Source organism: Hyla sarda, chromosome 5 (assembly GCF_029499605.1).
Source record: "Hyla sarda isolate aHylSar1 chromosome 5, aHylSar1.hap1, whole genome shotgun sequence".
Classification (NCBI taxonomy): Eukaryota; Metazoa; Chordata; class Amphibia; order Anura; family Hylidae; genus Hyla; species Hyla sarda.
In genome coordinates this window covers 178,878,464-178,950,552 of record NC_079193.1, presented here as the reverse complement: position 1 = coordinate 178,950,552, position 72,089 = coordinate 178,878,464, and the positions used below count along the sequence as shown (strand labels likewise).

The 72,089-nt window shown below is 41.0% G+C and overlaps 1 long non-coding RNA gene across 1 annotated transcript; it reads right to left on the bottom strand.

Annotated features, from left to right (window-relative positions):
- Window positions 1–13,474: 13,474 nt before the first annotated feature.
- On the bottom strand, window positions 13,475–53,093 carry LOC130272612 (uncharacterized). Its single transcript, XR_008843646.1, has 3 exons — window positions 53,046–53,093; window positions 28,154–28,172; window positions 13,475–13,579 (listed from the first exon to the last, which is right to left on the bottom strand). It is a non-coding gene; the product is annotated as an uncharacterized LOC130272612 (long non-coding RNA).
- Window positions 53,094–72,089: the final 18,996 nt, after the last annotated feature.

The window sequence follows — 72,089 nt, the reverse complement described above, 5'->3', positions numbered from 1 at the left end:
TTTAGAAGAAACATTTCTGCCAAAGATAGTGCCTTATAGCGTAAATATGAAGGTTGAAATCCTTCCCATATGCAATTATATCTTGTTCTATATGGTTAATGGGCATTCTAGGAATGAATTCTTTTGAGATTTCGCAAAATGTTTGTTATTATTTATGAGTTAAAACAGTTGTGATAGTGTCACTCTGCCCGATTTCCTTTGAATAAATGACGTCTGGAGACTTATACAGATATTTTATCAAGCTACTTTTCCCCTATTCATATAAATGGTTTTCTTCTCAGCTGGAAGTAGACATGAGCCAGGAAAATATTTAACAGAAGATGAATAAAAGCATACGGGGAGGAAAAACCTACAAAGTTTGGACAGCCAATATTGTGGAAGGCATTCTGGTGAACCGCCACCTGCACCCGCTGAACACAGGGATCTGAAGATGACATTGATCGATTTAACAGTAGGAAGGTGTTAATGATATGCAGCTCTGATGGCTGAGCCACTTCACACTCATTTGCATTTCCATTCATCATCTCAGCGTTTATCATTATGAGGAGAATGCCAGATCTAATTAAAGTCTGGGCTAACAGGGTGACATGGGAGCTCAGTCACTACTTACACTGAAGAAAACATGGGAAACTTTCCAGCAGGAAGTACACCAACCCTATACCAAACCCAATTAACTTAATTTCTATCTAAACCATTTGAGGCTCCTTCATTTAAATTAACTGAAAACCAGGAATCAAGTTCCACAACTTTTTTTTTATTCCTTGCTGGCATATGGGCTGTTTAGAAAGCAGAACTGATAACAGGTCATTGTTAGCAACCATGTTTACTGTAAAATGTATTACTTGGAAACATTTTGTGTGTCTTCTTTACATAAATTTAACTTATCTTAATACCTGTATATATTAAAGGGGTTATCCGGGAATTGAAAAATTCTTTCAAACACTCCCTGTGTGTCTCCAAGTTGGGTGTGGTTCTACAGCTCAGTTCCATTGAAGTGAATGGAACCAAGTTGTAATATCACACACAACCTGAGGACAGACGTAGGCTGTTTTTGAAATAAATTAGCTCTGTTTTTCTATTCCTGGATAACCCCTTTAAGTGATCACAATTATTTTCCTTTATTTTCTTCTAAACGTCAATGCTGACTGATGAACTCCTACATCAGAAACCTCATAGGTCTAAAAGTTGAAACAGATGATGAAAACCAATTTTATGGCCTCCACTATGGTCTTCAAATGTGTTAACAGATTATAATCGGGCACTGTCAGAAACAAAAACTGTTTATATGTTGTACATCTTGGCTTTGTCCAAGCTGAAGTACAGGCATGGACAAAGTCCAGTAAGTGGATGGTGGGGTAGCACTCCTCTGTGCTCTCTCCTGTCTGATAGAACTCCTCTGTGCTCTCTCCTGTCTGATAGTACTCTTCTGTGCTCTCTCCTCTCTGATAGCACTCATTTGTGCTCTCTCCTGTCTGATAGTACTCATCTGTGCTCTCTCCTGTCTGATAGTACTCCTCTGTACTCTCCTGTCTGATAGTAATCCTCTGTGCTCTCTCCTGTCTGATAGCACTCCTCTGTGCTCTCTCCTGTCTGATAGTACTCCTCTGTGCTCTCTCCTGTCTGATAGGACTCCTCTGTGTTCTCTCCTGTCTGATAGCACTCCTCTGTGCTCTCTCCTGTCTGATAGGACTCCTCTGTGCTCTCTCCTGTCTGATAGGACTCCTCTATGCTCTCTCCTGTCTGATAGTTCTTCTTTGTCCTCTCTCCTGTCTGATAGTACTCCTCTGTGCTCTCTCCTGTCTTATAGTACTCCTCTGTGCTCTCTCCTGTCTTATAGTACTCCTCTGTGCTCTCTCCTGTCTGATAGTACTCTTCTGTGCTCTCTCCTGTCTGATAGCACTCCTCTGCGCTCTCTCCTGTCTGACAGTACTCCTCTGTTCTCTCTCCTGTATGATAGTGCTCCTCTGTGCTCTCTCCTGTCCTATCAGACACAGAGGAGCACCAGCCCATCCTCACTTACTGGACTTTGTCCATGCCTGTGCTTCAGCTTGGGCAAAGCCATGCTTTTATAAGCCATGATTTCTATAAAAAGGAAATGAAATATATTAGAAAGGTTCATGATTTGCCAATATGTACAACATATAAAAGTTTTTGAATCTGACAGTGCCCATTGAAGTCAAGCAAGTTTAGTTTTTATATAAAACAATTGTATTATATAAAACAATTGTATTATCTATGAATATCCAAATTCTTAACTAATATGTTAAAATCTCAAGCTCTCACTTTTTCCCATGATAATTTCAAGAAGGGACACTCTTTTGCATACATTTGACGAATAAAAGACAGGTTAGATATGGAAATCAAAAGCATTTCATTTTTTTCATTCAAGTTGTTTGTTGATTTTTAAAAAATGTTTAAAGGGTAAAGGTGCAGAATGCAAAATCAGGTGTGTGTGTGTGGGGGGGGGGGGGGGGGGGGGGGGGGATGTGTCCATAAGAGTAAGTGGAGCAAAAACCTAAATTATAGGGCAGTCATATTATAACACAACACTAAAATGGCTGAGAACTTTTCCAACATATCCATGATGCCAGCATAACTCCATGCAGAAGATAAAACAGAGCTTTTTCAAACAAATAAGAACTACCTGCAGTATAGTCCCCTGCTGATATAATAATTCACAATAAGAAAAAGAAAGTTCTGCAGATACAACATGGAATATTAAAAATCATTCACTCAAAGCTAAAGAAATGAAAGCAAAACTTTTACTTGAAAAGGGTAATGTGAACAACAAGACACAAGGGGTATGGGTTGCTTCAGAGAAAAACACTGTCCTATAGATGTCAGATTGGACAAAATCTACCCACAGCTTTAATAGATGCCCATTTTTATCAGAGCATTGCTGAGAGTCTGCTAAAAGTTCATCCATGCGAAAGAGGTGGATAACCTTTGCAAACCATTCTGTGGCAGTGGAAAAATAGCTATTCTTCCATAAACAAAGTATTACAGTCTTGGGTGCCAATAAAAGAAAGAAGTACAAGGATTAGGATATGAAGTTCATGCTACCTGGAGTCAATAACTTGTGATGTTGTAGCTACGACACAACCCATGTAGCGTACTTAAGGCTGGGGGAATTCGGCTTTGGTGTTTGTAGAATAGAGGCTTGCTGCCAAGGAAATGCAGTAAGGGGGAGTAAAGGGATATGAGTTTCTAAAGAAATCCAGAGTTTGGAGAAAGATGGTGTAAACCGTCAAGATAGGATATATTTGGTGCTATTTGGGGACTTGGATGCCTAGATATTTAATTGAGCTACAGCTCCATTTAACAAGAACATTTCTCCTTACCAAGTCTGCGAGGGTAGAAATTAAGCTTATGTTTAAAGTTGCACTCTTGTCTGTTAATTTTAAAATTGCTATAGTAGAAATAGGTCTTGATAGTCAACAGCAATGCTTGCAATGAGGTGTGAGGGGAAGATATGTATAAGATTCAAGGAGTACTGCAGGATAAGAAAATGTATCCCCTATTCTAAGCATAGGGGATAAGTTTCAGATCACGGGGGGTCCAACAGTACGGGGCCAAGGTAGTCAGCAGCAAAGGGGCATGCCCGACCCCCACATGATGTGGCAGTCGACACGCCCCCTCAATACATCTCTATGGGAGAGCCGGAGCGCTGCATTCGGCAGCCTCCACCTCTGCCATAGAAATGTATTGATGGAGCGTGTCGACCACCGCGTCATGCAAAGAGCCAAGGGCCCTGTACGGGAGATCAAGGGGGGCCCCAGGGGCGACCCCTCGCAATCTGAAATCTTATCCTTATCCTTAGGATAGGGGATACGTTTTCTTATCCCGGATTACTCTTCTAAGTCATTGGCAATGCTGAACATTTAAATGTTGAGCTGGGTGAGTGAGACATTTCATGTCTGGATGTGCATGTTTCCCTGTTAACAAATGTTTCATTCTGGGGATGTACAATATTGGGGAGTGTGGATCCAGAAAGTTAAACAGATATGTAAAATCTTAATCCTTCCAGTACTTATCAGCTGATATATACTACAAAGAAAGTTGAGTTGTTCTTTTCTGTCTGACCACAGTGCTCTCTGCTGACATCTCTGCATCTCTGTCTTTGTCAGGAAGTGTCCAAGAGTAGAAGAAAATCCCTATAGCAAACCTTTCTTGCTCTGGACAGTTCTTGATATGGACAGAGGTAACAGCAGAGTGCACTCTGCAAAAATAACTATACAACTTCCTCTGTAGTATACAGCAGCTGATAAGTACTGGAAAGGTTAAGATCTTTTAGTAGAAGTAATTTATAAATTTACAAATCTGTTTAGCTTTCTGGCACCAGTATTATTAAGATATCTGGAATAGAGCTGTGGGTCCTTACCCTCTTCCAGAATTACAAAAAAATTAGCACCCAGGAAAGGGTGGAAGAGTGAAAACAATGTTGTAGCTAAGAGGGGGGGATTAGTTCAGATTGGAGTACCTTTTATAGCTTACAGTAGATGTATAGTCATTTTGGGCTCTTACCTGCTGGCGTTACCGCAGCCAGTTTTGACAACTTAAATAGTTCCTCCAATACAGAGACTGCTTGTGATGGAAGGGTTGGGGGTTCTGTCCAATATGTAATGACTGAGGGTAGAGAATTCTCTAGAACCACACATTATTATAATTATACTTTTTTATCTTTATTCATTACCATTTATAATGCATTAAATTCTGGATACCAAGCATAATCCACATCCATACCAATATCAATAACCCACCAACCCAAGGAGAGAGAAGACAAACAATAAGGGTAAGAAAAAGAGAACAATAATAATAATAATATTAATGAAAAAAAACTCTAAGCTCTTCCTGCTGCTGTATGAAGCACTGTTATTCCTGTTAAAGCAATGTACACTTCAGCAAAATCCTGTGGACTTTATTTTAAAAACAATGGGATCTATCTATCATCAGTTGTATCCACAATAAGATCCACATATTGACAGATTTGAATGATAAAAGCAAATTACAATGCAGGTGTGAAAAGACTAAAACATGTCAGTAAACAACGAGTGAAAGAGGTTATCCAGCATTAAAAACAGAACTTAAAGGGAGATTCATCAAAACTTGTGCAGAGGAAAAGTCGACCAGTTGCCCATAGCAACCAATCAGACCGCTTCCTTCATTTTAAAAAAGTCTTCTGAAAAATAAAAGAAGCAATCTGATTGGTTGCTCTGGGCAACTGGTAAACTTTTCCTCTACACAAGTCTTGATGAAAAAAAACTGTACCACATTTGTATTTAGGTCTGGTGTCATTTTGCAGCTCTGTTCCATTGCAGTGAATGAAATCAAGTTGTAAAATAGCACACAACCTGTGAACAGGTATGAAGCAGCTAAAATCATGAGGAAAATGCTGGGACTAGGAGAGGACTAAGGGAGGGACTAGAACAGGATATATGCAAATAGTTTGTAACTGGCTCAGTGATAGGAAGCAGAGGGTGGGGGATCAGTGGAACTTACTCTGGTTGGGTGACAGTTACTAGTGGGGGTCCCAAGGGGTCAGTACTGGGTCCACTTCTCTTCAATATGTTTATAAATGACCTTGTAGAGGAATTACAGAGTCGAATTTTTATATTTGCAGATGACACTAAATTGGGTAAGGTGATCACCACAGAGGAGGATAACATAATATTATAGAGGGATCTGGAGAAGCCGGAGGCTTGGGAACAGATGGGTAAAATTAGGTTTTATGTGGATAAATGTAAGCAATATAAACATGTACAATTATGTGCTAAATAATAAAACATTAGGAAAACGTATACCAAAAAGAAAAAAGGACTTGGGGTTACTGGTGGACAGAAAACTCAACTTTAGTTACCATAGCCAGGCAGGGGCTGCCAAGCATAATAAAGTCATAAGATGTATCAAGAGAGGCATAGAGGCTTGGGACAGAAACATACTTTTGCCTCAGTATAAATTAATAGTCAGACCACATATGGAGAATTGTGTCCAATTTGGGGCACCTGTATATAAGAAGAACAGAACTGAAGAAGGTGCAGAGGCGGGGGCAACAAAGATAATTAATGGTATGGGAGGATTACAGGACCAAGACAGGTTATCAAGCTTTGGATCATTTAATTTGAAGAAAAGATGTCTTATGGGCGATTTGATCTTGATGTACAAATATATGAATAGACAGTACAGAGATCTTTGTAGTGATCTTTTTATACCTAGGATGGTGACCATGACAAGGGGGTATCCTCTATGTTTAGAGGAAACAAGGTTTCACATCATCACAGACAAGGATTCTTTACTGTAAGAGCAGTGAGCCTATGGAACTATCTTTCTCTGCCACATGATGTTGTGATGTCTGACTCAATAAACAAGTTCAAGGGCATGGATGTTTTTCTGGAAATTCGATCTATGTGGATAGAATGTTAATACAGGGATTTATTCTGATTGACATATTGGAGCCAGGAAGGAATTTTTTCTCGGTCATGGGGCAATTGGCATCAGCTTCATGAGGGGATTTTACCTTCCTCTAAATGAACACAGTAGGGCTTTAGGTTGAACTTGATGGAATCTTGTCTTTTTTAAACCTTTCAAACTATATAACTATGTGTCTATGACTAAAAATTAGTTCAAAGCATTTGAATGGAATTATATTTAAAATTACATTATTTCTAAGGAAAAAAGAACATATCTTAGGGTTGAACAAGTCAAGCCTTGTTGTAAAGTTCTCATCAAGCTGCTTGGTTATGGTCTTGCTGCCAATTCCAGCCTTGTGTAGGTCTGAAATCTTGTTCCTGACATTCTTGGACAGCTCTTTGGTTTTGACCATGGTGGAGAGTTTGAAAATAAAGCAACAAAGGCGCTCCTTGTGGAATAACGTAGGTGGTAAGGGTAGGAAAATTGAGAGATTCAATACTGCTTACCAGATAAGGTTGTGCAACAACATACACAACAATGGCAAAGGTGTGTAGTTAGATAGGGTCCATCTGCAGCCTCCCTGGATGTGTGTTGAATATTGTAGAGGAACAGGCTTCGTTTAACCACTTAAGGACCAAGGACGTACCAGTACGTCCTGAGTCCTTTCCCTTTCTATAACGCAGGGCCACGACATCATAGGGGGTCGGGCCCGGCCTCTAACAACGGCCGGGACCCGTGGCTAATGATAGCGGTGCCGCACGCTATTAACCCTTTAGATACGGCATTCAAAGTTGAATGGCGCATCTAAAGTGAAAGTAAATCACTATCGGTTAGCTCAGGGGGCTGTTCGGGATGTCCGCGGCGAAATTGCGGCATCCCGAACAGCTGTGGGACACGAGGAGGGTCTCCTACTTTGCCTCCTTGTGTCCGGTCGCCGAATGACTGCTCAGTGCCTGAGACCCAGGCATGAGCAGTCAAGCGGCAGAATGAGAAACCAGGGATCAATGTAAAAGATCAGTGTGTGCAGTGTTATAGGTCCCTATTAGAGCTATAACATTGCAAAAAAAAAAGTGAAAAAAAAGTGAATAAAGATCATTTAACAACTCCCCTAATAAAAGTTTTTTTATACACACCAGATAAAGTAAGTGAAATGCCTTCATTCATGCCATCACCTATGCAACAATAAATACACACTAAAATCTAGTGAATGTTCATTAATTTCTCTGTGTTTCTAAAAACAGTGCAGCGGATTGTGTTTCTTAAAATAAAGTGTCCCAGTGCTTGAAAGTCTAGACAAACATATTTATAACTAAATTAATTCTAACCATTGACTCTGAATGAATGAACAAAAAATAATGCCTACTGATATCTTAAATGGACAGGTTACTCAACTTAAATAACCCTGCTGCCTCTACAGTGCTATATGAACCTACATACTGTTTCCTTACTCCTTACCTTGTACATTATTGGTGGTGTTTGTGTTGCAGAGGTGTTTTAATGGTGCACTATGCTTTGATGGTAGCTCATCAAGGACTGTACCTACAGGACCATCATAGAATGAACAGTACTTACAGGAGCAAGGACTCCTATTAAAGGCTGAACTCCTTGCTCCTGTATACTAGGTAGTTATGCAATATATACACTACATAATAAAATAATAATAGTCAACACAAGTAACACAATTCCATTTGGAAACTGAACAATATCATTATCTGAATAACTTTTTCATTCATCTAACTAGAAAATAATTTACAATGGCTCCATGTACTTTGGACCCTTTGTAATGTTCTGGGTAAGATTTGTAAAAGTTTATTTTGTCCTCTTTTGGTTTGTGAAAATGTTGTAGAAATCTTGGTGAAATAGAACAGAGTTAAAAATATATATCAGACATGGTTATTGTCGTTGTGAAGTATAAGAAGGTAAATGTAAAAGCATTCTATAAATGGGTGAAGTGGAGATAGCACTGGTGTTAGTTTAAGTAAAACCACTTCACTTGTGAGTCATTTAACAGCAGCAGTTTAAAGGGAATCTGTCAAATGCAATTCATGTTAGCTGTTAGAGCAAACATGGTACCTTTCATATATCATCATAGAAAATAGCTTTCATCCCATGGTGCCAAATGTCAAAGAGGTGTTCCAAAGTCCTTGAAGTGCTGAGGGCTGAAACACCTCCAGGATCCACTTTCTACTCCTGTCCTCACGTGTTTGACAGTTAGCTGGAAGCCGAGCCCTGTTTCCAAAGCTAACACTTCTCTACAATTCAATTGAACAGCACATGAACAAGATCTGGAAACAGTGTTTCCAGCTGACTGTCTATTAAGCAGGGACAGAGATAGGATAGGAAGTGAGGAGCTATTTTAGCCCTTGGCTCTTCAGGGGTCTTGCAAATGCCTCTTTAACATCCCTAACAGCCAATAACAGTTTGGAACGGGAATAGTAACTGACAGATTCCCTTTGTTCATAATAAATTTTACATTTTAAAAGCATAAAATATTAGACCTCTCATTTTAGCACAGAATTTGTTTACATTTCAACCCTCCTATTTTGACAATATTTTACTTACTTCTAATTCACCCTATATTGAGGATTGTGATTTTGAATATGACTCTTCTATTCTCCTACCTTGCTTTACCACTGCACGTGTATCAATAACATATATAAAAGCCAAGACAGTAGAATTTGGGAACTGTTTGCATTTATTGCCTATTGCTTATGTGTAAATTTATAGTTCATGCATATATAGATCATTTTCAAAATACATTTTTTTTTTAATCTCATATCCTGTATTAGATCATCGTAAGTAAATATGAATAAATGTAACTACAAACAGGTCACAGTGAATGGGAAATACTGAAACTGGAAACAGTTTGCTAGGTTGTCATTTCATCTACAAACTTCAATTCTGCCGCTTGTAAACACTATAAATACCTTTTCGTCATAGTCAACAGCCTTATGAGTGTGTAAAGCAAAGCTTTTTATCTTAGTATTTGTGTCCACGCAAGTCAAATAAATAATGCAATAAAACCTGAGGAAATCAAAACACCCTCCTCTGCCGAAAAAGAGAGAAGAAAAAAATAAAAAAAAGAGAAAAAAGATGCAATCATACAAAATAAAAAATGACATGCAGGTTTGTAGATAAGTACCATGTCTATCCAGACTGTAAATTATACTGGCTGGTAACTTCACTCTGTAGCTGCTGTGGTTGTGCAGTCATTAAGTGTAACAAGCGAGGGGAACAAAAAGAAAAAAAAAGTACAAAGTCTGGCGTATAAAAGAGAAGAAACTACTTTAAACAACTTGTTTTCCCTGGCTGCTTTTTGTGATAAGGGAATAGTCATGTGAATGCTGTCAGCTTTGTGCCATATGTTCCAGGAAACCAGGGACCCTTGAAGAAGAGCCTCTGAATTATTGATCAATGATTAGCAAATGCAATCGAAATTGTAGACATGATGTTATGCAGGGATTCATAATTTATGAGTGGACAAAATAGGAGGTAGAAGAGGTAGCTGTAGGTGATTTCAGCCCCCATATTGATTACTTAAAACATCAGGAGGTAAGTGTAGTGTGACAGACAGAACAAAACCTGACAGCTTACTGCCTGTCCATCACCACAGATGGAGAGCTAAGGGAATAAGTTTTCTACAGAAGCAAATACATTTCTATTGTGTGTCTTTAATCATTATGCTGTTCTACTAAACCAAAGGACATATTAGTAGGTAATTTTATGTATTCTCTTACAATAAAAAATTGATAGCGTCCGATTAGGTACCACTAGAGCTAAATATCCAGGCAGTTTGTTTCCTTAACAGTTGGACAAGCATTACTGTAGAGGTATTTTGCACTGACTTGAATAGGAGGGCGCATAGCACGTAGTGGCCTGTTAGTGAATGTTAAAATTCCCTGCATAATTGATAGGCGACTGATGATAAGGTGATTGTTTCCTTTCTGCAGAATTGAGAAAGAAACAAACATTTGGACATTTCTTTTGCATGCAAGGTAGGGTCACCTGTCAAGATCAATTACTATTTTAGAGGTCACATTAGCTGAGCCTGGTGCGACAACAACCCTATGTAATCTGAGAGATGTTGCTTTAGATGTTTCTTACACTGATATTGTCACTGCACAGGTACTAGCCATATATATGGTACCATTAATCTTACCTACCAAGTGATACTTAGATATTTAGCTATACTTAGAGAAGCAATTGAATAACTGCTAATGTGTTTGTTTTTAAGGGCTGTTTTAGTTGTTGTTAGATATATGATTCTCATTGTGTCATCACCCAAGTGAACCCACATCCACCCTCAAAAAGTTAATAACATTGCTTAATAGAAAAAGCTCTAGCAGAAACTATTCTGCTATCCAATTTTTTTTGTAGCAATATCACTTAATATAATTAGTTTCTATAATTAGTATCCTAATCAGAGAGACTTAGAAATGAATAGTTTTTTTCAATGGATGGCCAATGCCCTTCAGGGCCTAATAATGTTTCCTCAGCATTAAAGGGGTACTCCGCTGCTCAGCATTTGGAATAAACTGCCATTGACTTGCATTGAGTGGGCAGGGCGTGACATAATGAGAGGGCGGGGCTATGACATCACAAGCTCCAGGTGCCGGCTCCAGCATTCGGAACAGTTTGTTCCAAATGCTGAGCAGCGGAGTACCCCTTTAATCCATGGATAAAGAGCTTGATTGTGCATCTCTGTATTTCAGTATCCTCTAAAATATGTTTTAGTTTTTTTTAGGACTTTGAAAAAATGTATTTTTTTCCACAAAAATATAAGCACATAGCTTAAAGGGGTACCCCGGCCCTAAGACATCTTATCCCCTATGCAAAGGATAGGGGATAAGATGTCTGACTGCGGGGGTCCCACCGCTGGAGACCCCCGCAATCTTGCATTCGGCACGCCGTGCTGCCAGTTCACCAACTGCCAGAGTATCGTGACGTCATGACTCCACCCCCGTGTGATGTCACCCCCCGCTATGCAAGTCTATGGGAGGGGGCCTGATGGCCATCATGCCCCCTCCCATAGGCTTACATAGCGGGGGTGGGGTGTGACATCACAAGGGGGGCGGAGTCATGACATCATGATATTCTGGCCTCGTAGTCGGCACCCGGCAGTTTGTGAGCTGGCAGCATAGCGTGCAGCTCAAAGAGGTGGGTGCCCAATGCAATTGCGGGGGTCCCCAGCGGCGAGACCCCTGTGGTCAAACATCTAATCCCCTATCCTTTGGATAGGGGATAAGATGTCTAAGGGCCAGAATACCCCTTTAAGATAGATATTTAAGAAACCTTAAAATACTTTTAATGCCTTAGATCGCCACTGATTTTATCACTGTTTTACCCCACAAGGGATGTTATTATTAATCCCTTTCCTACTTCCTACCCATAAGAGATGTTATAATTAACCCTTTAACTGACTAAACCACAAGAGATGTTATTATTAACTATATACTAGACTATTAGGATAGGAGTAGGACCACTCCCTACCTATTAGTGTACACAAACACACTAATTGTAGTGAAAGCAACACTACAGAGAACATTCTGCATAATTCTGTCAATGCTTAAACTGTTTTAATGCAAGTTAAAGGTATACTAAGGTGGGGAAAAAAATCTAATTAGCTGGTGCCAGAAATTTATACAGAATAGTAAATTATGTCTATTTAAAAATCTTAAACCTTCTAGTACGTATCAGCTGCTCCAGAGAAAGTTGTATAGTTATTTCCTGTTCTTTTCACAGTGCTTTCTGCTGCCACCCCTATCCATGTTGAGAACTGTCCACAGCAGCATTATTTTCGGGCCCTGGTTGTTTTTAATATTTGTTTATCCTTCTGGAGTTCCCCATTCAGTGTGAAGTGTGGAGGTTTTTGCTACTCCCCAAAATGGGATAATTGTTTGACAGCTAGTAAAACGCTATTGCTTCTTTATTTTTTAGGTGCAAAAGCTTTTGCACCTCCCAAAAAGGGATAATTTTTTAATAGTTTTCTCCCTTTTCCTTCGTGTGCATATAAACACTTGCAGGCATCTTAAACCAAGACATAATTCATGGAAATGTTATTAATTTTAAAAAGTATCCCCTTAAAAGTGGAAAACAAATGTTTTTAAATCAACTGCTGCCAGAAAGATAAAGGGAACCAAGCATTAGATTGCACCATATATAAAGCTTGGCAACACATTACATATGGTAAAATGTTTATTCTCAGCATCCCTGGGGGATGTTTTTGCCCACAGGGATGGTGAGGATATGAAGTTTGCAAGTTACCCTCGCCGCTCTATGAGTAGTCCCCTGGGAAAGGAGCTGTACTTACCTAGTCCCATCGCTCCGTCTGTAGTGACGTCCTCCTCAGCGTGATTGACGGAGACAGAGCAGAGTGGTGACGCGGTCCGTCAATCATGCAGAGGGGTGCGTCACTACGGCTGGAGCCCAGGGGTGGAAGGGGAGGCTTACAAACTTTATATCTTCATCATCCCTGGGGCAAAAACATCCCCTGAAGATTGTGAGTATTAAGATTAACCATATATAATGCATTGCCAAAAATTATGTATGGTAACTTCTATTTAAAAATCTTAAGCCTTCCAGTACTTATCAGCCACTGTATGCTCTAGGGGAAGTTGTGTAGTTCTTTCCAGTATGACCACAGTGCTCTCTGCTGACACCCCTGTCCATCTCAGGAACTGCCCAGAGCAGGATAGTTTGGCTTCTAATAAAGTGATGCTAGTTGTAGTGTATAAAATGACATGTAAGTGTGAAGAAAAAAAATGCTGTATAGTATATAACATGCACCTGCATACTTTGTCACCCTGAGCATATGAATATACAAGTAAGTGTTTTATGCCATTCAAACTCTGTAGTCACAGCTTTGCAAGGACTATATATATATATATATATATATATATATATATATATATCCCTATTTGTCAAAAGTTAATAATATATGTGTTAATAAATGCAACACAAATAATTGTAATGCAATTTATATAAAAATCAAAGACAGTCTAAGTATTAGAAAGACTCTTATTAAACACAAAAAAAAAAACAATTTCTAGCAAATAAAGATTAAAATGTGGATACCCTTTATTAATTATATTAGGGAACCGCTTGACTCACAATGTCCTGCTGGAAATCACAACGGCTTTAGTAGATGGCACCTGCATTCTACTGATGGAACCTGCAGGGCAGCAAACAGGGAAATTGAATTCTAAACAGTGTACTGGGTTACTATTACTTGTTTCTAAAGGTAATTGATTTAGTATGTTAACTCCCAAATATAAGCTTTAAAGTGGTAACAAAGTTTACCTTCACTTTAATTATTATTTTGATATGAAAAAATGCTAAGTTTTATATGGGTAAGATTTTCCAACATATCACTACCTGAATAGATAATATAAAACATTGCTTTACAGATGCTATAGTTCAGTAAAGGCAATAAAAGCTCTTGTAAAATAAAATTGTTTACACACACAGTGGACGTATCATTTTCATTTAACTTAATTTAATACCCCTTATATTGGATCTTTGTGTTATTTGTATACATGCTTTATACACAAAGACTGTTTTGTGGCAATGGAATGAGCCTAGCAATTAGCAAAACATAGTGGGGAAGATTTATAAAATTGTTCTTATAGTTAGATTCTAAGAGTTACCCGAAACAACAGATATGCTTTAAGGTGTCCCTGCAAACTGATAATGTTACTACTTTGTTTTCTTTTTCTATACATATATAATTTTTTTTATCTGATCAGGTATCAGTAATCTAACAGAAGGTGCAAGCCAGTATGTGGATAATATTTTACCTCTGTTTGTGTACGCGTTGCCTTCGTATGTCCGCGACACAACTGGCGTATTAAAAAGACTTGAGGTTGTGAAACTAGAAGAGGGGGTGTTGTTAGCCACACTAGATGTGGAGGCTCTATACTCCTCCATCTCCCACAGCAAGGGGCTGGAGGCAGTGGAGTCCTTCCTCAAGACGAGAGGGAATCAATACATCCCACATAACAAACTGGTAATGGCACTATTAACATTTGTTCTTACAAAAAACGACTTCCAATTTGAAGGAGAGTCCTTCCACCAAAGCCGAGGTACAGCGATGGGGAGCCCCTCCGCCCCCAGTTACGCTAATCTGTACCTCGGCTGGTGGTAGGACCAAGTGGTATTTAATGACAGGATGTCGTCATGGACTAGCCACATAACATTGTGGCTTAGATTCATTGACGACATCCTGATCATTTGGTCGTCCACCAAAGAGATGTTTGAGGCCTTTGTGAGGGAGCTGAATGAAAACCAATTAGGATTCACGAGCACCATCAGTGCTGAGAGCATGGTGTTCCTGGATTTAAAAATTTGGGTCACAAAAGACAGAAATGTTCAGACCACAGTTTTCCGAAAAGAAACAGCCACAAATTCCCTGCTTCGGTGGGACAGTTGCCATCCGCGCCCACTGAAGCAGGGAATTCCAACGGTACAGTACCTCCGAATTAGAAGAAATTGCTCCACTTTGGAAGAATTTAGAAGTAAAGCTGATGAACTTCGCACTAGATTAAAGAACAGGGGATATCCTAATAAAATACTAAAAAGAGCTTATCACAGAGCACTGAAAGCAAATAGGTCCTCACTTCTGACTCCAAAAATAAAGACAATAAAGAAGGAAAAGAAACATCAAGAATAATAGGTGTATATGATGACAAAGCTAAAGAAGTAAAGGAAATCCTCAGCAAATACTGGGGCATACTAAGGCTTCATGAGACCCTAAAAGAACTGATCCCAAGTGAACCGCAGATCACATATAAAAGAGGGTGCAATTTAAGGGACAAACTGGTCCAAAGTAATTTTGAAAAAAACCCTAGAGAAGGATGGCTGACAACTAAACCAAATGGAACATTTAAGTGCGGCTGTTACGCCGAGCGCTCCGGGTCCCCGCTCCTCCCCGGAGCGCTCGCCACATCCTCGCTACTGCAGCGCCCCGGTCAGATCTACTGACCGGGTGCGCTGCGATACCGCCTCCAGCCGGGATACGATTCGCGATGCGGGTGGCGCCCGCTCGCGATGCGCACCCCGGCTCCCGTACCTGACTCGCTCTCCGTCGGTCCTGTCCCGGCGCGCGCGGCCCCGCTCCCTAGGGCGCGCGCGCGCCGGGTCTCTGCGATTTAAAGGGCCACTGCGCCGCTGATTGACGCAGTTGGTCTAATTAGTGTGTTCACCTGTGCACTCCCTATGTATACCTCACTTCCCCTGCACTCCCTCGCCGGATCTTGTTGCCATCGTGCCAGTGAAAGCGTTCCCTTGTGTGTTCCTAGCCTGTGTTTCAGACCTCCTGCCGTTGCCCCTGACTACGATCCTTGCTGCCTGCCCCGACTTTCTGCTACGTCCGACCTTGCTCTTGTCTACTCCCTTGTACCGCGCCTATCTTCAGCAGTCAGAGAGGTTGAGCCGTTGCTAGTGGATACGACCTGGTTACTACCGCCGCTGCAAGACCATCCCGCTTTGCGGCGGGCTCTGGTGAATACCAGTAGTAACTTAGAACCGGTCCACTAACACGGTCCACGCCAATCCCTCTCTGGCACAGAGGATCCACCTCCTGCCAGCCGAATCGTGACAGTAGATCCGGCCATGGATCCCGCTGAAGTTCCACTGCCAGTTGTCGCCGACCTCACCACGGTGGTCGCCCAGCAGTCGCAACAGATAGCGCAACAAGGCCACCAGCTGTCTCAACTGACCGTGATGCTACAGCAGCTACTATCACAGCTTCAGCAATCATCTCCTCCGCCAGCTCCTGCACCTCCTCCGCAGCGAGTGGCCGCTTCCGGCCTACGACTTTCCTTGCCGGATAAATTTGATGGGGACTCTAAGTTTTGCCGTGGCTTTCTTTCACAATGTTCCCTGCACTTGGAGATGATGTCGGACCAGTTTCCTACTGAAAGGTCTAAGGTGGCTTTCGTAGTCAGCCTTCTGTCTGGGAAAGCTCTGTCATGGGCCACACCGCTCTGGGACCGCAATGACCCCATCACTGCCTCTGTACACTCCTTCTTCTCGGAAATTCGAAGTGTCTTTGAGGAACCTGCCCGAGCCTCTTCTGCTGAGACTGCCCTGCTGAACCTGGTCCAGGGTAATTCTTCCGTTGGCGAGTACGCCATCCAATTCCGTACTCTTGCTTCCGAATTATCCTGGAATAATGAGGCCCTCTGCGCGACCTTTAAAAAAGGCCTATCCAGCAACATTAAAGATGTTCTGGCCGCACGAGAAATTCCTGCTAACCTACATGAACTCATTCATCTTGCCACTCGCATTGACATGCGTTTTTCCGAAAGGCGTCAGGAGCTCCGCCAGGATATGGACTTTGTTCGCACGAGGCGTTTTTTCTCCCCGGCTCCTCTCTCCTCTGGTCCTCTGCAATCCGTTCCTGTGCCTCCCGCCGTGGAGGCTATGCAAGTTGACCGGTCTCGCTTGACTCCTCAAGAGAGGACACGACGCCGCATGGAGAATCTTTGCCTGTACTGTGCCGGTACCGAACACTTCCTGAAGGATTGTCCTATCCGTCCTCCCCGCCTGGAAAGACGTACGCTGACTCCGCACAAAGGTGACACAGTTCTTGATGTCAACTCTGCTTCTCCACGCCTTACTGTGCCTGTGCGGATATCTGCCTCTACCTTCTCCTTCTCTACTAAGGCCTTCTTGGATTCCGGATCTGCAGGAAATTTTATTTTGGCCTCTCTCATCAATAGTGTTGCTCACGAATATTCGCAATTCGAATATTATTCGCGAATGTCGCATATTCGCGAATTCGCGAATTTCGCGAATATAGCGCTATATATTCGTAATTACGAATATTCGTTTTTTTTTTTTTTTTTTTTTTTTTTTTTTCACAGTACACATCACAGTGATCATCCCTCTCTGCTTCCAGCTTGTGTGGTGTAAAGAAGGCTCTAATACTACTGTGTGAGACTGGCGCGCGAAAATTCGCATATGCGAAAATTAGCATATGCGAATTTTCACATATGCGAATTTTCGCATATGTTAATTTTGTATATGCTAATATGCACATATGATAGTTTTCGCATACGCGAATGTTCGCATATGCGAAAATAAAACGGGAATATAACGAATATGCGAATATTCGCGAATATATGACGAATATTCGTCCATATATTCGCGAATATTCGCGAATTCGAATATGGCCTATGCCGCTCAACACTACTCATCAACAGGTTCAACATCCCTGTGACCAGTCTCGCCAGACCCCTCTACATCAATTGTGTTAACAATGAAAGATTGGACTGTGCCGTGCATTATCGCACGGAACCCCTCCTAATGTGCATCGGACCTCATCACGAAAAAATTGAGTTTTTGGTCCTCTCCAATTGCACTTCCGAAATTCTCCTTGGACTACCGTGGCTTCAACGCCATTCCCCAACCCTTGATTGGTCCACAGGAGAGATCAAGAGCTGGGGTACTTCTTGTTTCAAGGACTGTCTTAAACCGGTTCCCAGTACTCCCTGCCGTGACCCTGTGGTTCCTCCTGTAACCAGTCTCCCTAAGGCTTATATGGACTATGCTGACGTATTTTGCAAAAAACAAGCTGAGACTTTACCTCCTCACAGGCCTTATGACTGTCCTATTGACCTCCTCCCGGGTACTACTCCACCCCGGGGCAGAATTTATCCTCTGTCCGCCCCAGAGACTCTTGCTATGTCTGAATACATCCAGGAAAATCTAAAAAAGGGGTTTATCCGCAAATCCTCCTCTCCTGCCGGAGCTGGATTTTTCTTTGTGTCCAAAAAAGATGGCTCCCTACGTCCTTGCATTGATTACCGCGGACTTAATAAAATCACGGTAAAGAACCGCTACCCCCTACCTCTTATCTCAGAACTCCTTGATCGCCTTCAAGGTGCCCACATCTTTACCAAACTGGACTTAAGAGGTGCTTATAATCTTATCCGCATCAGGGAGGGGGACGAATGGAAAACTGCATTTAACACCAGAGATGGACACTTTGAGTATCTGGTCATGCCCTTTGGCCTGTGCAACGCCCCTGCCGTCTTCCAAGACTTTGTTAATGAAATTTTTCGTGATCTTTTATATTCCTGTGTTGTTGTGTATCTGGACGATATTCTGATTTTTTCTGCCAACTTAGAAGAACATCGCCAGCATGTCCGCATGGTTCTTCAGAGACTTCGGGACAATCAACTTTATGCCAAAATGGAGAAATGTCTGTTTGAATGTCAATCTCTTCCTTTCCTAGGATACTTGGTCTCTGGCCAGGGACTACAAATGGACCCAGATAAACTCTCTGCCGTCTTAGATTGGCCACGCCCCTCCGGACTCCGTGCTATCCAACGTTTTTTGGGGTTTGCCAATTATTACAGACAATTTATTCCACATTTTTCCACTATTGTGGCTCCTATCGTGGCTTTAACCAAGAAGAATGCCAATCCTAAGTCCTGGTCTCCCCAAGCGGAAGACGCATTTAAACGGCTCAAGTCTGCCTTTTCTTCTGCTCCCGTGCTCTCCAGACCTAACCCATCTAAACCCATCCTCAGTGGGAGCTGGAGCGGTTCTTCTACAAAAAGACTCTTCCGGGCATACTGTTACTTGTGTTTTTTTTTCTAGGACCTTCTCTCCGGAGGAGAGGAACTACTCCATCGGGGATCGAGAACTACTGGCCATTAAATTGGCACTTGAGGAATGGAGGCATCTGCTGGAGGGATCAAAATTTCCAGTTATCATTTACACCGATCACAAGAATCTCTCCTATCTCCAGTCTGCCCAACGGCTGAATCCTCGCCAGGCCAGGTGGTCTTTGTTCTTTGCCCGTTTTAACTTTGAAATTCATTTTCGCCCTGCCGACAAGAACATTAGGGTCAATGCTCTCTCTCGTTCCTCGGATGCCTCGGAAGTAGAGGTCTCTCCGCAACACATCATTCCTCCTGACTGTCTGATCTCCACTTCTCCAGCCTCCATCAGGCAAACTCCTCCAGGGAAGACCTTCGTTTCTCCACGCCAACGTCTCGGGATTCTCAAATGGGGTCACTCCTCCCACCTTGCTGGCCATGCAGGCATCAAAAAGTCCTTGCAACTCATCTCTCGCTTCTATTGGTGGCCGACTCTGGAGACGGATGTTGTTGATTTTGTGCGGGCCTGTACTGTCTGTGCCCGGGATAAGACTCCTCGCCAGAGGCCTGCTGGTCTCCTTCATCCTCTACCTGTCCCCGATCAGCCTTGGTCTCTGATTGGTATGGATTTTATTACAGACTTACCCCCATCCCGTGGTCCTGAAGAGAGATCCTGGGAACCTGAGGACAACATCCTTGACAAAAGTCTGGTCCTCAGGTTCTCAGGCCCCAAGAAGAGGGGGAGACCCAAGGGGGGGGGGGGTACTGTTACGCCGAGCGCTTCGGGTCCCCGCTCCTCCCCGGAGCGCTCGCCACATCCTCGCTACTGCAGCGCCCCGGTCAGATCTACTGACCGGGTGCGCTGCGATACCGCCTCCAGCCGGGATACGATTCGCGATGCGGGTGGCGCCCGCTCGCGATGCGCACCCCGGCTCCCGTACCTGACTCGCTCTCCGTCGGTCCTGTCCCGGCGCGCGCGGCCCCGCTCCCTAGGGCGCGCGCGCGCCAGGTCTCTGCGATTTAAAGGGCCACTGCGCCGCTGATTGGCGCAGTTGGTCTAATTAGTGTGTTCACCTGTGCACTCCCTATGTATACCTCACTTCCCCTGCACTCCCTCGCCGGATCTTGTTGCCATCGTGCCAGTGAAAGCGTTCCCTTGTGTGTTCCTAGCCTGTGTTTCAGACCTCCTGCCGTTGCCCCTGACTACGATCCTTGCTGCCTGCCCCGACCTTCTGCTACGTCCGACCTTGCTCTTGTCTACTCCCTTGTACCGCGCCTATCTTCAGCAGTCAGAGAGGTTGAGCCGTTGCTAGTGGATACGACCTGGTTACTACTGCCGCTGCAAGACCATCCCGCTTTGCGGCGGGCTCTGGTGAATACCAGTAGTAACTTAGAACCGGTCCACTAGCACGGTCCACGCCAATCCCTCTCTGGCACAGGGGATCCACCTCCTGCCAGCCGAATCGTGACAGTGGCAAATGCACAATGTGCCAATATATTTAAAAAGGAAACAAATTCAGCAGTGCGGTAACAAAGAAAGAATATCAGATTAAACATTTTGCCAACTGTGAGACAAAGGGGGTGATCTATCTCCTAACTTGCACATGCCCACAAAATTATGTGGGAAAAACTTTTCGAAATTTCCGACAAAGGCTACAAGAACACGTAGGGGATATAGTGCATATGCGAGACACCCCAGTAGCGAACCATTTTGCTTTCCATCAGCAAAGTGACGTGCAAGGTCTCCAGGCACAAGTCATCGAAGTCATACCCTTACCAAGCAGAGGAGGTGATTGGGATAATATGCTTCTTCAAAGAGAAGCCTTCTGGACCTTCACCTTGGAAGCGGTGAAACCAGAGGGCTTAAATGACTTTGTATCCTATGCGTGTTTCAAAAAATAACATAAAATAAGATAAAACATACAAATTTTCAATAACAACACTTACCAACAAGTTATCAATTGTAACAGCCTATAGTTTGAAGAAATGGAAAATATGTAACTATTAAGTAAATAGATGTAACAGAGAAACAGAGAACACGTTATCTAGCAGTGAAAGAGTTAAAATGCAGCTGGAACGCAAGAAAAGCGACCTGTCCACTGACTATCCAGAGCTCAGAACGAGGGCTGAATAGCGCACCTGAGCATTAAAGACACTCCCCTCATAGCCATACCTGTGAGAGTCCAGCCACGGCAATAGAGAGCGCAGTTTCTATGCGCAGGCTGGAGATTGGCGGACCAGAGTAATAGGCAGAGTGAAGGAGGAGTTATTAGGTATAAAGCACTGCAGGATAATTAAATGTAGTACGGCCGGCATCAGAGCCGCACAGATGAAAGGAGCTGCTTAGATAAAAGGATGCAAGCCAAGAGTTTGGAATGCCGCAACAAGGTCCCTGAAGAATCGCATAGAGGAAACGCGTAGGATCGGCACCTAATGCATACCTGGAAGCTCCAAAGATGATAAAAGACGCACCTTACTACCTAGAAGAAATAAGCTAAGTGGCATGTGCAATACTATTTAGTGCAATAATAAGACTGTGGACTGTGCAATATCACCAGTGCAATATGTGATTGTGGACACCGTGTATAAATATGGTTACTATTATGCACTAGTCACCTTTATACCTATGGACATATAAAACATGCCTTAACTACATGGAGGAATATGCTAACTCACAGACACTTTGCACATTGCCACTTTGCAAATAAGACAAACAGCGGAAACAGGAATAGCGCATAATACATGCATAGTCTGAACTCTGCCTGACTAAGTACTACAGAAGACAGAAGCAATATACATGTCTCTTTAAGCACCTTATGTTAAAGGCAAGACAGAGGTAGTCAATGGCGACTTATATATATGAAAATTCACACCCGGAAAGTGTTAACTTGAATTTTAAAGAAAAATAATAAAAGGTATATTTTAAAAGGTTCCCTGTTTATCAGTTCGGGGATCGACCTCTGGGGATCGACCTCTGTGCTCGTGAACACCCAGGCAGCCAGCCCAGGGTCAATGTAGTCAAAGTCCCAAAATCACAGTACCAGCCAGGTCATGGATCTTGAAAAACTGGATTACTTTATTCTCCCCACAACAAATGCATTTGAGAAACTAAAGTAATCCAGTTTTTCAAGATCCATGACCTGGCTGGTGCTGTGATTTTGGGACTTTGACTATATATATATATATATATATATATATATATATATATATATATATATACAGTATATATTTGAAACCTCATATTCTGTGCTCATATCCCATCCAACTATCCTGTCCTCCTATCTTAACCTCATATCTCAACCTCATATCCAGACTTCATATCCCATCTTCATATTCCAGCCTCATATGCCCTCCTAATATCCAGTCCTCATATCCTGTCCTTATATCTCGTCCTCTTATCCCAAACTTATACCCTATACCCTGCACTTAACCCCTTAAGGACCAATGCAAATAAACCTGTACGCCCCTGAAAGACCAGGCCTGTTTTTTCAAATCGGGGATGTCTGTCTTTATTAGAGAATAACTCTGGTAACTTTTTGCCAATCACGATAATTCTGACATTGTTTTTTTGTCACAAATTGTCCTTCATGTACATAGTAAAAGTAAGCCAATATCATTTATAGTTTTTTTTTACAATGCAAAAAATCAAGAAATTTTTACCAAAAATTACGATTTTTTGCTACTTTAACACTAATAGGTTGCATATATTTATACATACTGACCAAATAGTTTATGAAACTTATACTTTCAGATGTCTACTTTATTTTGACGTCATTTTTTTGTTTTTAATTAACATTTTAAATTAGTTAGAAGCCTAACAATTTAACTTGAAATTTTGAACATTTTGAAAATTTGAAAAGTACATCTTTTTTTATGTGCTATGCAAGGTTTGCAGAAATTAAAAGGTAGTAGAACATAGGAACACCCCCCAAATGACCCCATTTTAAAAACTAGACCCCTCAAGGTATTCGCTAGGGGGTACAGTGAGTATTTTAACACCATAGTTTTTTGGCAGGAATTATTACAAAGTCAGTGTTAAAAAAATTTCACAAATGCATCATTTGGGGGGCATATTTTTTTGTACATCACTTCTGATATTGAAAGAAATGCACCCTATATTTTATTTAGCTGCTTGTCCCATGTTCGGAAATACCCCTGCTTTGGCCATATATGGTTCCTTGGCCGCGTGGTAGGACTCAGAAGAAGAGGAGCGCCATTTGGCTTTCAGGGCAGAACAGTACCCCCACCCCCACAAGTGACCCCATTTATATACCGCACCCCTACAAGTTATTGGCTGGACCAGGGACCTCTCTGATTGGTCCTTGGTTGGCTGGCAGTATAACGCGTCTGTCTGTGACAGTTAAGGCTCCTGATGGATATATCCGCCATGTTGTGGGAATAAGCACCCGCTCATGGCGAATATATCCATCACTGCTGCGGCTGGGTAGCTCAGTGTGTCCACTCATGACTGCTGGCGGGAAATCCGCCGCTATGAGTGGACACACAAAGCTACCCAGCCGCAGCAGGGAGCTCATTACCGTGACTGCTGCATAATATGTAGGATCACGTGGCGGACATCCGCAGCATATTACATGCTGCGGATGTCCGCCAATGCGATCCTACACATTATGCATTTTTTTTTATTAGATTCATTTAATAAATGTATTTTTAATAATTTTTTTTTACACTTTTATTACATTTTTATTTATTTTTTACACTTTTATTTTTATTACTTAGTATTCCAAAGCATTGCTGTTATATGCTGCCTGCCAGTTTTCACTAGCAGGCAGCATATTAGGCAGGCAGCCTCTGGCACGTCCTTTCAGGCAATACCCAGGGCAGACCTGGGGGTCTTTGTAGGACACCCGGCTGCCCAGGTATGCAGCAGCACCCCGCGATGAGCCCCCTCCCTCTGTCAGAACTCCTTACAGCGCGCGGTCACTTCCGACCGCGGCTGTAAGGGTTAAAACTGCCGGGACCGAAGTTTACTTCGGTCCTGGCAGTGCAGCAGGGTCCCGGCTGTGTGATACAGCCGAGTCCCTGCCGCGATCTCGTAGGTGCACTGGGCAGCACCCACGAGAAGAATGGACGAGTATAGACGTCCAGGTGCCGGAACGCCCGCCAACCTGGACGTCTTTTCTCGTCCATGGTCGTTATCGGGTTAATATTCTCTGCACCTGCCTGCCAGACAGTCAGCTGGATGTTTAAAAGTCCTGGCAATCTCTGCAGCCAGAGAGTAAGACGATCAGGAGATGTAACAGAAGTCCCATAGACTCGCATGGGACTTCAGTCAAAAACCCATACCCTCACAAATGTGGGTGGCTTAAAGGGGTACTCCGGTAGAAAACTTTTTTTTTTTTAAATCAACTGGTGCCAAAAAGTTAAACAGATTTGGAAATTACTTCTATTTAAAAATCTTAATCCATTTAGTATCCATTAGCTGCTGAATACTACAGAGGAAATTCTTTTCTTTTTGGAACACAGAGCTCTCTGCTGACATCATGACCACAGTGCTCTCTGCTGACATCTCTGTCCATTTTAGGAACTGTCCAGAGCAGCATATGTTTGCTATGGGGATTTTCTCCTACTCTAGACAGTTCTTAAAATGGACAGAGATGTCAGCAGAGAGCACTGTGGTCATGATGTCAGCAGAGAGTTCTGTGTTCCAAAAAGAAAATCATTTCCTCTGTAGTATTCAGCAGCTAATAAGTACTGGAAGGATGAAGATTTTTTTTAATATAATACTTTTTTCGACCGTACTAACTATATAAGTAATTTACAAATGTGTTTAACTTTCTGGCACCAGTTGATTAAAAAATGTTTTTTATTTCCACCAGAGTACCCCTTTAAGGTTTATTCACATGTATTTTTAGTTGACCTATAAGTAACATGTGTACCAAGTTTTTATCTAAATATCTCTGGCCTATGCTGGAAAATATACACATACATACACAGGTTGGGTTATATATATATATATATATATATATATATAGCAATGTCACAATAAGTGGAGGCCATACAATTGTAATTTCAAGTCTAACACCACTAACAAGGATACCATACCACCAATTGAGAATTCCGTTTGTCATTTTCATGTAAAGTCCTTCAGACAGCTCCAGTCACCTTGTAATGAGTATTCTCTCCACAATAATCTCTCTTTTCTCGAAAAATGGTATAAATAGAATTACAACACAATTGCCTCCTTTTATCCGATGAATGAGAAGCAGCAATATTATGTTTGTAGGCCTTTTTAGAAGATCTATTGGACTTTAATAAAATTTGATCAATCCATTTAAGTCAAATTGAATTATATGTAAGTGGATAGGGTTGACATATGTTTCAATATCTGTGAGTGATACATTATTCTCTAGTGAGCATAAAATTTAATGAAATATAAATACCCATTAATCCTCATGTTTCAACCAATCAGTCACCACTGCTCCTGCCTGCTGTTAGCAGAAACAGGCCCAGAAAGTCATCTGTTTTATCTATGCAGGTGCTCCATACTGGAAATGCATCAGGAAACATTGGGAGGTAAGGAAGTGCAGGGTCAGGGGAACTGTGCCAAAGCAATTGTTTTGTAAAATGACACTGAAACAACACATTACTATGCTTTCATATTTTTAGGCTTTAAGATTTTGGTAAGTCTAATGTTTGCAGCAGTCGTATCCACCTTAGATATTAATTAATGATTACGGTAGTAATGCATACACATATCTGTGTAGGGTATTTATGTTGCTATGAAAGAAGGAAAATTAAATGATCTTGAAGTCAATATAAACTTTATAACTAAGGCTACATTCACTCTGTTGCTCCGTTACAAACGGACATTACAAACGGACATTTTTTCACTTTGACCACCTTTAATGTCCGTTATTGCAATGGAGCCTAACGGAGTTATAACGGACAAAGAGGATCCCATAATTTGAATGGGATTCCTCCAACGTCCATTAATTATAACTCCCGTTATTGTGGCCAAAGATAGCGGGAGAATAAGACGTGTCATGCGCAATTTTTTCTCCCTCTATTTTCCTAATGGACGTCAGCTACCAGGGGAAAACGGAAGTGTGAAAGGAGCCTTAGTCGTAAACCTTAGTTAAAGAGAATCTCTCAGCTGTATTTTCTGTTATGAGCTGCATACACCATTAGATAGCTGTTAGGGTATAAAAGAAAACTGTACCTTTCTTGAAACTTATTTTGGTTGCCAAATAAAATAGTTTCAAGGAGGCAGTGCCAAACTACTTTAGTGCCATAGCCTGGCACGCCTCCTTTTTCACCTTCACCTCCCATTCTCTCTTTGTCTGACGTACAAGGCTTTTCATATCAGTCAAGGAGTGGCCAGGAGGAATGGTCAAGAGAGGAGGCTGGCAAGGCTGTGGCATCTGAGCAGCTCGGGCCGCCACCTTGACACTTGGCTGAGAAGCAAAAAAGCTATTTCATGAGTTTGGCAACCAAAATCAGTTCCAGAAAAGGCTTTAAAACTCTCCTGGGTCTGCAGCTCTTAGCGGCAAATACAACTGACAGATTCCCTTAAACTAGGTAATGATGATACACTGGAAATGTAAGGATCATGGTCCTGGGTTTCTTTCTTCTATTTTCAGCAAACTCACTTCTGTTCGCTGAACAAAGAAAGTGGTAGTGCTTTTATGTTTATAGGACCCAGAAATCAAGTGATGGATAATAGAAGATGAAGCTGCAGTCTCAATGCTGAAAATATAGACAATGAAGAAGAAGATAACAGTTACAGGGAAGACCATAACAAACTAATCCCAAGCATGTGCCTTTACCCAACATAATTGAATATATCTACCAATATGGTTTAAAATAAGCTAAAAGATAATCCTTTTCCAAGCATGATTAAAAACGAAGCAAAAAGAAAAGAAAACACTCCAGTGAGTGGATTATTCCTGTAGGTTATTAGGTTCATAGTGGGGGTACAGGAACTGTCACTGTTCCAAATCCAGAGGGTTTTAGCTGTAACTAACAGCCAAAATCCATTTGTAATGGCCGGGAATTCCTGGAGATTTGCCCTCTCAGATGCCACTATCAATATGTTAGCAGTTTAAAGGGGTACTCTGGTGGAAAAACATTTTTTTTCTTTTTTAAATCAACTGGTGCCAGAAAGTTAAACATATTTGTAAATTACTTCTATTAAAAAATCTTAATCCTTCCAGTACTTATTAGCTGCTGAATGCTACAGAGGAAATTCCTTTCTTTTTGGAACACTGATGACATCATGACCACAGTGCTCTCTGCTGACATCTCTGTCCATTTTAGCAACCGTGCATAGCAGATGTCTGCTAAGGGTAGCATGGTGGCTTAGTGGTTAGCACTGCTGCCTTGCAGTGCTTGGGCCTTGGGTTCAAATCCCACTAAGGACAACAATAAATAAAGACTTATTATTATTATTATAATAACGTCAGCAGAGAGCAGTGTGTTTGTGATGTCATCAGAGAGCATTCCAAAAAGAAAAGAATTTCCTCTATAGTATTCAGCAGCTAATAAATACAGGAAGGATTAAGTTTTTTAATAGAAGTAATTTACAAACATGTCTAACTTTCTGGCACCAGTTGATTTAAAAAATAAAATAAAATGTTTTTCCACCGGAGTACCCCTTTAAGAAAGAGGGGGTTCCCCCATTGATGCCATCACAATGCTAATGCAGAACCCTCAAGTTTGGCATGTGTATGTAAAGCATTAGCAGGTAATATTGCACTACAATACTGGAATACTGCATTGTACTACTTAAAGGGGAACTGTCAACATAGTAATGCCACTCTTACTGAGGGCAGTTTACCATAGCAACAGACATGTTGCTTTCAGCAATATGTCCCCTATTACAAAATGTCTAGTTGTTGGCATTGGATCACTTATTTAGGTATTTTGGATAACTTTTAAAACCATTGATGGAGTGACACAAGAAAGCTGCACTTGGTAACTGCTCAATGACATATTTATTTTATGATGACAATGTGAATGTTTATTTTATATAAAGTAATGGAATAGTTATACCTGAAATATCTAAACTACAAAACAATGCACTGGTATTTACATATGATGTTAGTTATGTAGAAAATGTAAAATGGTTAATACACAATGTATATGTCATAAATATTAACAGTGTAGAAATGCCTTACCTTTTCAAAATTTTACTACCTAGAAAAGGAAAAAAGAATCAATCAGCTCAATTTCTTGGTCAATCAAATTAGCCAGCCTATAGATTGTATTGGGCAAAATGATAAATATTCACTTTAAATTGCTGAAAACAAACCACACACATGTCAAATTGATTTGCCCAATATATCCTTATGGCAGTGAAAATAGCCAATCAATTTGAAAATTGGTATCATTCCAAAAATGATGAAATAAGGATAATAATGTATCCTGCATAGCACCCACCATCTATAATGCTAGAAGCCAAGAAATCACATACATACATCTAAATGCTGGCATCGGACATTGAATTTTTTCAATATTTATGGGCAAAACCAGGAGATTAAAAAAACAAAAAAATTGGCACATCTTTGCATTATAGTTTTTCTCTCAAAATACTGACTAAATAATTGACCAAAATATAGTGTAGAAGGATAAAGAATGGCTTTGATTGACTTCAGTTATCTGTAAAACATTGTCATTTAGAGAAAGCAGAGATTTACTGTTAGGCCACATTCACACACAATTTTGGCCATTGTTTTCAGCTGTAAAAAAAGAATAATAAAAAAAATAATAAAAAAATAATATGTGGGAAAAAAAACTGAAAATACTGGGCACAAAAATTGAAAATTCATGACATATCAATCATTTAAGGTCTGTTGAAATTATGACAGATATTTATCTCATGTGTGGCTTCAATAGAAAACATAATTACAAGGAAATCAACCATTTTTCCCCATTTGTTTGTTCCCATTTCCATTTGTTCCCACAGCAATTATTATTTATTAATTAATTTATATAGTACACTTGGTTCCAGGGCACTTTACATTTGATAAATAAATAATACAAACACAGGTACAGTGAACATGACACATAAACTCGTATAGAGGGAGAGAGGGTCCTGCCCACAAGGGCTTACAATTTACAATGGGCTAGAGAACAAGGGCAATCCATTTATAGAGTGGTCAAGGCTGAAAAGTATGACTGGAAAGTGTGGAGAGCAAGTACAGACAAGCTCTGCTTCTGATATCAACATTTACTGCTATATTTTCCCATGGAATACAGTTGATCAGTGAAGTTCTCAGAATGGTAACATCAGAGTATTGTTAAGGAATCCTAATAATAAGTAGGCAATGTATTAAATGTGACAACCTCTTTAACCCCTAAAGGATGGACTCATCCGCTCTATGCTGGCTTTATATGTGCCTGCTGGTAGCGGCAATACGCCGCTACCAGCAGGCACACTGCGATGTGCAAGTCGCAGTATACTCGCACATCGCGGGAGCTCTCTGCCTAGCTCAGAGCAGGGAGAGCGGCCGCGATGTGCGAGTAAGCCGCGCACATTGCTGCACTGTATCTGCTCGTAATGGCGTATTGCCGCTAGCAGCAGGCACATATAAAGCCAGCATACAGCGGGGCCTTCACCAGCGGATCCGCAGCTAAATACACTGCGAAAATTTGCGCCTGTGAACATACCCTTAGTAAATATTTTGGAGTTTTATAAAGCTGTCAGGGCCATGCCCACTTTCTCCAGTGGCCACACCCCCTTTTCATTTTTTCTTGTAAAATGGAGGGTTTTGGTTTTTTTGGTCGCAAATTGTGTCACATGGAATGTGCGACACAATTTGTGCACAAAACCCGACAAAAAAGAGTCAGGATCACATTAGTAAACAAACACCATTTTACTTTATATAAGTGGTGCATTTTTGTTGACATATGCAGCATTTTTTGTGAAAAACTCCAAAATATTGTGAAAAACTGGAAACTCCTCCTGTCAACACCATAGATGCGTGATCAGGATTGATTACGGCATCTATGGGGTTAATGCGGCTGCGACGGCAGCTGCGGTGGGACAGAGCAGGAGAGGTTTTCTATGGGGATTTGTTTCTAATCTTGACAGTTCCTGACACGTGTCAGCAGAGAGCACTGTTGTAAGACTGGAAAGCACTTCACAATTTTCTCTGTTGTATATCTGTAGTATACAGCAGCTGATAAGTATTGGAAGGGTTCAGATTTTTAAGAATGAAGATGATCTGTTCCTCTAATGAGAAGTTTGAAAAACAAAGTCGAGCTCTAACACAACGTTTTTTGGAAAGAGGATATAGCAAAAGGTCAGTAAAACAAGCATATCATAGAGCAAAGTATACATCTAGAACAGAATTATTGAGGAGTAAAAAGAGGGAAGAAAGACGGGAACAAAATATTACGAGATTCATTACCCCATTTAACTGCCAGTGGGACCGTATGCGATCCAGGAACACTGGAATGTATTACAAGTAGATCCAATAGTTTCCAAATTCATTACAGACCAGGATGGCTAAGAGGGGGAAGAATCTAAAAGATTCCCTAGTATGAAGCCACTATGTGGCTAAAATTAAAAATCCATTTGGAGTAGGAGCACCTAGAATAGGATTTTTCCATTGTGGAGAGTGCAGAGGATGTGAAAACAGGGAGAGAGCCAGGGAATTTACATCTGCAGATGGTGTCAAAAGATTTAATATACAACAGTATATTACATGCAGTAGCACACATGTGGTGTATTACGCCACATGTGGCTGCCAAAAAATCTATGTGGGTTTAACCTCACGAGAATTAAAAGTTAGGACAAGAGAACATGTAAGAGATATCTTATTGGCTAAGGACATTCATGATAACCATCTACTCAAAACATTACCCCGTCATTTTAAACAGGTACATGGGTGCGATCCAAGATCGTTACGCATTAGGGGGATTGAGAAAGGGAAAAATGGCATCAGGGGAGGCAATGCGAAGCAAATTTTGGCCCAGAAGGAGACTAAGTGGATTGTCACTTTAGGTACGATAGCTCCAACTGGGCTAAATGAACAACTGAGTTTTGTATCGTTTCTGTAATTACATCCACAAAAATGTTAACTTGTTTACTTTTTTCATGTTTTTAATTAGATTTAGGTTATATGCATATGCACCTTAATACATCCATAATACCTTGGAGGATAATGATGCTGACGTCGTGATAAGGAAGATAAAAATTTTTTAATAATCATAATCATGAAGGGGTCTAACTTTCTATTGTCTTTCTTATACACATTTTTCACTTCGCACTATGCACTTTTTTCATTATTAATTTTGCACGAGGTGGTATGAATTTTCATTATTTATATTTTTTATATATTTTTTTCAGTGTGGGATAAAGATGTATATTTAGAATAATTTGTATCAATATAATTGTCATAATTTATAATGTGATCACTATGGGTAATTTGATGTATTATAACACTTATAAGACAAAAACAAAATGTTCACGGTTTTAATTATTATATAGTTCATAGAAGGTAACACTCGAATATATACACTTGCATATGTCAAAAAATAACAATGGAGAGAGACAACAGATACATATAATTATGGTAAAAAGATTGTATAGATCTAATGTCTATTTAACCGATAGAAATACACAGTATTACATAGTCACTTCACATATCCAATTGCATGTATATGGTGGATGAAGAGGGAGCTGTTTCTCATGATGTCAGTGGATTCAGTGCAATTGTCCAAAGGAGGGTGAGGGCAGGACATGCGCACTGACTCCATGAGGCTGAGTGAGGACGGCGGGACTCCCGACCTTCCCCACACGCATGCATGAAAAAAACGGAAGTGGAATTTGCGTTCCACATGCTTTCCGGAAGCACAATTCAATCTATTCCCCTTGATGCGATGAGCGCAGACGCCAAAGGACCGGTAGCCGGATTGGCGTTCTGGAAGTGAAGCGAGGTAGGGTGTATATAAGGAGATAGAAAACAAGAGAGAGCAGTGTACATAAAACTCCACAACATGTGATCTGGTTGCTACATAATGTAGATAGGTTATTACCTTTGGGTATAGGAGGGAATATAGTGAGACAGGTCACTGCATTTGACTACATTATCCCCAACATAATAGGTCCATAGGGAGTGTGCAATTACAGGTATCATTCTGAAGGACACATGCTGTATACAACTTAGGTGATTTGTTTGATATGTACCACCCATAATTCAGTGTTGTTTCCTGCTGGTTTATACATTGGTGTACTTTTGCCTGATGTACCTCATACATTTTTAATTGAATAATGTTTAATAAAGATTTGTAATTTTATAACATTTGGAGTTTGTAGCTCTATTTTTTCTTTGGTAAAAAATGGTTGCCCATGGAGCCCTCCACGGTACAGGAGGTTTATAGAATGGTCTAGACCGGCTATAGATGCAATGAGGTTATATATGCACAATAATGGTCTAATGGGACCTTTGGTAACTGTTGTATATCTGTAGTATACAGCAGCTGATAAGTACTGAAAGGGTTCAGATTTTTAAATAGAAGTCATTTACATTTTTTTTTTTACTTTCTGGCACCAGTTGATTTGAAAAGATTTGTTTTCCACTTGTTTCCACCGGAGTTCCCCTTTAAGCAAAGAAACTGAATGTCAGGCTTGTATCAAACATTGAAGATAGAGGTTGCCCTATATTTACTAATAGTTTCTGCCTTTATAACTGGAATGACAATATTACTCCAGATTCTATAATAACTTTCTGTTGAATTCCAATAACATACTACAATCGATGCTGGGAATATCTCTCAAGCGCACTCTGAACTGTTCACTGTTGTAGTCTATTGACTTACACAGTGTATATAATGTCATTTTAAATTGATCCCAGATACTTATTATAATTATTTAAGACACACTTTATTGATATAAATGGCTAACCAAGTTATTAACAGAAAGGATTAAGACTCTTAATCTGCCTTAAGAAAAACACATTTCAAGTTGCACACAGCTGGAATTATATGTTTTGATGAAGTCTGGCTTAAGAATGTAATATTAATGTAATAATGTATTATTAATTTATATGATAATGTATCATAGATTTACATTCCTTCCTGCCAATTAACGCTATAGCAGGAAAAGGGGTAATACATTTAATATGAAGTGCTACAAAGTATTTTAAAGAGTAAACAACACACAAGGAAAATCATTTGTTCAATTAAGGAAATGGTATAAGCCATGTCTCACTTTCTAAGGAAGGGTTGAATTCTAACAGTTTAGCATACAATAAAGTGTATTTTATTGTATAAGGATTACAGTTGTAGCTACAAGTTTATTCTAAGGATTAGGTAATTAATACTCATATTTTTCCCCTCCACAGATTCCAAGTCAACAAACTATAGTTTTAACAAGTTTTCAATTTGTACATAACACAAGTTATTTTTAGACACACTTTTACAAAGTATAGTATTATTATTATATTTTGCTATATTAAGAGACATCTAGATGACCAAATTATTTTTATATACTAAAACATTTAAATATATTTTTATTTATAATTCACTATATCAAAATTCCAATGAGCCGGGAATTTATATAGACCAAGCTGACCAAGCTGACATCATGTGATGTAATTGGAGGTGTACCTGTGGCATATTTGCCTTTTTGCTTGGCATTGCAGGAAAATAATTATAATAATTAAAAAAAACAGCCAAGACATAAGAAAAATGTTGGTGTGTGGTCATCAACATGTAAAAGTGGTTGTCTGTGCACACAACATTTAAAAAATGTGGAAGCTTTTTTGCAGCCGCGCAACTGACAAATCCTTCATTTACATGGCTGCAGAAATCCATACTGTATTTTACATATCGTTTGCACAGACAACCAATTTGACCCCTGAAAGGGGTACTCCGCTGAAAATAAGATGTTAGATTGTGGGGTCCACCGCTGGGGATACCCGCAATCTCCAGGATGGCAGCAGCGGTGTCCGGAACATAGAAGCTTGCAGCTTCCGTATTCGTGGCATCACGCCACACCTCCTCCATTTATGTCAGAGCCGTCATGCCTCCTCCCATAGACAAAAATGGAGAGGGCGTGGTGGCTTGCATCGGCAGTTAGGACAGGGGTCCCACAGCAGCGGGACCCCTGTGATCTAACATCTTATCCCCTATCATTTGGATAGGGGATAAGATGTTTTCAGTGGAGAACCCCTTTAAGGGCACTGCCCATTTTGCCCTTAGGACACAGACAATTTCCTATTTTTGCGTTTTCATTTTTTCCTCCTCGCCTTTTCAGTGATAAAACTCTTCTATTATTCCATTCACAGACCCATAGGGCTTACTTTTTGTGTGATCAATTGTACTTTGTGGTGACACATTTTAAATTACCGTAAAATGTACGACCCATCGAAAAAAAATATTATTTGTGGGGAAAACTTGAAAATAAATCTCCAATTTTGCAACTTCTGGGAGGTTCCTCTTTTACTTTAGAATGCACTTTACAGTAAAAATGATATTATCTATATTCTGTGGATCAATAAGATTAAAACAATACCATGTTGACATAGCATTTTTTTATATAATTGTTCTGCTTTGAAAAAAGGTCAAAATTTTTAGACATATAGGGCGAGATTTATCAACAACAGTGCAAAGGAAAAGTTGCCCAGTTGCCCATAGCAACCAATCAGATCACTTCTTTCATTTTGCAGAGGCCTTGTTAAAAATGAAAGAAACAAGCTGATTGGTTGCTATGGGCAACTGGCAACTTTTCCTCTCAACAGGTTTTCATAAATCTCCCCCATTAAGTATATTTTGATTGATGTATTATGACCCTTATAACTTTTTTATTTTCCGTATATGGTGCTGTATGAGAACGTATTTTTTTTGCATTGTGTTCTGTAGTTTTTTTTCAGTACTCCTTTTGTGCTAATATGACTTTTTGACAACTTTTTATTCTCTCTTTTTTTTTTTTTGGGCAATCCTAAATTGCTCATTTTGGATCATATGAATCGGGGGGATTCATATGATCCAAAATGAGCAATTTAGGATTTTTATTTTTACTTTTACAGCATTTGACATATGGGATCACATACATTGGCCCTCATTTACTAAGAGTGTCGGTTTAATCTCTGAGTGTTTTCCCTGAATTCTCTGAGTGAAAATCTCCATATTTACTAATCTGTCGCCCAACAATTTTTTTTTTGGCACACGGGTTTGGAAATGTGTCCCACGGGTTTCCTGAAAGTGTCGCATGTTCTCGGAGTAAAAAAAAAAAAAAGGTGAAACATCTCTCTGATTTACTAATGTGTCGCATGGGAAAAAAATTGTGTCCAACGGGTTGGAAATTGTGTTGCACGGTAAATTGTATATATTTCCCCCGCACAGCGCATGTATATATGCCCCGCACAGTGCATCTATATATGCCCCGCACAGCGCAAGTTATATATGCTCCGCACAGCGCAAGTTATATATGCCCCGCACAGCGCAAGTTATATATGCCCCGCACAGTGCAAGTTATATATGCCCTGCACAGTACAAGTTATATATGCCCCGCACAGCGCAAGTTATATATGCCCCACACAGCGCAATTATATATGCCCCGCACAGCGCATGTATATATGCCCCGCACAGTGCAATCATATGCCCTGCACAGCGCGTTATATATGCCCTGCACAGCGCATTTTATATGCCCCGCACAGCGCATGTATATATGTCCCGCACAGCGCATCTATATACACATGCCTCTGTGGTCTCCAGAGTGCAGTGGTCTCCAGATGTTGCAAAACGCACGTTGTGACGTCACCATCAGTGCGCACAGTGACAGCGTACAGCAAGAGCACCAAAGCCAGGAGCATCGTGGACCCCGGACCCCGGCAACAGGTAATTATAACGCCGGGGATGGGGGAGGCGATGGGGCAGCTCCGGTGATGGCTGAGGATTGTGTATTGTAGCGAAGTGGGGACCCTGTTCCATGATGGGGGTAGGATTCACTCGGTTTTCAGTAATTTCAGTAAAATTCACAGGTTTCCCTGTGAGTTTTTCATCATACTTCGAGTGTTTTTTCTTTTTTGTTGGGAACACGCCCCTTTTGTGATAACCACGCCCATTTTGACGGGTTTAAAAAACACTCGGAGTGATGATATCTTTTGTCGGGTTGTGCGACCAAATTTGTGTTGCATGGGCTATGCGACACAAATTTGGTCGCACAACCCAACAAAAACTGTCGGTTTCACATTAGCAAATGAGGGCCATTATGTTTTAACAGTTCAGAAATTTCTGTACGCGGCAATATTATATAAGTGGGGATTTTCTTCTATTTTAAAATTAAGAAAAGGGGGTATTTTAATTTTTATTAGAAGAGAAGCTAATGTGTTTAAATTTTTTTTAAATTTTACTTACACCATAAGGGACTTTCACACGCATGGCATTACTTATTGGTGTTATATGTGTTTAATGACAGAGAACAGCAGAATAGTCATTCTTAGTAAATGACTGTAAGTGCAACTCTGCTGATAGCAGCTGTCATTTACAGGCTATGAAGCAAGCGTAGCTTCTTCGTTCAAATTATATTCAGGATGCCGCTAGGGGCGTAAATATATGTCCTAGGCCCCTTTTACACTGCTGTTGGTGCCCGGCAGTGTGACGACCGCTGCAAAATAGCGGGAGAAAAATTACAGCATGTGCCGTCTTTTTCTCCCGCTATTCATAACGGTGCCCTACGTCCCCCATAATAGTAAATGAAAGCTGCCAGGACCCATTGTTTGCCATTGCTCCCTGTTAAGAGAACGGCTGTTAAAGTCAGAAAAAAAGGTACTTTGGCAGCCGTTCTCGACAGGTAGCAACGGCAGTGTGAAAGTAGCCTTAGTGTGTTAAGTACCAGGGCACCATGATGTAAATTTACATTCAATTGGGGAGATTTATTAAAACCTGTGCAGAGGAAAAGTTGTCCAGTTGCCCATAGCAACAAATCAGATCACTTCTTTCATTTTTCACAGGCCTTCATGAAAATGAAAGAAGCCAGCTGATTGGTTGCTATGGGCAACTGGGCAAGTTTTCCTCTGCACAGGTTTTGATAAATCTCCCCAAATGTCTTTAACCCCTTTAGGGTGCGTTCACACTTAATAATTCAAGAGGAATTTACTCAAGTAATTCCTCTTGAATTATCCTCTCCAAATTAATGCTCATCTCCTCTGCCCATTGACTTTAATGTTATTTCTGCAGAAATTCTGCTAGCAGAATTCCGACGCTGAATTCCTTTCTGATTGAAGAAAGAACATGTTCATTCTTCAAGCAGAATCCGCGAGCAGAATCCAATGGATCAATGGTAAAAAAGATTTCTGCCCGACATAGTTTTCAAGCAGAATTCGAGCAGAATTCGAGTGGAATTCAAGCAGAATTCAGAAAAGTAGATTAAATTGCCTCCTCCTTCATTCCTCTTCATATCTGCATAAAAATTCTGCTTGAATTCTGCTCAAAATCCACTTGAATTCGGCTTGATGGATAAAATGACAGAAGGCAACAATTTCCAGACCAAAATTATTCCTCGTGGATTCCTCTTGAATTCCTCAATGTGAACGCACCCTAACGATGCAGGACGTAAATGTACATCCTGGTGAGGTGGTACTTAACGCACCATGACGTACATTTACGTCCTATACATAACCGTCAGCATAGGAGCGATGCTTGGGTCATGCGCGGCAGGTCCCGCCCTGCTGATAGCAACCAGGGACCCGCCGGTAATGGCTGACATCCGCGATTGTGCGGATGTCTGCCATTAACCCCTCAGATGCCACAATCAATACAGATCACGGGATCTGCGGCAGTGCAGTCACCAAAATGGATGATCGGATCGCCTGCAGGGCTGCCGCGGAGATCCGATCATCCAGAATAGCAGACAGAGGTCCCCTCACCTGCTTCTGCTGCCTTCCATGGGTCTTCTGCTCTGGGCTGAGATTGAGCAGACCAGAGCAGAAGATGACCAATAACACTGATCAGTGCTATGCTTTATGCATAGCACTGAGCAGTATTAGCAATCAAATGATTGCTATAAATAGTCCACTATGGGGACTATTAAAGTGTAAAAATAAAAGTTTAAAAAGTCCAAAAAATAGAAAAATCCCCTCCCCCAATAAAAATATAAATTGTCCCATTTTCTCCATTTCACCCCCAAAAAGTGTAAAAAATTTTTTTATAAACATATTTGGTAACGCCGCATGTGTAAATATCCAAACTATTAAAATATTATGTTAATGATGCCGTACGGTGAACGGCGAAAACGTAAAAAAAAAGTCCAAAATCGCTGCTTTTTTATAACCTTTTATTCCAAAAAATATTGATAAAAAATGTATTAAAAGTTTTATGTATGTAAATATGCTATTAGTAAAAAGTAGAGATCACAGCGAGAAAAATGAGCCCTCAAACTGCTGCTTATACGAAAAATGAAAAAGTTATAGGTCTTCAAAAAGAGGGATTTTAAACGTACTAATTTGGTTAAAAAGTTTGCAATTTTTTTAAATCGCAATAGTAATAGAAAAGTACCGTATATAATCATGGGTATCATTTTAGTTATATTGAACCAACAAATAAAGAACACAAGTCATTTTTACCGTAAGTTGTACGGCGTGAAAACGAAACCTTCCAAAATTTGCAAAATTGCGGTTTTCTTTTAAATTTTCCCACACAAATAGTATTTTTTGGGATGTGCCATACATTTTATGGAAAAGTGAGTGATGGCATTACAACGGACAACTGGTTGCGCAAAAAAAACAAGCCCTCATACTAGTCTGTGCATGAAACTATAAAAGAGTTATGATTTTTTTAAGGCAAGGAAAAAACGAAAACTTAAAAATAAAATTGTCCGAGTCCTTAAGGCCAAAATGGGCTGAGTCCTTAAGGATAAGGGGTCCTGGGATTAAGGGGTTAAAGAGCCAGCCATAGTATCCCATTAAAACTATCATCCACTTAAAGGGGTACTCCGCCCCCAGACATCTAACCCCCTATTCAATGGATAGGGGATAAGATGTCTAATCGCGGCTGTCCCATGCTGCATTGGGCAGTCTACAAAAGTATGTTTAGAAAGCTTGGTTTCCACGGCCACGCCCCTCCATTCATGTCTATGAATGGATAGGGGATAAGATGTATGTGGGTGGAGTACCCCTTTAACCCTATAAGGCTAATTTTCCCCCACAGGTATTTTTCTGGTGCTTTTTTTGGGGGGCGGGGGGGGGGATGGGGGGACTGCCACTGCACTTTTTGAGCCAAAGTCAGAAATGGAGCCAGTAGGAAGAAGTGTAAAAAATGCCAGAAAAAAAAAAAAAACAACCTGTGTGGAAACCTAGCCCACCAGTTCCAATTTCAGTGCCCCAGGATGTGTTTTTGTCTTTGTTACAAGTAAAAAGCTAAATTATTATCTTAAGTTTTATTTTATTAACATTATTATTAAATGATTTGCAGATGCACTATATATTCACAGTTTATTTGAATTCAGGAAAAAAAATGCGTATAAAAGATTGTCCTCAACATACATACCATTACTGTATCTTTTTGGTCACTAAGCCGCTAGCAAATTTCCCCATGGTGTTGAAAGGATACTTTGATTACTCAAATGATTGTCAATAATACGCTACTGTTCAAAGATATTTCCATGGCCACTACAGATGTTTAAATAATGAAAGTGATAGTTATGGGTAAACAAAAATTCTTAGTGCAAATATAAGCAAGACAGCTAATCAAAGTCAAAGCAGCAACGTAACTTTTGGACTCCTGCAAAGAGAGCGCGCATCTTTGAGATTCCTTTGCTTATGATCAAAACGCATAAAGAAAATAAACACAAAAAAGTGAATATGAAGTCATCTTGAAATACTTTATATAGATCTGTCAAGATTCATAACAGTACTGTATTTTTTTTAACAACTCAGTAGAGCTGTCCCCGGATTTTGTTTGAACTTATAATGCCGGGTGGCTTCTTTCAACAACATGTCGTTGGCAGCCTTTTCTTTTTTCTGTGTGAATGGCAGACAATGTAGCATAATATAAAGTGCAAGGCAGAATAAGCTTGCAGTGCTATTGTCTTACTTCGAATGAATACAGGTTGCTCAACAATAGTATTTTAGCAAGTAAAGCTCTAGTTAGTCCTTGAAATGGCTTCTTCACATCAATCATGTAGTACAGAATTTCAATTTTCTGTTTGCTGGTGTAAATCTAGAAGGCCCTTGATTATACTAGGCTCCAATTTAAAAAGAAAACTCGCAGAGAGTAACATTAAACGTGTGCAATGTCAGACAGGTCAAGCTGGCAAAGGCAAAGTAATTGAAAGCATCTCATAATAATGATACGATGTTGTAGTGAATTGGAATGGTGTTCACCTGGGGCCGGGGAGTTTTTCCTTTTAAATGTTATAATTAGTTGTGAAACAAGAACATGTCGTCTTCATCCAGCCTACTATCATCTTGTTGGATATCTGTTGCAGGGTGTTAAGAACAGGTACAGCATTTTGTAATCACTAGGCCGGTGTTAATGTCCATATCACGTAGCACAGTAAATATGTCTATGCGCACATATTAAGCCTTGGAAACTGGAACCTGTACTGCATTATAGGGATTACTTCGCACTAATACTTTGTAAACTGCAGAGTCTATAATAGGCTTTTTTGCATTTTCACTGTTGATTTTGTTGTATAAACAGTAGCTGATAAATTATTTCTCAAGCAGAGAGATGGCATCATGTGAGTTTATGGGAGTTCAATTGTGTTCCTGCAATTTGAATATAACACTTAACAACAAAGTACTTCAGTATAATACACTGTAAGCAAGCATTTGGTAAAATGATGGATGACAGATATGTATTAGATTGGGTTCACATATATCAGTTGTCCGGCATAGTTTCCCTCTGGCGTGCACCTGAGGGAAACTGGTGCTAGAACTGATCCCATGCATTTGAATGGGAAAGTTCACAATCATCCCGCAACTCAATTTTGTTGCTGGATGGTTGGACACTGGACAGCATTGTCTGATGCCTGAAACAATGAACACCTGATGCCATACAATTAATGACAACTGATGCACGTTGACATCAGTTGCGGCATCAGTTGCGACAAGATTTAGGCTGAGTTCACCTATGCTGGATACCGGACATATGTGAACCCAGCCTTACTGAGGCTTCTTGCATCAGTGACATAGGACTGGAGTTTGGGTCCAGGTTTTGGGAGTGATTGAAGGTTCTATACATAAAGTTATCCCCATATTCCAGTTCTGATGTGTTTGTTGCGGTCCCAAACCTGATCTAACAGTTCTGTGAGTATTGTCAGAGAGCAGCACAAAGGAGTTGCTCTGAAGCAAGACAGCAACTCTGGTTTGTTGGATACTGATACACTGCACCAAAAAGATTGACTTTTAGGACTGAACCTGCCAAGTTTTGTGTGAAAAGCTCATAAGTTTATGAATATGTAAACAACCTGATGTGAAGGGCCTTTAAAGGGGTTATCCAGTGGGAGGGTTTTGTTTTTTTCTTTCAACTTTTCCCACTTAACAGCATATAAAAAAAATAGTGTTCTCCAGTGTTCCTGTGGTGCCTACAGTGTTTCACTCCGATCCTCTTCCTCTCTCAGAAACCATAACACTTGGGCCTGGAGTGACGTCGGTCCCCAGAGTGTCGCACTGCCACTCAGCATATTAATTACTGGATGCCTCGGCAAGGGGATCAGAGCATGACACTGGACCCAGTAAAGGTTTATTTTTTATATGCTGCTAAGTGGGCAAAGTTCTAAACCCCCATTCCTATTGCTAAGTTTCTGTTATACTGCATGCTACAAGTGAAATTTATTGTTACTAAAAACATTACCAAAAATGGTTAGTGGACTTGTATATAAAAAAAAAAAAGAAAAAAAAAAAACAAGAAGAAACCAAATATACACAAACAACGAATAAGAAGAACTGGAATAATCCCAGTGTAGAGGTAAAATGAAGCAATTGCCCATAGCAACCAATTAGATTGCTGCTTTAATTTTTACAAAGGCCTCTGAAAAATGAAAGAAACAATCTGATTGGTTGCTAATGGCAACTGATCCACTTTTCCTCTACACAGGTTTTGATGAATTTCCCATATTTGTTTCACATCCCTTCTGCTAATAATAATGCCGATGCCAGTCAAGCCTGGCAAAGTTCTAAAGTTCTGTGATCTGATTTTACCCTAAAGTTATTAGTGAGGCAGGGTTCGCTGGGCTTGGTTTGCTTATCTCTGTTTATCTCTATGTTTAAAATGCTAAGTTACTTGTGATCAATGGCACACCTTGTGTCTTGCTTGCGTATTACTAGTTCTAAATAGGAATTGAATATAGTCGTATAATCTACTGCATGCTTTTGCACATTTTAATTATTTTGACGTGGATTTTGTAACATATCACAGTAAAATCCATTAAGATGTAAAATAAATAATTATATACATATAAACTATATGTTCTTATTAGTGAATATATATGTAGATAAGACCACCATTTTATTGGAAGATCATGCTCTACCTTAAAGGAGAACTCCGGCGAAAATTAACATATACCCTATCCACAGGATACTGGTAGACAGCACACCCTCCATTCTCTTCTATGGAAGCGCCGATGATGTAATTTCATAGTTTCTGTGCTCCCATAGAAATGATTGGAGCACGATCAGCTGCTTATCCCCTATCCTGTGGAAAGGGGATAAGTACATTTTTGCTGGAGATCTCCTTTAACCCCTTAAAGGACATGTCCGGTGCTCACTTTTCTTATTGTATCCGTTCCGGGCTGCATAAAAAAAGAAAATAAGCTTTCTCTTGCCTGCCTAGGCTCCCCCAATGCTCCGGTACAGGCGTTCGGTCCCTGGGCTGTATTCTTCTTACTTCCTGTTAGCCCGGCACGTCACACGGAGCTTCAGCCTATCACTGGCCGAGGCGGGACTTCGCTACGGCCGATGATAGGCTGAAGCTCCGTGTGACGTGCCGGGTTAACAGGAAGTAAGAAGAATACAGCCCGGGGACCGAACACCTGTACTGAAGCATCGGGGGAGCCTAGGCAGGCAAGAGAAAATTTGTTTTCTTTTATTTTTCTGCCCCGAACGGATAAAATAAGAAAAGTGAGCACCAGACATCTCCTTTAAGGACTTCGTTTTTTTCGTTTTTTGCGCTTTCGGTTTTTCCTCCTCACCTTTTAAAAATCATAACCCTTTCAATTTTGCACCTAAAAATCCATATGATGGCTTATTTTTTGTGCCACCAATTCTACTTTGCAGTGACATCAGTCATTTTACCCAAAAATCTACAGCGAAACAGAAAAAAAAATAATTTTGCGACGATATTGAAGAAAAAACGCCATTTTGTAACTTTTGGGGGCTTCTGTTTCTATGCAGTACATTTTTCAGTAAAAAATGACACCTTATCTTTATTCTATAGGTCCATACGATTAAAATTATACCCTACTTATATCGGTTTGATTTTGTCGTACTGCTGGAAAAAATAATAACTACATGCACGGAAATGTATACGTTTAAAATTGTCATCTTCTGACCCCTATAACTTTTTTTCTGTGTATGGGGCGGTTTGAGGGCTCATTTTTTGTGCCATGATCTGACGTTTTTAGCGGTACCATTTTTGTATTGATCAGATATTTTGATCGCTTTTTATTCATTTTTTCATGATATAAAAAGCAACCAAAAATACATTATTTGGGTCTTTGGATTTTTTTTTTGAAGTGTTATAGCTCCAGTAGGGACCTATAACACTGCACACACTGATTGCCAGCACTGTTCACTGCAAAGCCATAGCTTTGCAGTGATCAGGGTTATCAGCGGTCGATTGCTCAAGCCTGCATCTCAGGTTTGGAGCAATCAATCGCTGAAGGGACACGCCGGAGGCAGGTAAGAGGACCTCCGCTCGTGTCCCAGCTGATTGGGACACAGCATTTTCACTGCGGAGGTCCCGATCAGCCCCACTGAGCAGCCGGGCAGCTTTCACTTTCGTTTTAGATGCGGCGTTCAACTTTGAACGCCGTGTCTAAAGGGTTAATAGTGTGCGGCACCGCGATTGCTGCCACGCGCTATTAGTCCCGGGTCCCAGCTTCAGATACATGCCGAGATCGATTCCCAATATGATGCGGGGTTAAGAAGATTAAGCTGATAAACATAGCTTATTTTCATTTCCACTCAATAACCGGTTAATAACCAGTTAAAGTAACATTGCTGTAGTTTAGGATTCCATGGAAACCGAACAACAATTGCTACCAAGTTTCCCCAAAGATAACAGCTGACATTATGATACAGTGATCCCTTAACCCCTTAAAACTCAAGTCCATTTTCACCTTAAAGGGGTACAGATTTGTAAATTACTTCTATTTAAAAATCTTAATCCTTTCAGTACTTATTAGCAGCCATATGCTACAGAGGAAATTATTTTCTTTTTGAATTTTTTTTTGTCTTGTCCACAGTGCTCTCTGCTGACACCTCTGTCAATGTCAGGAACTGTCCAGAGCAGCATAGGTTTGCTATGGGGATTTTCTCCTGCTCTGGGCAGTTCCTGATATGGGCATCAGGTGTCAGCAGAGAGCACTGTGGAAAGACAAAAAGAAATTAAAAAAGAAAAGAATATGCTTTCTAGCATACAGCTGCTAATAAGTACTGGAAGTGGAACAATGTTTTTCATAGAAGCAATTTACAAATCTGTTTAACTTTCTGGCACCAGTTGAATAAAAAAATAAATAAAAATGTTTTCCACCAGAATACCCCTTTCACCCCTTGCTGCAAAACGCTGTTTCTAAATGGAGCTGTGGCACAGGAGAGTTATGAAGCGAGCTCAGGAGTTGAGCTTGCATCATACCTGTATGGTCCTTGCTGCTATCAGCAGCCAGAATCCGTGGCTAATGCTGGACATTGCAGTTCAGGCAGATGTCCGGCATTAACTCTTAAGATGCGGCAATCAAAGTTGATTGCCACGGCTAAAGTGAAAGTGGAAGCTTCCCGGAAACTCAATCGGGCTGATGCAGACCATCACAGTAAAATCATGATGTCCCGATCAGCTAGGACACAGCATCTGATCAGTGATTGATTGCTCCGTTCCTGAAATCCAAGCTTGAGCAATCAACCGCTGATAACACTGGTCAATGCAATGCAATGGCATTGATCAGTGTATTGAATCAATGTACTGCATGTTATAGTCCCCTATGGGGGCTAAAACATTGCAAAAAAAAAGTGAAAAAAAAAGTTAATAAAGATGATTTAACCCCTTCCCTAATAAAAGTTTGAAGCACCCCCCTTTTCCCATAAAAAAAACCAACTGTAAAATAAAAGTAAACATATGTGGTATCAACGCATGCGTAAATTTCCAAGCTATAAAAATATATTGTTAATTAGACCGCATGGTAAATGAAGTATGTGCAAAAAAAAATCCAAAGTCCAAAATGGTGTATTTTTGGTAACTTTTTATACCATTAAAAAATGAATAAAAAACGATCAAAAAGTTCGATCAAAACAAAAATACCAATAAAAACTTCAGATCACGGCACAAAAAATGGGCCCTCATACCGCCCCCTACGTGGAAAAATAAAAAAGCTATAGGGGTCAGAAGATGACAATTTTAAGCGTATACAGTTTCCTGTATGTAGTTATGATTTTTTTCAGAAGTACGACAAAATTAAACCTTTATAAGTAGGTTATAATTTTTATTGTGTATACCTACAAAATAAAGATAAGGTGTCATTTTTACCAAAAAAAAGGACTACGTAGAAACGGAAGCCCCCAAAAGTTGTAAAATGGCATTTTTTCTTCCATTTTGTAGCACAATGATTTTTTTTTCCATTTCACCGACTCACACATCGCTGCATATTGCCACTCCAAGCAGGCACATGTAAAGACACCAAGCAGCGGTCCTTCAGCTGCGGATCGGCCGCGTAAAATACGCTGTGGGTCCACTCGTGTGAACGCACCCTTACTTACTAAATATTATCAAGCAGCAACCTCTACCTTTACAATCGTAAGATAAAAATACATGAGAGACTCCTGTTATACATTGTACAGCCCACAGTAAATGATGCCTGTTTAAGCTCCTTTATTGACCGGTCCCATGGGAACCTTTGTGATATCTATAACATGCATATCTCTGAGTGCACCTGCATGTCACTCATATCCACAGATGTTTTAGGCCATTTCAGAAGCATTGTTTAGTATATTATATCAACACCTTGAGACTTTGTTCAGACCATGTCTCAAGTATATATTATTTCAGCAACAGCCTGCTGGATTTTACTAAGCATTATCAACTTTATCTGTACAATAATTAGAAACACACGTAAATAGATATGAGATAGATAGATAGATAAAAGAGGATAGATAGACAGACAGATTAAATAGGACAGATGATAGATAGATAATCAAATTTCATTGTCTAATAACTCCATTTCTTATGGGAATTGCCTTTGGATCTATTTTTTTTTTTTAGCAGATAACATTAAAAGTTCTTTCTCTTACACATTCGTCCTCCAAGTTTACTATAATATTTCCAAACATAGTTGTTTTCCTTAGAAATATTACACTTCACCAGATGATTATATTATTTTTAGAGAAGTATAGACTATTAAGTGTCATTATTAATGCCATTATTAGGGGTGACAGGCAGAGTAATAGGTAAAGGCAAGAGGAAATGGGGCAGCAAAGAAAACGCCGTTCACTGCAGTTTGCTCAAACTCAAGAAGGTTTTCTAACATAGAAACATAGAATGTGTTGGCAGATAAGAACCATGGCCCAGATTTATCAAACTGTGTGAGAGAGAAAGTGGAGGGATTTTCCCCTAACAACCAATCACAGCTCAGGTAACAAGCTGAAGTAAAGTGAAAGCTGAGCTGTGATTGGTCGCTGTTGGACAATCTCTCCACTTTCTCTCTCACACAGTTTGATAAATCTGGGCCCATGTGTCCCATCTAGTCTGCCCAATAATCTGAATACTATGAATAGTCCCGGGCCCTATCATATATGAAGGATAGCCTTATGCTTATCCCATGCATACTTAAACTCCTTCACTGTATTTGCCGCTACCATTTCTGCAGGAAGGCTATTCCATGCATTTACTACTCTCTCAGTAAAGTAATACTTCCTGATATTACTTTTAAACTTTTCCCCCCTAATTTAAAACTATGTCCTCTTGTTAGTTTTTCTTCTTTTAAATATGCTCTCCACCTTTACCTTGTTGATTTTCTATTCAATTAACATGGTGGTTTTTAATATTTACACACCACAAAAGTGTGGTGGCCCAGTACAGAAGAGGCCCTTCTGTACACTATTGGTCCTATCAGGTGGACTCAGTCCCAGTCCCCTGGCCTCAACACACTCCTCAGAACTATCGTCATCCCTTTTATTGTATAAAGAGTTAATGTATTATATTCATGTTAATGTACCTTTAATTATTGTTGCTAAGCCTGTGTAACCAAGGAAGATGCCAGTGACCAGGTAACTTGTAGGTGACCTATGGGACTCCTCAAAATTGCTCCCCTAAATAGCAAGGAGGAGCTAGACTAGTCAGATGAGTCTGAGGTACAGCCAAGTCAAGACCTGAGAGTGTCTAGTGTCTTAACCCCTTAAGGACGCAGGACGTAAATGTACGTCCTGGTGAGGTGGTACTTAACGCACCAGGACGTACATTTACGTCCTAAGCATAACCGCGGGCATCGGAGCGATGCCCGTGTCATGCGCGGCTGATCCCGGCTGCTGATCGCAGCCAGGGACCCGCCGGCAATGGCCGACGCCCGCGATCTCGCGGGCATCCGCCATTAACCCCTCAGGTGCCGGGATCAATACAGATCCCGGCATCTGCGGCAGTGCGCGATTTAAATGAACGATCGGATCGCCCGCAGCGCTGCTGCGGGGATCCGATCATTCATAACGCCGCACGGAGGTCCCCTCTCCTTCCTCCGTGCGGCTCCCGGCGTCTCCTGCTCTGGTCTGTGATCGAGCAGACCAGAGCAGGAGATGACCGATAATACTGATCTGTTCTATGTCCTATACATAGAACAGATCAGTATTAGCAATCATGGTATTGCTATGAATAGTCCCCTATGGGGACTATTCAAGTGTAAAAAAAAATGTAAAAAAATGTAAAAGTAAAAAAAAAGTGAAAAATCCCCTCCCCCAATAAAAAAGTAAAACGTCCGTTTTTTCCTATTTTACCCCCAAAAAGCGTAAAAAACATTTTTTATAGACATATTTGGTATCGCCGCGTGTGTAAATGTCCGTACTATTAAAATAAAATGTTAATGATCCCGTAGGGTGAACGGCGTGAACGAAAAAAAAAAAAAAAAAAAGTCCAAAATTCCTACTTTTTTAATACATTTTATTAAAAAAAAAATTATAAAAAATTTATTAAAAGTTTTTTATATGCAAATGTGGTATCAAAAAAAAGTACAGATCATGGCGCAAAAAATGAGCCCCCATACCGCCGCTTATACGGAAAAATAAAAAAGTTAGAGGTCATCAAAATAAAGGGATTATAAACGTACTAATTTGGTTAAAAAGTTTGTGATTTTTTTTAAGCGCAACAATAATATAAAAGTATATAATAATGGGTATTATTTTAATCGAATTGACCCTTAGAATAAAGAACACATGTCATTTTTACCATAAATTGTTCGGCGTGAAAATGAAACCTTTCAAAATTAGCAAAATTGCGTTTTTCGTTTTAATTTCCCCACAAAAATAGTGTTTTTTGGTTGCGCCATACATTTTATGATATAATGAGTTATGTCATTACAAAGGACAACTGGTCGCGCAAAAAAAAAGCCCTCATAATAGTCTGTGGATGAAAATATAAAAGAGCTATGATTTTTAGAAGGCGAGGAGGAAAAAAATGAAAACGTAAAAATTAAATTGTCTGAGTCCTTAAGGCCAAAATGGGCTGAGTCCTTAAGGGGTTAAGGGAGACCAAGGCCCAACAACGCAGCCACGCTTCCACCAACAGTGAACCCCCGTCAGGTGAAAGTCAAAGCCTGGTAAGCAAATACAGGGGAGAAGTCTATTCAGTCATAGTCAGGTCTGTCAAGTCTAAAGTCAGTGTGGGACTGCATAATTGAGTCCAAATCCACTACAAGTCCCTGTGAGCCCACAAGTCAGGTGGTGTAGATGATAACCATGTTTGACGGCTGTGGTTGACGGGGCGCAACGATAGTGTGAATGTAGCCTAAGTCTTTTCTATACATTAGCAAGATCAATTTGCAGACTAAGGGCCATATAAGAAAGCCTGATTCACCCCCTGCAGCAATCAGTTGATAGCTGCATCTCTATTACATGAGGAGATGTGTGTCTGGTGATGGTTTTTTAGTGGGTTAAAACGACTTAAGCAGTCAACAAATGAGCAAACCCGAATCACTGATCATTTCCCTGCTTTTCAGATAGTCACCCGGTGTAATAGGACCCTTAGAGCAGGCAAATGCAAGCAAGTAGAAAGATAAAAGTTTTTGTTACACTCATAGTCTCTCTCTTCTTTCTCCTCTTGCCACTCTTCCTGCATGTCTAAGCTTGCCTCTAGCACACCTTCTCCACTCGCCAAGGTCACTGCCCATGCATCACAGCTCCACTTACAGTGCCAGCTCCCCCACAGTCTAGCCATTGTAAATAAAAATAAACATGTCTGGTAAGAAAAGGGGGAACTGGTCCAGTCTGGAAGTGGTTCTTGCAACATTCTTATGTTCTAATGGTATATTGCTAAACAATGCCTTAACATTTTGATGGGTAGGTGTCTGAACTTTGGGACCTCCCCCTCAATCCTGGGAAAGAAGAGACTGTAGTCCCTGTGCTTTTTAATGGCACAGAATGGCTCCCATCCACCAGTTGTGCATGGGACTGTAAAATTGCTCCATTCATGAAATTGTGACTCTCCTGCAGTTTTCACATAATGGGTGACCAGAAGCATTGTTGTGCAGAGAGTGGGCAGGATCAGTCAAGGTTTTGGCAGTTTAACTCTGCCTGATATATATATATACATATATATATACTTTACAACAATGTTAAATTGTATTTTTAGTTCTCTAGCAACACAAATTCAAAGAGAGATGAAGAAGAACAAATAAACACTCATGTTTCTGCTTCATGAAATGAAAAGGTGAGAGGTAGTAACAAAAGAGAAACTAAACACTAAACAGCGTGGGCCTTAAAGTATCTCTGTCCAGGCTTGTGAAGTGAACTGGGACAACACAGCTGGATCTCAACATTAATTCCTCAATAATTAATGATTAATTCATTAAACTTTAATGATGAGTTGATAAGTAATGGCCTGGATGCCATGTCACTTGCTTGTAAATGTAGCAAGTTGTCTGGAAATGTTCTTTATACTGTTTTTCCTCTTTGTCTTTAACAGAAAAGTAAACATAACTAAATGTAGCCCCACATGCCACTTTGTTATAGAGTTTACTATTTCAATATATGTAAATAAACAGGGTCATCAAATAAACAGAACCACAACTTTTGCCACAAATACTTATCCATAAAATCATTATATGACATTTTTGCAGAAAAAAACAAAAATTGGCTAAATATTTGAGATGTCATATAAGTAACTTGATATTGTAATTCCCAGCAACATTGTGTTTATAAGATTTGTATCTATGAATATGATTTTTTTTTCTATACAATAAACACTGTATAGACAAAATTATTTATACATCTTACCTGCACATCTATAGGAGCTTTTTGGACATTCTTTAAAGGAGTACTCTGGGATAAGAAAACGTATCCCCTATCCTAAGGATAGGGGATAAGTTTCAGATCGTAGGGGGTCCGACCACTGGGACCCCCCGCAATCTTCCGTACGGGGCCCCAGTAGTCAGCGGCAAGAGGGCGTGCCTGACCCCCGCATGACGCGGCAGCCGACACGCCCCCTCAATACATCTCTATGGGAGAGCCAGAGCGCTGCATTGGGCAGCCTCCACCTCTGCCATTCTGCCATTTCGACAAAGAGCCGAGGGCCCCATACAGGAGATCGCGGGGGATCCCAGCGGTCGGACCCCCCGCGATCGGAAACTTATCCCCTATCCTAAGGATAGGGGATACGTTTTCTTATCCTGGAGTACTCCTTTAAGGCTGTAATAGCCTCTTCTGTTTTTGAACAAACTTATTATATTTTTTGTTTAGCAATGAAAAAATAGATATTACATTCTATGTCACTTGTAAGTGTAGGGCTGGTTCATACAGATTTAACACACTTGGGGTAAAAGGGTTGCTTTCTGGGGAGGCTTTCTTTCCACTTCAAGTATTTTGGAGTGTATCTATGGAAAAATGTGCCTATTTAGCCAAAAGAACATTTATGATGTAAGGCACTGAAGTTAGTCAAAAAGGTCTTAACTACAACTGTATTTTGTTCTCTTGACTTTCTAGACAACAAACCATGTTTTATGTTTTTTTTTCCCTGGGGCATAGTCGCTGTCCAAAACTCCTGTCATGAAGATAGCAAATGCATGATGATTTTGCCAGTTTAACCTCCTCCCACCACATATCTGACGATACTTTATTAGGCTTGTGTTCTTGTGCTGGTGCTACTTTCAAAGGCAGTTAGGAGCTTTGTTGTATGTAATGTAGCCAAACCATAGATGATTTGTTCATGCCCTGCACTTGGACATTTGGTGGCCCTGCTCAATAAGTTGGTATGGTTTACATCTTTGTGGCTGAGCTATCAACACCCCTAAATGTTTCCATTTTACAATAGTAAAGCATACTTTTAATTGAAACACATCTAGAAATTTAGAAGTTCTCCAAACTTTTGTGCAGCAGAGGTAGCACAGTGGCATGACTGGACATTAATGTTTCCTCTATAGGGGTAAGTCACAGCCAGACAGCTCTACACCTAACTTGTGTCCCAGAACAATAGGGTTGGGAGGTAAAACTCTACACGCTTGATCCTTCTCTCCACAGACATTTGTTGAAAGAGAATCAGGAGGCCAACATACACCTTAGACAGTCGGATAAACCCTAGTCTAAGGTGTTTGGGCACCTTAAAGTGTACCTGTAAAAAAAAACAAAAAACTTTGACATGTCCCAGGTATGTGGCAGTGCGCTACTCTCTCGGCTCTGTGTCTAGGAGACCTTCAGTGGCTTGTTCAATAAAAACTTTTAATTTCAATAGTTTTCCTAAGTGATATGTACCAATTTAGAATCATGGAAATATCTAGACACATTGAGACATTTTTAAAAATGATTTGAAACTAATAGTTAAATTTAAATTTAAAGCCTGTGCTAGCATTTCTCCTGCAGTGTTGCTATCAGTGTGTGAAGAGTGGGAGAAGAGGGTTGCATTGACAATCCAACACAATGGGCAGCACATTGAACACATTTTATAAGTGAAAGAATAAAGTTGCGTTAAAACCAAGCACATCATTGTTTTTCTTGTGAAATTCCCAATAAGTTTGATATGTCACATGATCCTCTTCCAATTGAAAAAACAAAAGTTGGATTCAAAATGGCCGACTTCAAAATGGCCGCCATGGTCACCACCCATCTTGAAAGGTTTCCCTCCTCACATATGCTAATGTGCCACAAACAGGAAGTTAATGTCACCAACCATTCCCATTTTATTAAGGTGTATCCATATAAATGGCCCACCCTGTATATATATATATATATATATATATATATATATATATATAGTAGTCACTATGGAAACTCCAGCACAGGACTGCTCAGGTGTGGTGCAGCGTAACCCCCAGTGTGCCACACTGGTTCCACATAAATCTTCCTCCACAAGGAAACAGCACCCAACACAAGGTCCAGGTAAAGCGCAAGCTACAGGGTCTTTATTGCATCAAGAGAAACAATGCGATGTTTTGGCTAACAAGCCTTTTTCAAGCATGACAAACTTGTACAAAAAATCCATTTTAAGTAGGTAACAAAATGACATGATTGGTGGAAACACAAGTGCAGTGAATATAGTGATTAGGTATAAGCCAACCTCCTACATTTCATTGGTCGGGAACGGTAACACGTAAAAATGACAACTGTCAGATAGCAATATATACACTTATAAAGATCCTTCATTAAAAACAAAGCCTGTGACGGGAGGATACAAGTGGGGGGGCTCTGTGATACCAGTATAATAATGCGATTCATTTACCTCTGTTCCGTAGTTGCGATCTGCTGGGGGCACACGCTACTCAACAATGTTTGTCATCTAGAAAAAAGATAAAAAATTCAGTTTCTGTTGTAAAATTTCTTGTTTTCAGAAAACACCCTGTCTTGCATACATCCCAATGTGATTCAGTGAAGTAAATATAAATGTGTGTGTATATATATATATATATATATATATATATATATATATATTAGTAGAAGTCCGCAGCACACTAATCCGATTAGGTGAAAAAAAAATTAAATTTATTCCATAATCAGGTGACAGTTACAGCGACGTTTCAACCAGCTCTCCTGGTCTTTCTGAAGCTTAACACAAGTGAACAAAAGGCCCCATTTTCTGGACCATACAATTACATATCCAATTAGTGAAAAAACTGTACAAAATATACGTTTAATATAACAATTCAGCCAAATACATATCACAAACAAGTGCATAATAAAATGTCCCATACATCTATCTAAAATTTGATATATGTAAATAGACGTGTACCCCAAAATCATATGTAAACCCCTAATAAGGTTCTGATCACCTACTCAGAACAGATGCGCAATATATTTAAAAATCATTAAAAACAAATATTTGCAGCAACAGGCATAGGGAATCACTCACCGTCATAATGGAGAATGTAAGCGTGGGTCAAATGCAATTGCGCATGTGCTGTAACAGAAATCAGAGGGTGTATAGGACCTGTAGTCATGGTGAGCGTGTGTGGATCGGGCGTATCGGCTTCTCTACGCATTCTCGTAGCGTTCCAAGCCTCGCTCTCACTACCCGATATATGTGGGCTCCACTGCGCACGCGCGCAGCGCTCCAAGCCTCGATTCCACATTCCCAGGTCGTCTACCGTCCCGGTCACCATGGTGATATGTCATGTGATGAAGATGGTAAGTGAGCATATGAATATAGATGAAATAGAAATGAAACAAAATAAGCAAAGTAAAAAGAGATAAAGAAAAACAATATAGAAAGGAATCAAAATAAAAATAATAATAAAAAATGAGTATTCATACAGTATTTATAAAGATCCCAATTAGGGATACTCATACAATTAATAGACCATTCCACTTCATTTTTTCATTTTTTTTATTATTATTTTTATTTTGATTCCTTCATTTTTTTATTTTTTTTATTATTATTTTTATTTTGATTACAGGTCCTATACAGCCTCTGACTTCCGTTACAGGACTTGGGTACACATGCGCAATTGCATTTGACCCACGCTCACATTCTCCATTATGGCGGTGAGTTGTTCCCTATGCCTGTTGCTGCAAATATTTGTTTTTAATGTATTGCACATTTGTTCTGAGTAGGTGATCATAACCTTATTAGGGGTTTACATATGATTTTGGGGTACACGTCTATTTACATATATCAAATTTTAAATAGATGTATGGGACATTTATTATGCACTTGTTTGTGATATGTATTTGGCTGAATTGTTATATTATGCTATATTTTGTACAGTTTTTTCACTAATTGGATATGTAATTGTATGGTCCATAAAATGGGGCCTTTTGTTCACTTGTGTTAAGCTTGAGAAAGACCAGGAGAGCTGGTTGAAACGTCGCTGTAACTTTCACCTGATTATGGAATAAATTTCCAATTTTTTTCACCTAATCGGATTTGTGTGCTGCAGACTTTTACTAATTTATAGCTACATTTGGACCACTGACCGAGGTTCGGCTCTGCGTGCACCACTACATCTTTTTTAGGGTGCTGCTTTCCTTGGATTGCTGATATTATTATATTGTATATTTAAATATCACAGAACACTAGATGTGTACATGTTGTGTGCATGATGAATTATTCTACAAATATATCATATTTCAATATTTTTTCTTTACTCTTGATTGACAGTGTCTATGGGAGATAATTCAGCATACAGGAAAACATTATAAACGTTAGAAAGGCCACTTAAAAAATATAGCTAAAGGCATTTTTCAGTGCTTGTCCTATGATCTTGTTAGTTCCTAAGAAGGTTGTCAAAATGACCTTGAAAAATGCGAGCACTTAAACATTGTCTTCAACAAGTACCACATCTATGTCTGTTAAGATAATTTTTAACAATAAATTATGACTCAGTAAACTGCGCAAAAAGTGTTTCTCCTATCTATGAAAAATATCTGCTATCAAATTGTAGCTTAATTATGGAAATTGAGTTGGAGATCTTTACTAATGAGTTTATAATACAAACTGTTTCTTCTTTAAGATTCACCAATCTCTTTGGCTTTATTAGAAGTTTTATATTAGCATTTCCATACGAAGGTATTAAGTGAGGAGCTGCATTAATCTTCTGTGTGGAATATCTAATTTTTTCCCTTAACTCTGATTCACAGAAGTGCTAGAAAACTAATGCAAAGCTTTCATTGAAGCTTCACATCTTGTGACAACACAAAGACCTCTAGGATACTAATACATCATGGAGCTTTAAGCCTCATGCATTTTGCAAATATGACCTGAAAACAGTATCCATTCCTGTTTTTTTTCCTGAGGTATGAGCACTCAGTTTCTTTGAATATGACTAACTACATGACTTAAATGGTCGTGATATTAATTCAAGTTGTTCGGAATGAACTATATCATCTGCACGGACACTTTGAGCTTATGTGAAGCCATTTTAAAGCTCTCAATCATAGCCGATTCTAAAATCCCAAACCACCAACTTTCTCTAGAGAGAGAGTGAGTTTATTATTATATTTTACTTCATCTTGTTTTTTTTTAAGTCAAATGGTTAATTTAAATATATGTTTAAACTAAATGTTATAAAGAACCAAGTAAATAAAATATACCAGAAAAGGAAATAATCCTTATAAAGTAGATAGGGGAAATTGAGCTGTAAATGGACAGGTAACCCATAAAAGGAAGAAAGACTTCATGGACAAGAAACGCATATCCCCAAATTTTTTTGCAATTATACAACATCTAATGACAAATATGATTTAAAATATTTAAAAGCAAAACCAAATACTAATCCAGAAACATGTGACAGTCCCCAAGCAGTAAAAATATACCAAATAAAGCAGATTTAAAGACACTTAATCCCTTAACCCCCTAAGGACTCAGGGGTTTTCCGTTTTTGCACTTTATTTTTTTCCTCCTTACTTTTTAAAAATCATAACCCTTTAAATTTTGCACCTAAAACTCCATATTATGGCTTATGTTTTGAGCCACCAATTCTACTTTACAGTGACATTAGTTATTTCACCAAAAAATCCACAGTAAAACGGAAAAAACATCATCTTTTGACCCATATAAAAAAAAAAATTTCCGCGTACGGGGCGGCATGAGGGTTCATTTTTTGCAGCATTTTCTGAAGTTTTTAGCGGTACCATTTTTGTATTGATAAGACTTTTTGATCGCTTTTTATTCATATTCTCATGATATAAAAAGTGACCAAAAATACGGTATTTTGGACTTTGCTTTTTTTTGCGCGTACTCCATTGGCGGTGCAATTTAATTAATGATATATTTTTATAATTTGGAAATTTTCCACATGCGCCGATACCACATATGTTTATTTTAATTTACAACATTTTTTTATGGCAAAAGGGGGGGTGATTCTTACTTTTATTTGGGAAGGGGTTAAAAGATCTTTATTAACTTTTTCAGTTTTTTTTTTGCAGTGTAATAGCCCCATCTAGGGGCTATAATAATGCACACACTGATCTTCTACACAGATCACTGCCATGCATTAACATGGCAATGTTCAGTGTTATCGGTTGTCGATTGCTCAAGCTTGGATTTCAGGCTTGGAGCAATCAATCGCTGATCACACACACCGAAGGCAGGTAAGGCACCCTCCGCTCGCATTCTAGCAGATCAGGACATCGCAATTTCACTGCGAGTGTCCCGATCAGCCAAACTGAGCTGCTGGGAGTGTATTTTTGTTACTTTAGACGCAGTGATCAACCTTGAACCCCGCATATAAAGGGTTAATAGTGTGCAGCAGAACAACCGGTGCCGCATGCTATCAGCCAGGGTCCCGGCTTTCATTAGCCGCCGGGACCGACCCCACTATGAAATGGGTCGCGACGTGAATCCGCATTATAGATCAGGACCGGGCGTAGGGCGTACTTAAGCCCTTAAGGACTCAGCCCATTTGGGCCTTAAGGATATTTTCATTCACAGTCTAGTATGAGGGCATTTTTTTTGTGCGACCAGTTTTCTGTTGTAATGCCATCACTCACTTTATCATAAAATGTATGGCACAACCAAAAAAATACTATTTGTGTTGGGAAATTAAAAAGAAAACCGCAATTTATCAAATTTTGGAAGGTTTTGTTTTCACGCCGTACAATTTACGGTAAAAATTACGTGTTCTTTATTCTTTGGGTCAATATGATTAAAATTATACCTATGATAACATACTTTTCTATTACTGCTGTGCTTAAAAAAATCACACATTTTTTCACCAAATTAGTATGTTTAAAATCACCCTAATTTGAAGACCTATAATTTTTTCATTTTTCCGCATAATCGGCCGTATGAGGGCTTATTTTTTGCGCCGTAATCTATGCTTTTTAATGATACCATATTTGCTAATATTTAACTTTTAATAGATTTTTTATCAATATTTTTTATAAAATGTTATAAAAAGCAGCAATTTTTCTACTTTTTTTTCACCTTCACACCGTTCACCGGAACGTGTCATTGACATTATATTTTAATAGTTTGAATATTTACGCATGTGGTGATACCAAATATGTATCTAAAAAAATGTTTAACACTTTTTGGGGGTGAAATAGGGAAAATTGTACAATTTACATTTTAATTGGGGGAGGAGATTTTTAAAACTTTTTTAACTTTATTTTTTACTCTTTTAACTTTTATTTTTACACTTTAATAGTCCATATAGGGTACTATTTATAGCAATTATTTGATTGCTAATACTGTTCAGTGCTAGGCATAGGGCACAACACTGATCAGTGTTATCGGTCATCTTCCCCTCTGGTCTGCTCAATCTCAGACCAGAGCAGAAGACCCATGGAAGGCAGCGGAGGTAGGTGATGGGACCTCTGTCTGCTGTTCTGGATGATCAGATCTCCACGGCAGCGCTGTGGGCGATCCAATCATCGATTTTAGTGACTGCAATGCTGCAGATGCTGTGATCTGTCTTGATTATGGCATCTGAGGGGTTAATGGTGGACATCGCTGATAGCAGATGTTGGCCATTACCGGCGGGTCCCTGGCTGCTATCAGCAGCCGGGACCTGCCGCGCATGACCGAACATCGCTCCTATGCTCGTGGTCATGTATGTGAAGTAAATGTACGTCTTGGTGCTTTAAATACCACATCACCAGGACCTACATTTACGTCCTGCGTTGTTAAGGGGTTAAGAGCTTAAGGGGGTGAATTTATCATTGTAAATAGAGCTTTTTTTTTGGTGTATTTTTTAATGCAAAAATTTGCGCAGGAGGTTTTTGGCGCATTTTTTTGCACAAAATCTGACAGAATTTTTCATGGCCATGTCTATGGTTAAGTTTACCATAGAACACTTTCTACTGTAGAATCAAATTTATTAACTGCATTTTTTTTAACGAAAAAAAATGCACAAAAGCACTTTTCTTGTGCAAATATACACCACCTCGAAGGACACGTACCGAAGTGTCTATTTTGGGACAGTAAGGACTGCCACTCCCATCATGGACAGACTCTGCCCATGATGGGAGTTGTAGTCCAGGGGCTGAGGTGCAGATCGCAGCAGGTCATTCTGCAGAGACCCGCTGCGATCCGCATTTATTAACTTAAAAAGCCGGCGGTACATGCGGCTACACTGCGCTGCCCGCGGCTCCTGTATACACTGTCATAATTCATAATCCCCGCCGCCAGAATACGGGAGCTCTGATTGGTCAATGGCTATCAACCAATCAGAGCTCCACTCTCCCGGCGGGGATTATGAATTATAAGAACTGTATATAGGAGCCAAATGTACTGCTGGCTTGTATAGTTAATAAATGCGGATCGCAGCAGGTCTCTGGAGAAGGATCTGCTGCGATATGCCCCTCTGCCCTTGGACTACTACTCCTATCATGAGCCTGTTCCATGATGGGAGTAGTTGTAGTACCGCAGCGCTGAGGGATGGCACTTGCACATCCCCCGGCTGTGGGACTTTATAGGACTTCTACTCCCATCATGGACTGACTCTGCCCATGATGGGAGTTGTAGTACAGGGGCTGAGGTGCAGATCGCACCGGGTCATTCTGCAGAGACCCGCTGCGATACACATGTAAGTTAACAAGCCGGGCGGTACATGCGTCTACATCGCGCTGCCCGAGGCTTCTATATACACTGACATAATTCATAATCCCTGCCGGGAGACGGGAGCTCTGTTTGGTCAATAGGTATTCTCCAATCAGAGCTCCCGTGTTCCAGCAGCGGCGATTATGAATTATGTCAGTGTATATAGAAGCCGCGGGCAGCGCAATGTAGCTGAATGTACCGCCCGGCTTGTTAACTTAAATGCGGATCGCAGCAGATCATTCTCTGGAGATCTTCTGCGATTAGCATTTAACTATACAAAGCGGCGGTACATGCATCTACATTGCGGCTTCTATATACACTGTCATAATTCATAATCGCCACCGCCAGTAGAGGGGAGCTCTGATTGGTCAATAGCTGTTCTCCATTCAGAGCTCCCCTGTTCTGACGGCGGCGATTATGAATTATGAGAGTTGTATATAGAAGCCGCAATGTAGACGCATGTACTGCCGCTTTGTATAGTTAATAAATGCGGATCGCAGCGGATCTCCAGAGAATGATTTTGCTGTGATCCGCATTTAAGTTAGCAAGCCGGGCGGTACATGCGGCTACATCGCGCTGCCTGCGGATTCTATATAAACTGACATAATACATAATCGCCACTGCTGGAACACGGGAGCTCTGATTGGAGAATACCTATTGACCAATCAGAGCTTCCGTCTCCCGGCGGGGATTATGAATTATTACAGTGTATATAGAAGCCGGCGGTAGCGCAGTGTAGACGCATGTACCGCCCGGCTTCCTAACTTAAATACAGATCGCAGCGGGTCTCTGCGGAATGATCTGGTGCGATCTGCACCTCAGCCCCTGGATTACAACTCCCATCATGGACAGAGTTTGTCCATGATGGGAGTAGTAGTCCTAAACGTCCCACAGCCAGGGGATGTGCAAGTGCCATCCCTCAGCAGTGCTGCAGTACTACAACTACTCCCATCATGGGACAGACTCTGTCCCATGATAGGGGTAGTAGTCCAAGGGCAGAGGGACGGATCTCTGTTCACATTATGCATTTTGCATAATGGGAACAGAGCAGTGTGTTCCCAAACAGGGAGACTCCAGCTGTTGCTTAACTACAGCCCCCCATGATGGGAGTTGTAGTTTAGTAACAATTGGAGGCTCCCTGTTTAGCTACACACTGCATTATGTGTGCTCTTCCCAGGGGAGAGCGCAAAAAATGTACTAACCCATATTTCTTGTTTTTCTTTTCTTCTCATTTCAGAAACGTGTATGCGGAGGACTACGTCAGTGTTATTTAGGCTGGGGAGGGCCAGTAACAATGGTCCTTGCCCACCCTGGTAACATCAGGCTGTTGCTGCTTGGTTGGTATCTGGCTGATACTGAAAATAGGGTGAACCCTATACGTTTTTTTTTATAAATAAATAAATTAAAAAAAGTATGTGGTTCCCTAATTTTTTCAGTATATAACGGGTCATAATGGATAATCAAAACATCCCATAGACTTGAATGATGGGAGTAGTAATTCCCTGGCTGCAGGAGTCTGCCGGTGGCTGGAGAGGCTACATTAGTGTTTGTCCTACTACCCCCATTATGGAACAGAGTCTGTTCCATGAAGGGGTTTGTAGTACAGGGGCTGAGGGATTGATCGCACCGGGTTTCACTTTAGAGACCCGATGCGATCAGAAGTTATTAAGCAGGGGAGCGGGCGTCATGGTCCACAACCCTGCGATGTATTGTGTGTTTTAACTTTCATTTTTGAATCCCCTGCGGGGAGCCTTGAATGGCCGGTACTGAGGAGCCAATCAGAGCTCTCAGAGGGAGATTTAAAAATGAACATTGTGAGTAGCAGGGGCCATATCTATATTAAAAGCGCTGTGGGGGGCAAGATATATAGCACTGCAGGGGGGGGGGAGACATGTAGCCTATATATCTTGCCCCCCCCCAGCGCATTTATAATATGCCCCCCGCAGCGCATTAATAAAGATATGAGCCCTGCCGGCGCATTCATAAATATATATCCCCCGCCGGCGCATTAATAAATATATATCCCCTGCCGGCGCAAGTATAATGTACCCCCCGCAGTGCATGTATAATGTACTCTCGCAGCGCTGCCATCTATATACATATGTCCCCGCTGCGCTATGAATGAAAAGCATTCTAGCAGCAGCATCGGCCAGCCCGATGCTGCTGATGGAAATACTTTTCATTCATAGTGCAGCGCCGGCATATGTATATAGAAGCGCTGTGGGGGGCAGATAACGCTATATGTCTGCACCCCACAGCGCTTCTATATACATATGATCCTCCAGCTGTTGCAAAACTACCTGAAGGCTGTCTGGGCTTGCTGGGAGTTGTAGTTTCGCAACAGCTGGAGGCACCCTGGTTTAGAAACACTGCCATAGCAAACCTTCAGGAGCTGTCCAGCGCTCCGGGACTCACCTCTGGCCAGGTTAGGGTTAACAATCCTCCAGCACGTCAGGCCTGACGCTGACATCACTATGGCACATGCGCAGATGATCCTCCGGAGCGAGGACCAACTGCGCATGCGCCCATCACGGCATCCGATTCGCTGAAAGCAGCCCAATCCGCATTCAGCTTAGAAGAAGCTGAAAGTAAGGAGGCTGCACGCTGATTAAGACAGAGGATTCCGCTGCGCGGGAGGCGAGCACTTACGGAGCGAGGGGCAGGCCGGCCTCCAACACACCACCCCCCACGGTGACGTCCCAATGGCAAGATGGCGGCGGAAGAAAAGAAAAAAAGTGGTCGAGGCAAGGCAGGAAGCAAATTAAGAAACCAGCTTCCGGGTCTGGAAAAAGGTAAGTAAAACACCACATACAGAACCGTTAGCAACATGAAAAAAAGCCATAATAACATATAGCTACAAAACTAACTGCCAAAAGTAGGTTAAGGCAGTGGAGAACCCCTTTAATGTGATGGATGTCAAAGGTAGGACCTCTTGTAATAAACAGGGACTGGATAAAGACAAGAAAAGGCCAAATGTCTTAGCCCATCTGCAGACGCCATGGAAGTGGCTTGCTGACCTAAAATGGAGAGGATCATATGTACTCAACGAGGAAACCCCATACATTTCCTCTGTAACAGGTCACAAAGCATCAGCTCAGGAAGCCAAGAAATGTCCACGGGTCTCAGTCATGCTACAGGCACCTTGGAAGTGGCTTGCTGATCTAAAATGGAGATGATCAAATGTGTAGTGACCCAGCAGACACTACAAAGTTTTATGTGCAATATGGCATGTGCTTTGTATGAAGTGTTTGTATAATGCTTATCATTGGTGTCCAGCAGGTGGCAGTGCATTGCCAGCATGTTAACAGTGAGCATTGGGACCCAGCGGCTTCTAGCAGAAGTGGGTTGCCTAGGCGATAGGAGAGGTTCTAGCAGGTCCTCAAGTGTGGTTGGTAAAGGATTTAGTCAGAGAGTGGAGGGAGCTACTTGTGTCCTCCATGATAAATCAGCCTTAAGCATTCATGTGCTAACCAAAGCCTTCAAGTAAGTGGAGTGAAATCTAAACAAAGAGAGAGAGAAGAGAGATATTAAGCAGCCCAGTTAAGGCCATAACCACTAAGGCAGAGGGATCCCTATGCTCACTTCATGCCGCCTGACTGAAGAAGAGTGACAGTATACCATTCCAAAGTACTGTATTTCTGAGAGAACCCACAAGTCAAGTCCCTCAGTTATATCATACAGTCTGTTCATTGTCTTCAAATTTTGGAAATGAATAAACTTGTTGCTGTGACGACCGTGACTATCGCCCCCGACAACACCCTCGGTCCCTACCTGGCCCTAACAGTGCCTCAAGCTCACCGGCGGACGTTACATATGTGGTCAGAGAGGAAATCCCAGGACCCAGTACATGTAAAGAGCAGGAAAAAGATGATGAGGGGGAACATGCCATCCTACAGCCTGGTACGTCATCTAAAACAGTCCCCCGGATCCGGCTCTCCATACCTCTGCCTCCCTCTCATGCACCGACGAGGCAGCGGACATTACAGCGGGACTTGCAGTTCCCGGCCGCGGCAGTGTAACAGTCAGCTGTAGTGAGGGTACTCCTCCCGGCCCTCATGATCCACCAATCCGGCAGCTCTGCGTGTCGGCATCCCAACTCCCCTGCTTTGCTACCAGCTACAGAGGTAGGACTGGGGGACCCTTTCATTGCTGAAGCATAGTCTGCAGATGACCCTCTTGCCACCATTAAAGTCACCAATCAATCTCTCACAGATACCACCCTCAGAGATATGTTATTACTGCTGCGTTTCACCTTTGTGTTGGATAATCATAAATTAATTAACCCCATCCAGTCCACGGTGAATGCGCTCAGTGGCAGAGTGGATCACATCGAGCGTAAATTTGGAGAGTTTGCATCATCCCCTAATACTCTTATTGATCTTAGAGATGAATTAGAAGACGAGGTTGCGGCTATGAAACTCAAAATTGCGGATCTTGAAGACCGAAGCCACAGCAATAATTGCGCGGTATCCCTGAGACAGTGGCTCCCTCTGAGATCCCGTACTATGTCCGTTCTATATTGCATGCTGCATTTCCTGATTGTACCCCACAAGAGCTCATCATAGATAGGGCCCACAGGGTCCTGAGACCAAAGCATCTTAAGGACACTGTCCTGCGTGATGTCCTGGCACGCATAAATTTTTTTCACATGAGAGAAAAATGTATGGAATCCTCCCGCCGCAATAATGGCCTTGCTGCTCCATTTCACAGGATTTTTGTGTATGCTGACTTATCTGCATCAACTCTGCAAGCTTGCAGGGCTCTCCTACCAGATACTACAGCACTGAGATCGGCCAAGGTGCTTTATAGATGGGGATTCTATGCGGAGTCCGTCTGTTAATTCACCATGAGAACTCTATGCATATTGTAAAGAATCTTGCTGAGGGACTAGACCTGCTAAACACCTGGAATATCACACCGGTGTCCCCTTCAGGACTTCCCAAGCCCACAAGTACAGCAGCGGGTGTGAAGGACCGGTCTGCAACCTGAAGATTCCTGCGGTGTAAGCTGGACTTTAATTGTGCGGGCTCCTAGGTTGTGACCAGGCCTGTTCGGTTACAGTGTGGACTCTGACCCCCACCGGATGATAAATGGCAATTGTCTTTGCAAGCCATCCTCTGTGTTCTACTTTATGTTATGGGTTTTTAGTTATTTGGTTCTCATGTGTTTATTTTTAAGTGGCAATACTGATACGAGTGGTCTACATACAGTACTCAATGTCATGTGGGCGGATGCACGCTGGCTGGGAGGTGCGTCTGGCCAACCCTTGAACCATTACCTACATACGCTGTGTATGCAATTTTTCATGGTAACACTATGACTGTAACTATTGCAAGCTTAAATGTGAACGGTCTAAATGCACCTCATAGATGAGCTTTCTTATGGAAAGAAGCCCAATCCCTGCACTGTGATGTATTGTGTGTTCAGGAAACCCACTTAGTATCTAAAGATGCCTTTCGTTTACATCACCCAACTTACTCACATATCTTTCATTCTCACTATAGTTCCAAGACCAGGAGAGTTATGATAGCCATCAAGAATACAGTGGCTTTCACACAGGAGGAAGTCGTGGCTGACCAGCAGGGAAGGTACATCATTTTGCGATGCACTATCAATGCTTCTCGCTTTACATTAGTTTCCCTATATGCACCAAACAGGGGTCATCTCAGTTTCCTAAGAAAACTATTGAAAAAGGTTAATAAACAGACATGGGGCTCATGCATACTTTGTGGGGATTTTAACATGGTCCCTGACGCTTTGCTGGACTCCACTTTCTCTTCTCGTTTTTCTACTCCCTCTCTTCTGTCCATCTTCTGTCTTCTATAGACATGTATGGCATTTGGCGCATTCACCACACCACTGAAAGATCGTATACTTTTTTGTCAGGGGTACACAATTCCTATTCACGTATTGACCTCTTCATTGTGGACAGATCTCTTATTGACCATTCCATTAAAACCGAGATAGCAGCTATCAAATGGTCGGATTGTGCGGCAATTACCCTACAGATAAAAGACCATAGCTATACGCCTAATTTCTATGCTTGGCGCAACAACCCCTATTCATGGTCCCATCCTCAATTTGCGGATGAGGAAGGACATCTCTGAATATTTCTCTCAGAATTTACACTCAGTTGCAGATTCCATCCTATTGTGGAACTGTCATAAGTTATAAATTAGGGGTTCTTGCATCAAATATAGTGCTATAATGAAGAAACAGAGGCGGAACTAGTCTCGACCCTGAGACGTGATTTGCGCTGCCACCTCCTGGCTTCTTATGAAAAGTCCCATAGAAAACTTCAAGCCCGCTATTATTCACAAAACAATAAGACACGTAAACTCCAGGCCACAAGGTTAACACAACGCCAAGCTAAGTCACGCATCCCATATATTTTTCACCCCACTTCTAATATAAAGCTGTATACCCCTGATGACATAGCTAATGGCTTTGCCTCTTTTTACTCTAATTTATACAACTTACATGACTCTGTTCCTGAACCTCCTGACCTTTCCCTCGCCATACAATTTTACCTGTCACGTCTCATCCTCCCTACCCTGTCCCAGCTTCAGTTAGAGTCACTTAATCAAGACATCACAATTCCAGAGATCCTAGGCATAATTAAGTCTCTCCCAAAAGATAAAGCTCCGGGCCTTGAGGGATTTGCCTCCTCCTATTACAAAGCCTTCAGTGATATTCTCGCTCCACATCTTGTGGAGTTCTGCCGCACGGCGACACTGGCAGGTAAGTTTCCGGAAGAGAATTTACAGGCGGTTATCACAACCCTGCCCAAACTGGGGAGGGAGCCGGACAGACCTCAAAATTTTAGGTCTATCTCGCTCCTAAATCAGGATAGTAAAATTTTTGCTAAATTACTGGCATGTCGTCTGTCACAAGTCCTACCCTCTTTGGTCCATACTGATCAGTCAGGGTTTGTCGCCGGGAAACAGGGCTCTGACAACACTAGAAGGCTTTTAAACATTTTCTTCCATCTTGAGCACACTCTGACCCTGGTGGTGATAGTGGCCCTGGATGCCGAGAAGGCGTTCGACTGGCTTTGTTGGTTATTCACCCGTTATTCACCCGGTACACTTCTCGGTATTCGCACATATGGATTTTTCAGGATGTATTTTTTCGGCCCTCGCTTCTCTATACTCATGCCCCACAACTAGAGTCCTTGCAAATGGCACATTATCCGACTTATTTCACATTACTAATGGCTCTCGTCAGGGGTGCCCCCTTTTTCCGCTGATGTACATATTATCTATTGAGCCCTTGGCGCAATCCATTAGACAAGACCCAACAGTTTCCGGGGTTAATATAGGTAAGGGGACTCATACCATCACACTTTACGCCGACAATGTCATACTATCCCTAACTAATCCGGCTGTGTCGCTCCCAGCTGTGATGAATAATATTGCGCTATACGGTCATTTATCCTACTACCACCTGAACAACACAAAAACGCAAGCCCTTCCTATAAATGTTTCACCCCGACTTTTCTCCTCTCTTAGCCATGCTTTTCCCTTTGAATGGAGAGAAAAGAATTTGAAATATTTAGGAATCTTACTCTCCTACCCCCTTATATTACTTTATGCAGACAATTATGAGTCTCTCCTGATAGACCTTGCTAAAGACTTGGACAGATATTCTAAATCGGAAATCTCTTGAGTGGGTAGAGTCGCAACATTCAAAATGTTTCTTCTACCTAAATTTCTGTATCTCTTCCGCACTCTACCTATATGCCTTCCCTCTACTTTTTTCACTAAAGCTCAATCTGCACTCTCCTCCTTCATTTGGGCTGGCAACAGATTAAGGCTGTCTTCACAAATTCTGGCAAGACCTAATCTCATGGGAGGTTTGGGTTCCCCCAATCTGCACTTCTACTGTATAGCCTCTTTGGTATCTATGTTGAAGCATTGGGGGTGCACCTCACAGATCCTTCCATGGTTAGATATTGAGACTAACTACGCAACTCCTTTTTCATTAAGAGATCTATTGTATACCCCGTGGAAACACCAGCTCTCCAATCCCCTATGATGTGCCCGATCGGTGTCCAGCCAACACCAGCAACGAAAATTAAATTTTGTCCAAGTAAGCGGCGTTTCTATGGGGGCCAGACATTCACCCTCGCTTGCTAACTTAACCATGTCTTTTTGGGAATCACAATTTATTCATACAGATGAAAATCCCTTTAAGGCCAGCATACAGTGGTACGGTCGATTCATAGATGACCTCCTCCTCATTTGGAGGGGGGACATTGCGACCGTGCCACTGTTCGTGGACTACTTAAACAATAACATGTTTAATTTAGAATTTACCTATCATGTGGATCCTACTAGTATAACTTTTTTGGATTTAGTGTTGAGAGGATCTCAGAATCAAACTATTGAGACCTCCACGTACAGAAAGCCCATATCGGGCAATACGGTCCTGAGAGCAGATAGCAATCACCCCACACATACGGTCCAAGCGATCCCGGTTGGGGAATTAACCAGACTAAAAAGAAATTGTACAGATACAAATGTAGATAACACACAAGCCAGTGAATTAAAACAAAGACTAAAATCTAGGGGATATTCCAATTATACTCTCAAAAAAGCTGAACAAAAAGTAGCTAGAAAAGAAAGAGTTAATCTATTAAACCCAAACAATGCCAATAAATTACCAACTAGATTCGAAAAACCAGTTCTGGCTATCACCTATTCACCTTACTTCAATCAGGTCAAAAGCATAGTACAGAGACATTTACATTATCTAAAACAGGATTATACGCTGGCTGGTATCTTGGAAGAAGGCTGCAGAATAGTGTCCAAACGGGTCCCCACACTTGGGGACAAATTATCCCCGAGTGTGGTCGTTTCGCAGGACAGGAGAAATAGCAGCTGGTTAGAAAGGAAAGGATTCTTCAAGTGCGGACATAAAGTGTGCCGAACTTGTCAGTATGTCAAACAGACGACCCAGTTTGAGAGCTCGGATGGTACCAAAAGGTACCCTATCAATAATTACATAAACTGTAATTACAGTAATGTAATTTATATGATAGATTGCACAGAGTGCAATTTAAAATATGTGGGATACACAACAAGAAAATTGAAAATTAGAGCACTGGAACATCTGAATGACAGCACACTGACAGCAGTAAGACAGAGATCTGCTGCATCTGCACATTTTCACTTTGCACATGCCGGTAAATTAAACACCTTCCGAATTTTTGCCATTGAGCATGTCAAAATGGGCACGAGAGGGGGTTGCATTAGAAAAAGATTGGCAGATCGTGAAGCATACTGGCAGTTCACACTGGGGACCCGCTCTCTGACGGGTCTCAATGTCCGTCATGAACTGCTGTTTCACTACTAAAAGCATAAGTACTAATTTTATTAACCCCCTTCCGTGACATTTAAATCCTATAAATGTATGAACAATTATGTAATATTATTGCATGTATGTTCTATCTTTGGATTTTATATATATTTTTTAATGTTGTTTGTTCTTACTAATGTGAACGATGTCACAGGTCTCCAGAGAGAGTTGGGGATATGGGATTTTTCCCTCCCCTCCCACAAACAAAAGGTATTTAACCTCACCTGGCAGTACCTGTGACATCACCGAGAAAGAGCGCATGCGCTCGAAACGCGTCTGAGTTCAGGCTGGTTTTACCTGTGTGCTGTGTTTTCAATAAAGCTGCATGGAAATAGTGCTGGATCATCTGCCTTTCATTCTATTGTATACCCCCTATTGGAATGTTCCCTTCCCCTCTCCCCACAATCCTATAGTCAAGGCATCATTGGTGGCCTGGACATACTTTATTTCACATACGACATCCCCCAGAGTCATGCACCATGATAGCCTTCCTATTTCTTTCATACAGGCAGTCATACCAGACGTAAAACTATCTACTTGGACATCCCGGGGAATCCTTAATGTCAGTCATCACAATCGCGATGGCCTATTAATGCCTTTCAGAGACTTAGCTTCCCAGTATGACCTACCTCGGCACCTCCTACAACATCTCACCCCCCACTCAGGTGTAAGAGATAGCTCTGCCTTTTGTTTATTGACGTCTCCGCGTAAGGGCGTTTAAACCTTTGTATTTAGCTTTAGTAAGGACCCAAACTGATTCCAAACCATACCCTTTAAGATTATGGGAAAAAGACTTTGGAGCAACGTTCGCTTTAGCATCATGGCAGGCGGCATTCCTTCTGACTCGTAAAGCCCTGCAATACTCCTCCCACACAGAATCGGCAGTTAAGACTAGTGTTGCTCGCGAATATTCGCAATGCAAATTTATTCGCGAATTTCGCGAATATAGCACTATATATTCGTAATTACGAATATTCGTTTTTTTTTTCACAGTGCACATCACAGTGATCATCCCTCTCTGCTTCCAGCTTGTGTGGTGTAAAGAAGGCTCTAATACTACTGTGTGAGACTGGTGTGTGAATTTTCGCATATGCGCAAAATTTGCATATGCTAATTTTCGCATATGCAAATTTTCCCTTATTCTAATTTTGTATATGCTAATTTTCACATTTGCGAATCTTCGCATTTGCGAATTTTCACATATGCGAAAATAAAACGAGAATATTACGAATATGCGAATATTCGCGAATATATGACGAATATTCGTCCATATATTCGCGAATATTCGCGAATTCGAATATGGCCTATGCCGCTCATCACTAGTTAAGACTGCATTACGTTGGTACTACACTCCTGATAGATTAGCACTGATTTATCCAGATGTTTCCAGTAAATGATGGAGGGGGTGTGACTCCACGGGCACTCTATATCACATTCTGTGGACATGCCCAGTTATACAACAATACTGGGTGGAATGTGCAGGTCTACTCAAAGGAATATTAGGCAGAGGAATACCGTGGTCACCACAGTCAGTACTGTTATTGTTATCCTTATCCTGTTTACCCAGACACCACAGAGAACTCTATTGTATTATATGTATACATGCTAAACTCGCTTTAGTGAGTCAATGGAAATCAGTGGTTGTTCCCTCCATAGCCTCATTAATAGCCAAGATTAATACCTCATATTCTTTCGAAAAAATCTTTGCATTAGGCTCTAATAGATTTAGACTTTTTTGAGAAACATTGGCTCCGATGGAAGACCTCCTCTCATTGTGTGGATATTTAACTCTTGATAGATGAGTACAGGGAGGCATTCAAACTACTTTTCTATAGGACCACATATTTTCTCCTTACTGTATTGATATCAATTCACCCAACATGTTATCTACATAGCAGTATTGGCGTTCTCGTTTCATTGAGTACAAGTTCACTACTATCTTTCCACGGCCTAAATAAGTAGATACTCAAGGGGGAATTTATCATTGTATATAGAGCTTTTTTTGGTGTATTTTTTAACGCAAAATTTTGCGCAGGAGGTTTTTTGCGCATTTTTTTTGCGCAAAATCTTTGCCATGGCCATGTCTACGGTTACGTTTACCATAGAGCACTTTCTACTGTAGAATCAAATTTATTTAACTTAAAAAGCCGGCGGTACATGCGGCTACACTGCGCTGCCCGCGGCTCCTGTATACACTGTCATAATTCATAATCCCCACTGCCGGAATATGGGAGCTCTGATTGGTCAATAGCTATCCGCCAATCAAAGCTCCCCTCTCGCGGCAGGGATTATGAATTATAAGAACTGTATATAGGAGCCGCATATACCACCTGCTTGTATAGTTAATAAATGCGGATCGCAGCAGGTCTCTGGAGAATGATCTGTTGTGATATGCCCCCCTGCCCTTGGACTACTACTCCTATCATGAGTCTGTCCCATGATGGGAGTAGTTGTAGTACTGCAGTGGACTTTATAGGACTTCTACTCCCATCATGGACAGACTCTGCCCATGATGGGAGTTGTAGTCCAGGGGCTGAGGTGCAGATCACACCAGGTCATTCTGCAGAGACCCGCTGCAATCCGCATGTAAGTTAACAAGCCGGGCCATACATGCGTCTACATAGTTCTGCCCGCGGCTTCTATATACACTGACATAATTCATAATCCCCGCCGGGAGATGGGAGCTCTGATTGGTCAATAGGTATTCTCCAATCAGAGCTCCTGTGTTCCAGCGGCGGCGATTATGAATTATGTCAGTGTATATAGAAGCCACTGGCAGCGCGGTGTAGCTGAATGTACCGCCCGGCTTACTAACTTAAATGCAAATCACAGCAGATCATTCTCTGGAGATCCGCTGCGATCTGCATTTATTAACTGTACAAAGTGGCGGTACATGTGTCTACATTGCGGCTTCTATATACACTGTCATAATTTATAATTGCCATCGCTGGAACACGGGAGCTCTGATTGGAGAATACCTATTGACCAATCAGAGCTACCGTCTCCCGGCGGGGATTATGAATTATTACAGTCTATATAGAAGCCGGCGGCAGCGCAGTGTAAACGCATGTACCGCCCGGCTTCCTAACTTAAATGCGTATCTCAACGGGTCTCTGCAGAATGACCCGGTGCGATCTGCACCTCAGCCCCTGGATTACAACTCCCATAATGGACAGAGTTTGTCCATGATGGGAGTAGTAGTCCTAAAAGTCCCACAGGCGGGGGATGTGCAAGTGCCATCCCTCAGCAGTGCTTCGGTACTACAACTACTCCCATTATGGGACAGACTCTGTCCCATGATAGGAGTAGTAGTCCAAGGGCAGAGGGACAGATCTCTGTTCACATTATGCATTTTGCATAATGGGAACAGAGCAGTGTGTTCCCAAACAGGGAGACTCCAGCTGTTGCTTAACTACAGCCCCCCAT